The 72089-nt window shown below is 35.0% G+C and overlaps 2 protein-coding genes and 1 non-coding gene across 3 annotated transcripts; 2 read left to right on the forward strand and 1 right to left on the reverse strand.

The window, feature by feature from the left end:
- Nucleotides 1-18264: 18264 nt before the first annotated feature.
- Nucleotides 18265-21507, forward strand: LOC139862353 (rac-like GTP-binding protein RHO1). The gene is made up of 7 exons (XM_071850943.1): nucleotides 18265-18819; nucleotides 19738-19825; nucleotides 19911-20020; nucleotides 20110-20173; nucleotides 20862-20926; nucleotides 21013-21078; nucleotides 21216-21507. Exons 1-7 carry the CDS (start codon nucleotides 18721-18723, stop codon nucleotides 21315-21317), a joined length of 594 nt encoding a protein of 197 aa, XP_071707044.1. The 5' UTR covers nucleotides 18265-18720; the 3' UTR covers nucleotides 21318-21507.
- A 2235-nt stretch (nucleotides 21508-23742) lies between these two features.
- On the reverse strand, nucleotides 23743-25925 carry LOC139864802 (F-box protein At4g35930-like). Its single transcript, XM_071853371.1, has 6 exons — nucleotides 25878-25925; nucleotides 25289-25703; nucleotides 24533-24607; nucleotides 24338-24447; nucleotides 23974-24258; nucleotides 23743-23927 (listed from the first exon to the last, which is right to left on the reverse strand). The coding sequence occupies exons 2-5, from the start codon at nucleotides 25667-25669 to the stop codon at nucleotides 23991-23993; spliced, it is 834 nt and encodes a 277-aa protein (XP_071709472.1). The 5' UTR covers nucleotides 25670-25703; nucleotides 25878-25925; the 3' UTR covers nucleotides 23743-23927; nucleotides 23974-23990.
- A 15194-nt stretch (nucleotides 25926-41119) lies between these two features.
- On the forward strand, nucleotides 41120-41226 carry LOC139865391 (small nucleolar RNA R71). The gene has a single exon (XR_011764914.1). It is a non-coding gene; the product is annotated as a small nucleolar RNA R71 (small nucleolar RNA).
- The last annotated feature ends 30863 nt before the right edge of the window (nucleotides 41227-72089 follow it).

A 72089-nucleotide genomic window follows, 5' to 3' on the forward strand; every position in this document is an offset into this window, starting at 1 on the left:
ATAATCATCTTTATTTTGTCTAAAGCTTGTATCAAAATAAGAATTATGGTTTGTAATGTAAAATATATGCAGTTGTTCTTTTAAAAATGTCGCATATAGAGGTCAATACCTCGCAATGAAATCATACATTATCTAACACGTTCTTATGGTTAAGGACGGGTTATGACATGTGGTATCAGAGCGGTGGTCTTAGCGAACCAGGTTTGCATTAGTGTGTCTAACCGATACGTCGTTAGGATACATTAGTAAGTCTGGACTTTGACCGGGTCTGATTTAAAAACCATTGCTTATCATTGTTGGTTAAAATTTATATGTAAATATTATGTAGTACTAATGGGTTAGTTGTTGTGTGATAGATGTCGGGCTCAAAACTTGTCATCACGTTCAGCGACTCCGAACCAGAATCTTCAGATGGTGTTCCAGTCATTAACCTATCCAATGACGAAAATAATATCTTTGGGGAAGACTCACAAATTCCGGATGAACCGACTATAGAGAACCCGGAAAGTGAACCCGAGGAGGAAAGTGAACCCGAGGAGGAAAGTGAACCCGAGGAAGAAATACAGGAAATTACAAAAGACGAGTTCGAACTAGAAAAGAAACGAAAGGCTAATGAATTAGAAAATTCAAATCCCGAGTTTAGTAAGGATGATGTGGCACCAACTCCACTAGACACTACCACCCCTATTCCCGCTATTCCTATTCGTTCTATCCCGGCATCCAGTTCTTCAGTCCCACAGCCAAAATATAGGCAGACAGCCAGGATAAGCGTTAAGCGATTCTTTGAACCTAAACGTCCTAGAAAATAGACCAAACGATGCGCTGCCGTATTAAACCATGGGATCATATAATGTTTTGTATAATATTATTAGTGTGGTTTGCTTAATGTTCGATGTAAGATAAGCATATGTAAAATAGTGAAGTGTGAAATGCAATAATTTTCCATGGTTAAGTATTATTTAGATGGTAGTAATTGATTCTGTACTAAGCTATTAAGTATGGACATTAACGGGTAGGTACTACCCTAGATATAATTATAAAACGCTAATAAGAAGAAAAGGCTTTTATAATAATACCTGGTTCATATTATTAACAAGCTATAATGTACTATAAATACACACTACATCTATAATAATCCATGTGAATAATTATTTTCTTTCATTAGGAAATGGCGCGATTGAATCGAATGACGGAACAAGAAATCCAGGAACTCATCAATCAGCGAGTGAACGACAGAATGTTATGGGTCGAGGCTGCAAGAGGTGCTGCAGTTAACCCAAATCCTCGTGTGGGGTGCACTTACAAAACTTTTCAAGCTTGCAAGCCCTCATCATTCAGTGGAACAGAAGGACCAATCGGTTTAACCCGGTGGATAGAAAAGATGGAGACTGTGTTTAAAATCATTGGTTGTGTTGAAAAGGACATGACCAAGTATGCATCGTGCACTTTACAAGATAGTGCACTCACGTGGTGGAAAAATTATGTGAAGGCTGTAGGAGGAGATGTAGCTTATGATACTCCGTGGGAAGAATTCAAAACAATGTTAATCAATGAATATTGTCCAAGGAACGAGGTTAGGAAGTTGGAAGATGAGTTACGAAGTCTGAAGGTTATTGGTACTGAAATCACCAACTACAATCAGCGATTCATGGAATTAGTTTTGCTATGTCCTGAATTGGTTCCAACCGAAGAACGGAAGATTGAAATGTACAAAGATGGTTTGCCCAAAAAGGTCAAGGCAAATGTTACAGCATCGAAACCTAAGACAATTCATGAAGCTATAACCATGGCAAACGAGCTAATGGATCAGGTCATCATGGATAAGAAAGTATCCAATACTGATGTGAAGGTATCAGGTAACAAAAGAAAGTGGAATGGAAATTATGATCGAGGTAACCAACAACAATCTTTTAAGAAACAAGAAAACACGCAAGGTACGGGTAGTGGTTTAAGCTTTGGTTATAAAGGACGAAATCCTTTATGCAACTGATGCCACAAACATCACTCTGGTTACTGTAATGTGGTATGCAACAAATGTAATCGAAAGGGTCATCTTGCTGAAGATTGTAGGGCTCTCGTTACAAATACAAATGGTACCAAGACTCCTGCCACCAATGCAAATAGAACTGCTTTGGCTACCATTACTTGTTTTGGGTGTGGAAAACAAGGTCACTATAAGAGCCAGTGCCCGAATCCAGAGAAGAATATCGGACCTGCACGTGGAAGAGCATTTGTTATTAATGCTAAAGAGGCATGTGAAGACCCGGAGCTTGTTACGGGTACGTTTACCATTAATAACTTATCCGCATCTATTATATTTGATACTGGTGCTGATAGAAGTTATGTGTGTAGAGACTTTCACGCTAAATTGAATTGTTCATCATTACCTCTAGATGCTAAGTACATGATTGAGTTAGCTAATGGTAAACTAATTAAAGCCGATAAAATTTGCCGTGATTGTAAAATAAATTTAGCCGGAGAAACATTTAAGATTGATTTGATACCCGTAGAATTAGGAAGTTTTGATGTAATAGTCGGCATGGACTGGATGTCCAAAATAGGAGCTGAAGTTGTGTGCGCCAAGAAGGCAATTCGCATTCCTCGTAAGAATAAAATGCCAGTAATGATTTATGGAGAGAAGGGTAACTCAAAGCTAAAACTCATTAGTTATTTGAAAGCTCAAAAGTGCTTGAAGAAAGGGTGCTATGCTATCTTAGCACATGTTAATAAAGTCGAAAAGAAAGAAAAAGAGAAGTGCATCAATGACGTGCCTGTGGCAAGAGATTTTCCTGAAGTATTTCCGGAAGAGTTGCCGGGATTACCTCCATTTAGATCTGTAGAATTTCAAATAGATCTTGTACCAGGAGCTGCACCGGTTGCCCGTGCTCCATATAGACTTGCACCGTCCGAGTTAAAAGAACTTCAGAGTTAGTTAAAAGAATTACTGGATCGTGGATTCATACGACCAAGTACTTCACCGTGGGGAGCTCCAATTTTATTCGTCAAGAAGAAAGATGGATCTTTCCGAATGTGTATAGATTATCGTGAATTAAATAAGTTAACTATCAAGAATCGGTATCCACTACCGAGAATTGACGACTTAGTTGATCAACTCCAAGGATCATGTGTGTACTCAAAAATTGACTTAAGGTCGGGCTATCATCAATTACGTGTCAAAGAAGAAGATATACCGAAAACTGCTTTTCGGACACGTTATGGTCATTACGAATTTTTGGTCATGCCGTTTGGGTTGACAAATGCGCCAGCTGTATTCATGGACCTCATGAATCGAGTTTGTAGTCCATATTTAGATAAGTTTGTTATCGTTTTCATTGATGATATTCTTATCTATTCCAAGAGTGAGCAAGAGCATGAGCAGCATTTAAGGTTGATATTAGAGTTGTTGAGAAAAGAACAGCTATATGCTAAATTTTCTAAATGTGCTTTCTGGTTGAAAGAAGTGCAATTTCTTGGCCACGTTGTTAGTAGCAAAGGAATTCAGGTTGATCCAGCAAAAATTGAAGCCATTGAAAAATGGGAGACTCCTAAGACACCAACGCAGATACGCCAATTTTTGGGTTTAGCCGGTTATTATAGAAGGTTTATTCAAGATTTTTCCCGAATAGCTAAGCCGTTGACAGCGTTAACGCAAAAAGGGAAGAAATATGAATGGACCTCTGAGCAGGAGAACGCATTTCAAATACTAAAGAAGGAGTTAACTACGGCGCCTATTTTATCGTTACCAGAAGGGAACGATGATTTTGAAATATATTGTGACGCTTCGCGACAAGGTTTTGGTTGCGTTCTTATGCAACGAAAGAAAGTTATTGCATACGCATCCCGACAATTGAAGATTCACGAGAGGAATTATACGACGCATGATCTAGAATTGGGAGCAGTTGTGTTTGCATTGAAGATGTGGAGACACTACTTGTATGGGGTTAAATTCACTGTGTTTACTGATCATAAAAGCCTTCAACATATTTTTGATCAGAAACAATTGAACATGAGGCAACGTAGGTGGGTCGAGTTAATAAACGACTATGATTGTGAAATTCGCTATCATCCCGGGAAAGCGAACGTAGTGGCCGATGCTCTAAGCAGAAAGGAACGAGAACCAATCCGAGTTCGAGCAATGAACATAAAAATTCGCATGAATCTCAACTCACAAATCAAAGAGGTTCAACAAGAAGCACTCAATAAAGAAAACATAAGAAATGAAATAATGAAGAAGTATGAGAAGCAACTCGTTATACGGGAAGACGGAATTCGATATTTTGCAAATCGTATTTGGGTACCGAAGTTGGGTGGATTAAGGAAGTTGATATTGAACGAGGCACATAAGACAAGATACTCGATACATCCTGGAGTTGGAAAGATGTATCAAGATCTTAAGACACGTTATTGGTGGCCTAATTTAAAGACAGACGTAGCAACATATGTTGGGGAGTGTTTAACTTGTTCCAAGGTCAAAGCAGAACACCAGAAGCCGTCAGGGTTACTTCAACAACCAGAAATCCCAGAATGGAAATGGGATGGTATTACCATGGATTTCATCACGAAGTTACCAAAGACTGCCTGGGGTTACGACACCATTTGGGTGATTGTTGATCGTCTCACCAAGTCTGCACATTTCTTGCCTATAAAGGAAACGGATAGAATGGAGAAACTATTACGATTGTATATAAAGGAAGTTGTTTCAAGGCATGGAATACCTATTTCCATTATATCTGATCGTGATAGTAGATTTACCTCAAAGTTCTGGCAATCACTACAGGAGGCACTAGGAACTCGTCTGGATATGAGTACCGCATATCATCCGCAAACCGACGGGCAGAGTGAAAGAACAATTCAGACTCTTGAAGACATGCTCAGGGCATGTGTGATCGATTTTGGAAACGGATGGGATAAGTATTTACCGTTAGCAGAATTCTCGTATAATAATAGTTATCATGCGAGCATTAAAGCTGCACCATTCGAAGCATTGTATGGAAGGAAGTGTAGATCTCCTATCTGTTGGAATGAAGTAGGAGATCGACATTTAACTGGTCCCGAGATCATACACGAAATGACTGAGAAGATAGTACAAATCAAGGAGAGATTGAAAACAGCCCGTGGTCGCCAAAAGAGCTACGTCGATGTCCGAAGGAAACCATTAGAGTTTCAGATCGGTGACATGGTTATGCTAAAGGTGTCACCTTGGAAAGGTGTAATACGTTTCGGTAAAAGAGGTAAACTGAACCCAAGATATGTAGGCCCGTTCAAGATCATCGAACGCATTGGACCGGTAGCTTATCGACTCGAGTTACCGCAACAACTCGCCGGAGTACATAATACCTTTCACGTCTCGAACCTTAAGAAGTGTCTTGCAAAGGAAGACCTCACCATTCCTCTTGAAGAAATCCATGTCGACGAGAAACTATAATTCGTCGAAGAACCAATCGAAATCATGGACCGTGAAGTTAAACAGCTCAAGCAGAGCAACATACCGATCGTTAAGGTTCGTTGGAATGCTCGAAGAGGTCCCGAGTTTACGTGGGAACGGGAGGATCAGATGAAACAAAAGTATCCACACTTGTTTCTCGATGACGCAAAATAGGTACAATTTTAAAATTTCGGGACGAAATTTATTTAACGGGGAGGTAATGTAACGACCCGCACTTTTTCGATCGTTCTATACTTATAAGATTAATATTTACATAAATTAAACCTTACCAACATGATAAGCAATCCAAATTGTCGAGACTTATGTTTTTCGAAAAGAGTTTTACACAACGTTTGACCGTCTAGTTTGACCGATGATATCACGAACTATACAATATATGATAATTATACGTTTGTGTATATATATGTATATATACATATTTAACATGACCTAAGAATGTTTTAATATCTCATTTTGTATTAATAACAATAAGTTATAAGTATATTTTGAAACTACTAACTTAAGTTTTCAAAACGATAACTATACGTAACGTTCTTCGACATAAATACTTATAACCTATAATACTTATACATGCATCGTATAGATATGTATTTTATCACTTTTAAAGGGCTTACATACATAAAACAATATAAGTATATTTACAAAAGATAGCTATATTTGAATCCTCGTTCCGTTTTCTCAAAGATTTCTACACGTATATCTAGGGTATATGTACCCGTATCATACGCAGCTTCTAGATGTATTTACTATTGGTATATACCAATAAAAATCTGCTCCTTAGCAGCCTTAAATGATTAAGAAACATGTGGAACCAACCATTTGTCAAGTAGCATGAATTATTTAGCAAGAAAACAAAGTTAGGTATCTTTTTTTTCCTTTATAACCTAAAAACGTTTTTATGCATGCACACCATTTCTTCACCCCATTTTCTCATACTTACACTTCCATTTCTCTCTCAAAATACTCTTAACTTCATACTTGATCATCTCCAAGCATTTTCCCCATCATTTAGCTTCAAAAACAACACTTAAACCTCATAAGAAAACCTTACAAAAACACTTCAAGAAATCCTTCCAAGAACACCAACTTACTTCCAATCTTTCATCCACTTCCATCACCCTTTTGGTTCTAGGTTCTTACTCCTCTTTTACAACAACCTTGTCCAAGGAACTTGAGGTAGAATCTATGTTCATAACCTTATTCGATTCATATATATATAGCTATCTTATTTTGTGGTATAAAATTTTAACAACAAGAACATAGTTTGAATGTTTTCAAACTTGTTTGCAAACTAAATAGATCCTTCTAACTTAACTTTTAAAATACTCCAAGACCTGTAATATAACTTAAATATATGCTAATTTAACAAGGTATAACTTGGTTTTTCAAAGATTATCTTAAAAACTGTTTTTACGACGTCGCAGTGCCACCGGGGGCTGTTTTGGGTTGGATAATTAAAAACCATCTTAAACTTTGAATTGGAGGTTTATTTTCTGGAAAATGATTTTTACTATGAATATGATAACACATAAAAATTTCATGATTTAACTCAAAGTATAAGTATTTTTAGAAAAATAATCATTTAAGGTTGTTTACATGATGGAAAATGATTAACTTCATAAGTTTCACTAAAGTTTGACCTATGCCGTGTGATTTTGAATACAAACTAAGGTATTTAAAGTTCATAGTCTTAAAGAGGGACTCGATCCAAGGAGATGGCAAGTTGAATCAACGAAAACGGAGTTGTAACGAAGAAACTATGACCGAAACAAAATCGGATATCCAAGACTAGTTTAGCCACGAAAATAATTGGGAAAAATTAAATAAATCACATCTTTTTAAGTTAACATGATATTTTATATATATGTACTTATAATTCAATTTTATATGGTTCAGGATCACCCGTAAACAACACGAGAAGATTAATCATAAGATCCCATGATTGTACGCAACACGTCATTTGACAACACCGGTACTTTATGTACGCAACACGTCATTTGACAACACCGGTACCGTGGGTCAAGATTAATCTCGACCAATACATATACGATGGGGTTTTATTTATTTCGTTGAGGGTTTTATTTATTTCATTGCGGGTATATTAAACATCTAAAAATGAACCAATAAAATGGAATTACTAACAACGAACTGCTAACAACGGACTAAGGAATTATTCAAAGTATTAAAAGTATAACAAGTATATATATGTGACGTTTGTTTAAAAAGAAAAGGTATTGATATATTATATATGGATAGGTTCGTGATATCAACCGGAGACCAAGTCAAATTATATATATATCTTCAAGACGAAAGTGAGTATATAGTCCCACTTTTAAACTCTAAATATTTCGGGATGAGAATACATGTATTTTATGTTTTACGTTATGGACACAAGTAACTGAAAAATATATTCTACGTTGAGTTGTACCACTGGCATACTTCCCTGTAGCTTGGTAACTGTTATTTACAGCGGTATTGTAAACGCGAATCCTGTTGATAGATCTATCGGGCCTGACAACCCCAACCGGACTGGACGACCAGTATTCAACGGTTGCACAGTACTTCGTTTCGTGACTACACTTGGTACGGTGTAGTAAGATTTCATAATAAAGGGAATATGCGACGTGATTAAATGTTAAGTATGGTTACCAAGTGCTCAACCACTTAGAATATTTTTATTAAACTGTTTATATACGAAATCTTGTGGTCTATATATATATATATTGCTGCCGGCATTAAACCTATATCTCACCAACTTTATGTTGACGTTTTAAACATGTCTATTCTCAGGTGATAATTAGAAGCTTCCGCTGCAACATGTTGAATTTAAACAAGATCTTGAGTATGCATATTTGTGTCAAAAATAAAACTGCATATCGGAGGATTTGTAATGTAAAATATGCTAGAAATCGTATTGTTATCATCACATGTAAAGTTTGTAAGTCTAAGATTATCGCTAAACGATAATCATCTTTATTTTGTCTAAAGCTTGTATCAAAATAAGAATTATGGTTTGTAATGTAAAATATATGCAGTTGTTCTTTTAAAAATGTCGCATATAGAGGTCAATACCTCGCAATGAAATCATACGTTATCTAACACGTTCTTATGGTTAAGGACGGGTTATGACACATTCCCTTTAGCTCGGTAACGTTTAATCATTGGTTTATGAACCGGTGAACGCGAATCTTAGATATGGATCCATAGGGTTTGACATCCCCACTCGGGCTAGTTGCGCTAGCAGTCAACGAGTGTTTAATACTTCGTAAACATACGCACTCGCCAAGTGTACTTTCAGGGGGTATTTTAAACGTTAAGTTAGTTACCAAGTGCCCACGGTTAACATATACTTTATCATACTGTTTTGAAACGCTCTTTGTAGCACTGAAATCTCGTGGCCTACCTTACATACTGTTATACTTAAACTATAGCTCACCAACCGTTGTGTTGACGTTTTTAAGCATGTATTTCTCAGGTGCTTGAGGTTGCTTCCGCTGTCTTACTTGTCGTGCTGTAGAACCCGCTGCTTAGAGTTGTTATCGCATGACTACTTATCTTGCATTCAAACTTATTTACTTTTGAAACTATGTTATGTAATGACCTTTGGGGTCACGTACACTTATTTATTTGCTTCTACTTAGTGAAGCATGCTTTTGAAATGTAAAACATTTGATGTCGGTTATGACATCACCTTTTTATCGTGAATGCAATTTCTTTAATTACAGCATATAGTACTTAACCTTGTAATGATCCTGTTGTTGATGATTCGTACACGATGGTTTTGTACGGGGCATCACAGTTATAGTGTATCACAATCCTAATGCTCGAGATCGACATACAAAAGTTATCAAAAGTCATTTCAAAAAGTCAATTTTGACAATTGTTCAACAAAACGAGACGTGCCTTATATAAGGATTCATTTACTTGGCTAGTAGTATTTTATCAATCTCATAAACAGGTTGTTTAAATATTAATTGCAGATTCAAAAGCAATTCCAATTAACGTCAATTATAATTCAGTTGACCATATCTTTTGATTCGTTCATCGAAATTACGCGATTTCTAAATGAAAAGTTATTGATTTTTCGCCAGCTTTCTGAAAACATGTATATCATATACCTTTTACCAGTAATATATGTATTTAATTCGTGATTCATTATAAACTGTTTAACGACGAAATTTAGCGTACAAGCATGTATAAATATATACTCGAGCACTAGACATGTATACACTATTAATATATAAAAGATAAAATATGAATGCTCACGTATCAATATTGAGATTCAATATTGCAGGAAAGTACGTAGACGCAACAGAGATTATAAATACTAGGTTTGACTTGCGAACAATACCCTCGAACAATACCCATAACCTCCTTAGTAATAACCCATAGTTTCCTTAGCTCTATCCCGCTTGAAAACCCATTTTGAAAGTGACACGCTCATGACCTCGTCGTAGTATTTTAAGTGATATAATTAATAATAATAATAATAATAATAATAATAATAATAATAATAATAATAATAATAATAATAATAATAATAATAATAATAATAATAATAATAATACTAATAATAATAATAAAATAAATAATAATAATCATAATAATAATAATAATTATTATTATTATTATAATAATAATAATAATAATAATAATAATAATAATAATAATAATAATAATAATAATAATAATAATAATAATAATAATAATAATATAAATAATAATACAGAGAGAGTAGAAGATATTTGTGTAAAATAAATCGAGCAGAAACTGGCCTTTTATAGGCATAATTCCTGATTCTGATGCCCATGCGAGTGCATGAGATTTTAGTGCAAATCTCATGCACTTGCATGAGCTCATGCACTCGCATGGGTTTTATGCCTATTTCCCATGCGATCGCATGGCCGTCAGATCCAGCTCACATATTTTTTGTTTTCTTGTTTGTCGACATAATTAAATATAATATATATAATTTAAATAATTAATTATATAATATATTAAATTCATGTGCATAGTTGACTTGTAATTTTCATTCCGATGACTCGTATGTTGTCACTCGACTTATGTCCCGGTTTCGGTTTCTCGAACGCATTTTTGTAAGCTTAGAAAACTCACAATTTACGTTTTGTGACTCGTACCTTTGTCAAAATATAGTCTTAAATTATCAATAAACTATATCATTCAAAGTGTATCTTAAACTTTCGAGTGTTTTGGTCATTTACTTCTATAAATCATTGTCTCGCTATTTGTTGATATATATATAATAACAAATCGTTTTATGACCAAGTTAATATATATTTTCAACATTCATAAACACGTTTTAAATATACATCGCAAGTTATTCATACAATTCCAACTTATCATATATATTCAAATAAATATTTAAACCAATAAGTTTAATGTACGGTATCAAACAATTAATACATTGTTACGTTTTCAAGTTATAGTATATATATATATATGTATCTATATACATATAATTGTTCGCGAATCGTCGAGAATAACCGAAAGGTATTTGAATAGTTCAAAAATTTTTAGATTCAATTTTACAGACTTTGCTTATCGTGTCGGAAATGTTAATCATATAAAGATTAAGTTTAAATTTGGTCAGAAATTTTCGGGTCATCACAGTACCTACCCGTTAAAGAAATTTTGTCCCGAAATTTGAGTGAGGTCGTCATGACTAACAATAAAAATGTTTTCATGCCGTATATGTGTTGATAAATAAAGTTTTATCACCGTTAAATAATATGGATAAAACAATCCAATTATTCGAAGCGTATGAGAGAAGTTATCGTAAAAGAGTGAAATGAAGAATAGAGATTCGTCTTAACTCTTGACGTATTAACGATTGATTTCCGTAATTTAAGGAACAGAAAATTTTCATAATCTAAATAAGATTTGATTCTTCGGAATTTAAGGAAATTAAGATTTCTTTTGATTAAATGCGTAATTTTCCTCGATTGCTACGTTTGATATTTCGCTATAAATTGACCTCTTCCATTTCATTATTTTCATCACTCTTACATCTTCTTCCTCATTTCATATTTTCAAAAGATTGTAAAAAAAATGCTTCATCCAGTTCTGATTCTTGATATACTCCTAACTTTCATATTTGTCATTCTTCTTTTTCATCTATCACCGGAGGAATCTGCTTACTTCTACTTTGCCCTTGGGGTTATAGTGCTTTTAATTCTCTCGTGTCTTTATGTTGCGATAAACATTGATATACACGGTTTGTAATTTATGTGTTGTTATCGGGCTTTATATTCTCCATTATATTTCAAAGTTCCTGCTTCTGTCTTCTATAATTATTGTCATCCCCAGTTAATGCTTTCTTTTATTTGCTGCGATTTATACCCCCATTTCTATTTCGGAGTTTTGTCCCTTCGTTTCTTCTTCTTGTGACTAAGCATTGCTTGTAATGGTCCAGAATTCGTAGATATGAATTTCGGAATGAACATTGTTAATGTTCTAAGAAGAAAATGGTAATGGCACGATCTTGATTTGTTAAATTAACAGAATACCCTGGAAAAGACAGAATCATCAAGAAATATTTTCTTGATATTTTAGTGATTAACTAGAATACAAGAGTCGTATGACATAGCACATGATGACGTTATGATCTGTGAATCATCACGTTCCATTTAGAAACTCAGCATGACTTACTGTAATATAATCACATTGATCAAGTGTCATTATATTATACTAACTCATGCTTCAGCTCCCAACACCACTTTAAAAATATTCATATTTTGAACTCGAAGGTTTCAGAATTTAGAAACTAAAATAGTTTCTTTTATGATGTAACACATATATCATAAGGAGAAAATTGATTTCCGATAAGAATGATTATGGAATTATCTCCAGAAATATGGAGGATATTTATAGCGAAAGATACGATGATATCTTAGAATTTCTAATATCAGATGATGATGAAGAATATTGTCCGCAAGAGTTTAGATTCGGAAGCAAGGTATTCGTTAATGGCTTCAGCAAATACTGAATCATTTGGATTCTTTGAAGGCAGGTTTAGTCTTTGTGTTTTATCCACAGCCTCCTTCATACTTTGCTCAATCTATTTTTCAGTACCAAAATTTTTCTGAGCTTTGCCAACACACCATTCTTTATCATCAAACTTTTGACTGTTAAAGTCGTTTACAGTTTTTGATGCTTCATCAGCTTTTTCAACATTCAGAGTATTGATTCGTAGACTGGTTGCTTTTCAGAATTTCAGAATGAAAGCTCATAATTCTAAGAGATGAATGTTATATGTATACATATGATGTTCTATTATAGTTTTGAATTCAAAGTATGACATTTGAAAGGTGTAAGAATCTAAGAGTGATGTTTTCTGTTAAATCTTGGCTTGGATTCTGATTTTTCAAAATCAGAATATATAATCAAATTTGGATGCGGATGGTTGTTTAGATTTTTACAAAAGAATATATATATATATTGTTATGAAAGTAGTGAGTATAGTTGATGATTTGTTGAATCAGAATTGAAGAATGTAACATATTAATTGTGAATTTATATATCTCTCGGGTATTACCTACCCGTTAAAATATTCTCACCATTAACAGTTTGTATAAAAGAATTTTTTTAATTACAATCTTTATGAAAATATACCTACATATATATTTTCTTTAGATGTAATCATGGATTTAATGAGTTAACATAATATTAATCTCATCTGGTTTTCGACTAGGACTAGAGTATAAAATCTCTAAAACTTTTTGAAACTACATATTCTCTGCAGAATATTTCTTCGATGAAGTTATGAATCAATACTTCATCGTTTGTTGTTGTTGGTATTTCTTGGTATCTATGGTGCGTATGATGTTGATGTTCGAGGTACAGATTGTGATGTTGAGGTGTGGGATGCGGATGTTGTTGTTGGTGGTGATAATGATACTGTTGGTGTTGATGATGGTGGTACTTGTTATGCTGCTGATGTTACTGGTGGTGTTTGTAATCTTTGCAGCATATTCTCCAAAGCCACTACCCGAGCGCGAAGCTCGTTGACTTCTTCTATTATACTGGGATGATCGGTGGTTCGAACGATCGAATAAATAAGATTTAGAATATGGGATAGTATATAATCATGACGAGATACTCGGGAAATGAGAGAGAAAATGGTGTTTCGAATAGGTTCGCCGGTAAGTGCTTCAGGTTCTTCGCCAAGAGGTGAATGTGGTGGATGGAAGGGATCACCTTCTTCTTGTCTCCAATGATTGAGGAGGCTACGAACCCATCCCCAATTTATCCAGAATAGGTGATGGCTAATTGGTTGATTCATTCTGGTTACACTGTCTTCGGAGTTCAGATGAATATCCATATCGGAATAGCTGTCGGAGTTTAAGGAATTTGAACTAGATATGGGATCCATCTTGTATAATTAGAGAGATGATTTTTGATATGAAATAGATTATAGAATTTAGATTGGTACTCTTCAATACATAATTTACATATGTATATATAATACCAAAATTCCATAAATCACGGAGAAATTTTCGGAAGATGTCAAATAAAGTTTACAGTAACAGATACGTTAAGATATGAATTTTGTCGATACACTATCTGTGCAGTAAATGCAGGAAAACGTGTCTAAATAAGCATGTAATTTCTTGACAAGAATTGATAAGCAAAACTAGGTAAAAATAGATACGGTCATAGTCCAGACTCACTAATGCATCCTAACAATTACCAGTTAAACACACTAATGCAAATTCTGGTTCGCTATGACCTCAAGCTCTGATACCAACTGTGACGATCCTTCCAAATCCCTTTGGACGAATACATCATTCATTGATTTCATAGTGAGGTTTTGACCTCTATATGATACGTTTTGTAAACATTGCATTCTTTTAAAAAGGCACACCATAAATGAATATATAAATCCAAGGTTTTCAACGTCTGATAATTTCCACGTATAGACAATTACCGTATATAATAGTTTACAATACTACATCCGTTGACAAATCAGTCAAAATAAGATACACGGTGATGATTTTGTGAATGCAAAGTTTTCTTGAATAAAGCATGTATGACTCCATGCACATAGCTTGTATAACGTATAAGCAAACAGCGGAAGACTTCTAGGAACCTGAGAATAAACATGTTTAAAAGTGTCAACACAAAGGTTGGTGAGTTCATAGTTTTAATGTTGCGCATAATCTGTATATAAAGGTGGATCACAAGATTTCAGCTGTTTCATCCAGAAACGTTTATCAAAAGATTCTACGAAATTGAGCACCCTGGTAACTAAACTTAACGTATATATAATTTGTACCCTTTGTATAATCATCTTAATAATACACGCAAACCAACGTGTACGCTTCTCAAATAGCATACGTCCGTTAAAAGGCTAGTGCTCTAGCTCGGACGGGGATATCAAGCCCTATGGATCCATATACTACTACTCGCGCCCACCAGTTCTTATAACCGGCAGTTACTAGTTACCAAAGCTAAGGGATTTTTGGTTCAAACTCAGTATAGAATTTATTATGTACTTGTGTCCATTATTTAAAATAAATTGCATGTATTCTCAGCCCAAAAATATATATTGCAAAAGCATTTAAAAGGGGAGCAAATGAAACTCACCTTAGCAGCACATAAGGTCATTCACCAAAAAGTGACCGAAACTCGAAATGCAAAATTAACCGTAGATCTCAACCTAGAGAACATATGTTGGTCAATACATGTCTAATAAACTAGGTTGAGTTATAGTGTATCACAATCCTAATGCTCGGGATCGACATACAAAAGTTATCAAAAGTCATTTCAAAAAGTCAATTTTGACAATTGTTCAACAAAACGAGACGTGCCTTATATAAGGATTCATTTACTTGGCTAGTAGTATTTTATCAATCTCATAAACAGGTTGTTTAAATATTAATTGCAGATTCAAAAGCAATTCCAATTAACGTCAATTATAATTCAGTTGACCATATCTTTTGATTCGTTCATCGAAATTACGCGATTTCTAAATGAAAAGTTATTGATTTTTCGCCAGCTTTCCGAAAACATGTATATCATATACCTTTTACCAGTAATATATGTATTTAATTCGTGATTCATTATAAACTGTTTAACGACGAAATTTAGCGTACAAGCATGTATACGTATATAATCAAGCACTAGACATGTATACACTATTAATATATAAAAGATAAGATATGAATGCTCACGTATCAATATTGAGATTCAATATTGCAGGAAAGTACGTAGACGCAACAGAGATGATAAATACTAGGTTTGACTTGCGAACAATACCCTCGAACAATACCCATAACCTCCTTAGTAATAACCCATAGTTTTCTTAGCTCTATCCCGCTTGAAAACCCATTTTGAAAGTGACACGCTCATGACCTCGTCGTAGTATTTTAAGTGATATAATTAATAATAATAATAATAATAATACTAACAATAATAAAATAAATAATAATAATCTTAATAATAATAATAATAATAATAATAATAATAATAATAATAATAATAATAATAATAATAATAATAATAATAATAATAATAATAATAATAATAATAATACAGAGAGAGTAGAAGATATTTGTGTAAAATAAATCGAGCAGAAACTGGCATTTTATAGGCACAATTCCTGATTCTGATGTCCATGCAAGTGCATGGGATTTTAGTGCAAATCTCATACACTTGCATGAGCTCATGCACTCGCATGGGTTTTATGCCTATTTCCCATGCGATCGCATGGCCGTCAGATCTAGCTCACATATTTTTTGTTTTCTTGTTTGTCGACATAATTAAATATAATATATATAATATATATAATTTAAATAATTAATTATATAATATATTAAATTCATGTGCATAGTTGACTTGTAATTTTTGTTCCGATGACTCGTATGTTGTCACTCGACTTATGTCCCGGTTCCGGTTTCTCGAACGCATTTTCGTACGCTTAGAAAACTCGCAATTTACGTTTTGTGACTCGTACCTTTGTCAAAATATAGTCTTAAATTATCAATAAACTATATCATTCAAAGTGTATCTTAAACTTTCGAGTGTTTTGGTCATTTACTTCTATAAATCATTGTCTCGCTATTTGTTGATATATATATAATAACAAATCGTTTTATGACCAAGTTAATATATATTTTCAACATTCATAAACACGTTTTAAATATACGCCGCAAGTTATTCATACAATTCCAACTTATCATATATATTCAAATAAATATTTAAACCAATAAGTTTAATGTACGGTATCAAACAATTAATACATTGTTACGTTTTCAAGTTATAGTATATATATATGTATCTATATACATATAATTGTTCGCGAATCGTCGAGAATAACCGAAAGGTATTTAAATAGTTCAAAAATTTTGAGATTCAGTTTTACAGACTTTGCTTATCGTGTCGAAAATGTTAATCATACAAAGATTAAGTTTAAATTTGGTCAGAAATTTCCGGGTCATCACATACTTGTATATGATATTGGGTTTCTTTTGCAGGTGCTAAATGAAGTAAAGATTCCAAAATATGATGTTCAAATTTGAGTCAAACGGCTATACAACGGATACAAATTTTGGACACAGGCGCGCACGGTCAAACCACGGTCGACCGTGACAGTGACCGTCTGGCAACGACTAGTTTTTGAATTCCACCATAAATAGCAAGCATTGGAGAGCATTTGAAGCTGACCCTCTTGCACATTTCAAAGGCATATTTTCAGAGATCACAAGAGCTTTAATTACTATTCAAATGTGATCAAGTAAGAGAAGATTTTATGATCTTATAGATATAGAATTTAGTTGTTGTAAACTTACTAATCAAATTTGTTTATCTTTATGAGTTTACTTAGTGTGATGTATGTCCTAGAATATTCTTAGAATTATCATCACTAATTGTGTGAGTCATGTAACTTCAATTAGTAGAAGCATAGGCTAGCTTAGTTATCTACTTCCTTAAAGGGATTTAGAAAGTTGATTAATCTTGGTTGGAGATTAATACTTGTCCAAGTTGAAGACAAGTTGAGCTAGGTTGGAGTTGGTCTTTCAAAGGGTTAGAAAGATTAGGTTTGTTGTCAAAGAAGTTGAAGACTTGTAAATCGGATCTCCACGGGTTTGGAGAAAAGTGCTTAGTGAAGCAAGAAATCCTGATTAGTGTAATCGGAGACTGGATTAAGGTGGATTAGTTAACATCCGCCCGAACCACTATAAATCCTTGTGTCTATGTTCTTTACATTAATTTACTTATCATTTTGAACATAAACACCACACATCAACTTTAAGTTGAATTGGTTGATCATAGTTAATCAAGTTTAGTGATCAATCGGAAAAAAAATTAAAAACGTATTAAGTGACTATTCACCCCCTCCCCCCTCTAGTTACTTACATCCATCCGGGCAGTGTTTCTAGGTAGAGATTCGTAAACGAATCCGATAAACTCTCCTATAGGATCAATATATACCACCATTATTGGTGTTCAATTGTTTTAAAGAAAATCATGTCATTTCTAAGGATCGAACTCATAATTTCTCCGTATCTCATGATACAAAGTACATAGGATAACCGTTGGGCTATACGTGAACGAAACAATTGTTCATTCTACATGTTTCAAAGTCAAAACAGATAATATTACTAAGTAGTAGTAACATATTAATGTTAATATTTAACATCCAAAATATTTATTAGCGTAAATATAGTTATATTTATTTATAATTATAATTAAATTATAATCTTAATAATTATAATTATATAATTTTAAAGTTCAATCACCCAGTTGTACATATAAATCAAGATTGACAATTTTAGTGTCATTACAACGAAAATCAAACAAAACCCATTTTCGTTGGCACAATATAAAAAAACACAAGATTCAATATCATTTTCCAAATAAATCAATAATCATCAATTCAATAAATCCAGCAAGAGAAAGAGAAAAAAGATAGAGTTGATCTACACCACCCAACCGAACGATTCAACAGCATTCTTTCCCGGTGAAACAATTCCTGTTTTTAGGGTTTACAAATCCAACAAAAAAGAAAATACCTTTTTCTTTTTGCATCATACACATTATCCCATTATGCCATCTGTTTTCTAGGGTTTGTTTTGTACGTTTTTGGGGTTTGGCTGCAAAAAAAGAAAACAAAAAACTGCAAGATTGGGTTTTTTATACAAAGATAACACAGGTGTGGTCTGTGAAAATTTGGGTTTTTTAAAAAAGTGTGAAATTATTGAAAAAAGTGTGAAAAATCAGGTCTTCTGAGAGTGTAGAAGAAGATCTGAAAAATGAGTGCTTCAAGATTCATAAAATGTGTTACAGTTGGTGATGGTGCTGTTGGCAAAACTTGTCTCTTGATTTCTTACACCAGCAACACTTTCCCCACGGTAATTATTATTATTTTTAATTTATATTTGATTAATATTTGGTATATATATGCTTGATATTAGTTTAATTATTAATTATTATTGATGAATGTGATGGTTGACAAAGATTATATTGCTATATTTGATTGATTGGTATATATAATGTATAAAGAAAATAGAGGGGGAATCTTGTATGATTGAAATTCTTTTTGGGTATGCAAAAGATGATGAATTTTTTGTTGTTTGCAATGACTTTTTTTTTTTTTTTTTGTGTGTTGATTCATATTTAGAATATTCAAAAGGATTTGGGTATGCTTTCTTGATAAAGATGATGACTTTGTATGAATTAATTTGCTATAACTATTCTTGATTCTAGTGGTTTAATGTTATAATGCTGTTTTGGTTGATTTCTATCTGATTTATGCAATCTGAGAATTGTATAAATTGACCCAAATCTGCTTTAATGAATGTTGTGATGATAAAGATAAAGATAAAGATGATGTTGTGCTTGAATTTTCTTGTGTTCTTAACTGGTAAATGCTGTTGCTGAATATAAATATGATAAGTTTTATCCCATTCTTGGTCTTACAATTAACAAATTTTGTAGTTCTTTATTTCCTTTTCTTTGTGAACTCAAATTTGTTTGAGCATTTGGTGTATAATATGTGAGCATTTTCCTGTTCATGTTTTTTTATTTTCTCAATTTAATCATCTACTCGTAATTTATAATAATTCTAATTTGGAGTTTAAGATAATACAAATCATATATCCTAAACAAATAACATGTTAATTGAGTTGGAAAAGCAACTTTGTTTAGCAAGGTTTATTCATATTGAGATTGATCATATGGGAGTTAGAACAGAAACTTTTTTGTAGCTAAAGTTATCATTTATTTTATGGAATGGAAGCTAAGAATGTTGTTTTTTGTGTTGTAAACAGGATTATGTCCCAACGGTATTTGATAATTTCAGTGCCAACGTCGTTGTTAATGGCAGCACGGTTAATTTAGGCTTGTGGGACACTGCTGGTAACCTATCTAAACGTGTATCTAATCTATTAATTTGTACTAATAATTTATTAATACATTTGTTGATTGGCATTATATGAAACAGGACAGGAAGATTATAACAGATTAAGACCGTTGAGTTATCGTGGAGCAGATGTTTTCATTTTGGCGTTCTCGCTCATTAGCAAGGCCAGTTACGAAAATGTTTCGAAGAAGGTAACGAATCTCGTTGTTCCTTTATAGGTTTCAAATTGTCTGTTAAAATTTTAACTGAATTTGTCGTCTTTTTTTCTTTATATTACCAGTGGATTCCAGAGTTGAAGCACTACGCCCCTGGTGTCCCAATCGTTCTCGTTGGGACAAAACTCGGTGAGTTATATTAAACTTCTATTTCAACCGTAAAATGTCGATGCTACATTATATTTATGGGTTTCATCAAAACATAGTTTCTTATGTATATCCAAAGATCTTTTTGTCAAGTTTGCAAAATCTGCTACTCGGGTAGGTACTCGGTCGGGACTTTTTAGTGAGTACTCGGCAACACAGGGAGTACTCGGGTGTTGACAAAGTTTGACTTTGACTGATTTTGACCGATTTTCCAAGTAATCCCGAGTTTTGGCTGAGTTTTGACCGATTTTCCGAGTAATTCCGAGTTTTGGCCGAGTTTGACCAAGTTTAACCGAGTACTCCCAGGTTGAATTAACCGAGAACTCGCCGAGGAATTTCGAGTTTTGCAACACTGCTCTTTGGTAAATCTTAAAATTTATATAGTGAGCTGAGATGATAATATCATCACACAGGGATTGGGTATTGTTGCTGTTGTTGTTGCATTTGTGAATTTATGTATGTAAACTCAAAAAGTATGAGCGGGCCATCCAAATTGCACATTCTATAATCGCCATTTTGGTTAACGGTCGTTGAATCTAGTACGACTGTTGAAATAGATTTGATTTTCAATTAACATAAAAGTTTTTTTTTTTTTTTTTTTTTTTTTTTTTGAGCCATCCGTATCATTGTATTTAAAGGCTAATAGAATTAAATCTCTAATGGATTATAGATCTTCGGGACGATAAGCAGTTCTTTGTAGACCATCCTGGTGCAACTCCCATTACTACAGCGCAGGTGCTTAAATCATACTTTACGTTTCGATAATAAAAGAAGTTTTAAAATGTTTGAATGTGTAATGTTGAATCTTGTTCTTATTGTAGGGAGAGGAGTTAAAAAAGACGATCGGGGCTCCTGAGTACATCGAATGTAGTTCAAAAACGCAACTCGTAAGTTCAAGTTCAAAACTTTAATCGAATAGTTAGTTTATTGGCATAATGGCAGTATAACTGTACAAGTAATTAACACATTACATATGTTTCAAGTTTTAAAACGTTACAAAATGTGTGTTGTTGTGTTTCTACAGAACGTGAAGCAAGTTTTTGACGCTGCCATTAAAGTGGTTCTGCAGCCTCCAAAGTCGAAGAAAAAGAAGGGAAAAGCTCAAAAGGCGTGTTCGATATTATGATCAATTAAAGGAAAGATTAAAATGAAAACGACGAAACTAGCTTATTCTTGTTCCCTAATCTTGTGTTGAATTCATTTTCGTATGTTTGTTGATTTGTATTTGATATATTTGAAGTACTCAAAGATCGTAATTGTAATGTACTAATCGGTAGTTTGGTTAACAATTCGTAATCCAATTGTTCTCTTTTGTTCTTGCACTTGTCATTTTTCTTTCTTATTGCAGATTCATAACTTTTTAACATTACTGTATTAGATTTGCACTTAAGTTTGATATTTGTAGTCTGGGCAATAATATTTCTAGATTTTTGATAGATCCATCATAACTATGCACTAATGAGTTGTACTGTACAACTAATTGGTGCATAATTGTGGTGGATTTATTAAAAACTTATAGTGAAAATAACACCACATTTATCTCGAAATGTTGAAGTTTTTAACAACATGATCAGAATTCTTCTGACAATCAGAATCCTTGTTCACATGAAATATTAGACAACGATAATTTTCTGTATCTAACATGACAAAATAAACACTGTACTTAACTTGAGAAACATCAATTATACCAAAGAGGTAGCTGGTGTCATTAATGGTCCCATGCTTTGATGCATTGAACATCATGAATGCTACTTGTAAAAGCTCCCAAACACAAACAAGACCATGAGTACATGAATTCAGTTGCATTATTGTGGCTGGTTCAACCTTGCCATGCACATTAATATACAATCAAAAGTATGGTTCATTGTTCTGCATACAGTATTATTTTTCATAATTGATTTGTAATACCATGTTACGATACGTAGTATCAGGGGCGGATCCAGAATTTTAAATCGATGGGGTCACAAATTAATACTCTGTACCAAAATATATCAAGCATAAAAATTAAATTGACAAACTATGAATGACTGAACATAAACTAACAAATTAATACTTGATTTGCTTTTTTTTATCACGAGGAGAAAAATAGAAGCTATTTAGTTAGTTGTTAGAAGGGATTTTAGTTAGTAGTTAGAAGGGAGAAACATAATTTATGGAGTATATTGTATGATAAAAATCAAAATGATCACATTATAAAGAAAAGAAAAACTTAAAGCTTAAAATTTCATGGTTTTGCTAATTTGGTTGATGTACTGTTCACGAAAAAGAATATGACAAATGGTCAATAACTGCTCCCAAAGACTAAATAATATGGAGTACTCCGTAACTGGTGATTCTATATATTTTTTTTATTATAAAAAGTAAACCTAGAAAAGAAAACCGACCGATGAACATACATGATACGTATGGATTTTTTTCCAGAAAATAAATAACGTAAATAAAATCTGTTGAGCTGGGCTAATGGGGTCCTATTTCAATTGAGTTGGGGTCATTTGTATGGAGTTAGATTTTTGTTACAGTTAATTGCTTCTCGAGCTCATTGGTTGAGTGGGGGCATGTGCTACCCCAAGTCTTCATTTACCTCCGCCCCTGCGTAGTATAAGGATGCGTTTGATAAAATTGAATGATTAAGTGCTGAATGATCCGTAATCTGAATGATTCAAAGGTTCCAAATGAAGTTGTTTCTGACGGACAGTAACCTGTTTGATAATCATTTTGAACGAGTAACGTGAATAATGTAAAATTCCCATATTAACCTTTGACATAAATAAAAACTACAATATATTTGTTTAATAAGTGTTCTTTATATAATATGAAAAGAATATTACATAAAATTTAGGTGCTTATTGGTTAAGAGGGAATTTTAGCTTTGAATATTCAGTACTATCTACCATTCAGAGGTAAAAACAAACGCCTTAAATGCTGAATGATTCAACATTCAGTGTTAAACTATTCAATTAAGATGTAAACGACGTACCATAAGTGTTAGTCACTTGATTAGGATGTTGAGAGTCTATCTTGTTTCATTTGTGTAATTCTAACTTTCATGATGTCACAATTTCTATCTTACTAAATTTGTTTTCCCAAAAATACAAGCAAATAAATGATATAGTAACACATTAAATACAAAGGACTTAAGTATTCTTGTGAGTTGTAAGTTATACAAGCTCCCCCATCAATTTGTTTCAGGTTCCGCTCATAAATGAAGTACCTATTTCATGTAAAATTATTCTTCATATTTAGTTCCATCGAGTTACATAATTCAGCATGTTAAAAAGTGACAACTAAAGTTAAAACATTTTAATAATCTAGTTGCAATAAAACTTAATTATGTTACATAGTTTGCAACTTATATGTGCTTCTTTAAGCACCATGTCACGTTTGTTGCACAATTAAGGTGAAATGAGCATACAGTTAGCAAACACTCAAATTTAAAAACATAAAACTTGAAACATCTTGATCTTGATAACAAATAAAATTAAACTCTATAGTACTATAGTAATAGTTTTCATAAGGAGAAAACAAATCAACATCTCACAATATGTACAAAACATGACATTGAACACATTATTCAATCTTCAACCATAGTAATTTACCACTCATGCAAATCTTAGGCTGCCATCAAGTAGATGACAGCCCCATTAGATTTTCAAAATTGCATCCTCTCTTACTCTACCTACATACTAGTAGTGGTACGAACCTAAGATACCAAAAAGACAGCTGTACATGATAAAAGGTAGCCTCGAATGAAGACTAACGAAGACAGCTCTACATGATAAAAGGTAGCCTCGAATGAAGACTAACGAAGTTTATTCTGCGCAACAGCCTGACAAAGCTCGAGCTCTTCATCATAGAACAACACTCGATTGGAAGCAAACGATTTGCAAATTGGTTTTGGTAATAAAGATGGAACCATGCATTTTTGAGAAAATGCTGATTCTTGAAACAGAACAGCAGCCACTTGGCGCATTTCGGTTAACTTGAGACGTGAAGGAGGACGTGGTCCATGCCTAGGTGCTTTTGGAGTGGTTGGTAGTGTTAAATATTTGCACTTACTGTCTCCTTTGCTGTAATTAGTTAAATAAATAATGTAATTAGTACAGAATATTAAGTTTCGATAAAATAAACAAGAGTTAAGATGCTAACATCATAAAAGGCCAGTGTTCAGTTGGTAAAGGCGTTGATGTGCACAACAGTTCTTGTCGTGACCTACTCGGCGTGGTGTAGTTAAAATGGAACTGTCTAGCTATAACAACCTGGAAAAAAAATATGCAATCATATATCATATATAAGATTATTAGTTTGAGTAAATAATACAACATTTAACAAAGAGAAACTCACAGCCTTTCTGACTCTCTCGCAGACATGGAAAACAGCTTTTAGTTGGTCATGGTGCAGGTGGCAAAGTATTTTGACCTTGAATCCCAAGTACAGACGAGTCAGATCGAAACAATAAGTGTTAGTAGTTAAAAAAACTAGGCCCATTTAACTATATAAACATTAAACATTCCTGATCATAAGAACTGTATAAAATAGCTCTTAGTACAATGAATTAACTGATTTAGACGACAAACGGACAAGCTTTTTTACTCATTAGCCAATTTTTGTAAATCAAGTTTTACTTTTTATGTCAAAGAATGTGACTTTCTCATAATTAATCATCTCTCTTTGGTCCAACCAATCATAACCAGTTCGATCATATAACCTCGAGAAAGCCACTAAATGACACTGCAAATCCTAAACAAACAGTTTTAAATGATTTTTTTGGTAATATTGCAACAAAAACCAATTGAGTAGCTTAGTGCTGTTATGTTGCAACTCGTAACAGTTTTAATTGCACTCAATGTGGCAACTCTAACAAAATCAGTTCAAGTGCCAAATTTATAAATGCATGATATAAGAATATATATATGTATACATAAATCATTCATTCATGATTTAAGACTTTACTGAACTCTGCGCAACGAATGCTGATCAATGAGCTACACAAATAAAAATCAGTACTTTTAGTACAATTTAGTATAAGTATTCATAGTTAACCAATTAGTATCAAACTGCCAATTAATCAAACAAAAGCAGATATAAAATGTGTGTTACCAGCAAATCCATAGGCAGGGATTCAAGCCTAGACTCGTAATCCAATCCATTCCCTACAGGGCGAGGCGTCTTTGGTGTTCTCTGTAAATTATTCTCTTTGAATCCAGCCAAATAATTATTCCTGAACTTCTCAGGTGATAAAATTACAGGAATATTATCATTTTCACATTTATTCTTCTCGAAAAAACCATTATCAGTACTCTTTAAATCCATAGCATTAACCTTATTCTTGCCAATATCCATACATGACTTTGAAGCAGACGCCTTGCTATTACGAAGCTGAGCAAGCGCACCAGGTTTCAAATACTTGTTCGAACCATTGTTACGCCTTTTCTGCTTCGATGTTTTCGTTGCTTTCTCTTTAGGTGAAACTTTCCCCATTTTACTTGCTTTATTCAGAGTTATTAAACCTAACCTTTAAACCAGTAACAATTACACATATCAGATCAAAAATAAATAATCTCTAAACCTAAAATAATCATCAAAACAATATAAATTTCAATAAATCACCACAACGCATATATATTACCAATATTTATATACTGTATGAAGTAATTTCATTTTATGCAAATATTGATAAAATTAGTACCATTAGTAGTCAACTTTAGCTTTCATCCTCTCACTCTGTTAGTTAATTTACTGTAAATGATAAAATTATACAGATATCAAAATCGAAACTTTATGAACTAATAAAAAAAAAAAAATCAAAATCGATACATACAGGAATGAAATTAGAGTGAAAATAGGAAGGATGAAGTGGACGAACTTGTAGAGAGAGAAAGTAGAGAGAGAGGATGAGAGAATTGGGGGAAATGGAGGTTGTGGGTTTTTTTAGGGTTTTAAATCAACCATTTTGAATTGATTCTGAATGCCTGCCAAATTATTTTTCTATTTGGATTTTTTATTTTAGGAAAAATATCAGAAATAAAAAACGGTAGATCTTTATGATGACGTGGTGATATGTGATTGGATTTGATGAAGACGTGTACGTGAGTTATGGGGAATCCAAAGTCTTTATTCTGTCCCACTTGGACTGGGCCTATCTTACGGCCGGAAATTACGGTGTATTTTTTTAAACGTATTACTTAATACTTAAATTTTGATTTTGATTAATTAATCCGTATTAAGTACCAATAGTAAAATTATACAGTAATTAATAGTTAATGATTAATAATTAATTACTCCGTAATTATAAATTATAATTATTAATAAATTAATTAATATTGAAATAATGTAATTAGTGCATCTCCATTTTAAGAAATGTTTGGTTGAAAGTTTTTTTCGAAACTTTTAACTTTTATTATAAAACTTTTAAATAATAAAGAGATTTGTATAGTTAAAAAAGCTTAAAGTTATTAGACGGATGGAAAAATTTAAAATTAATAAAAGTAACGTCTGAGAAAAAGATTTTTGCTTTTTCTCATTTTACTTTTTATTTTCACAGTTCTAACTGCTCTGTAAAACACCTAAATACATATAAAATCGTAACAGTTACAAGTTATAATATATCAGCTATCAGCAAATATTAAAAGCTATCAGTTATCAGCTAATAGTACAAGCTTACTTATCAACTAACAGTTACCAACTATTAGCTAATTTTGCCAAATATACCTTAATTCTAAAATAATAGAGTAAACTTTATATTAGTATATATTTTAATACTTAAAATGAAGAAATTAGTACGACTTATTCTAAAATAACAGAGTAAACTTTATATTAGTACATATTTTAATATTTAAAATGAAGAAATTAGTACGACTTATGTATTTCACCTTATATTATAATAGTCTATTGCAAATAAAATTTTATAAGATACCAGAAATAAAAGATCAAATAAGTAAAAGTTTCATAAAAGAATTTACAGAGAGGTTGCTTTAAGCATACCCGTTCAAAGTTATATATTTTAGAGTAGACAGAATTACGCGATTGGCCCCTAATGTTTGGTCCATATTGTACGGATCGCCTTAGGTTTTTTTGACTTGGATACCTCCAAAGTTTGAGTTTGTTACGCGCTTGATACATATACCTGACGGACGTTGGTCAAACTCCGTTAAGTATGACCAATAGACAAGCACATGAGGGTATTTTTGTCAATTTAACACCTTCGTCACCTTCATCTTTATTATCTTCATCATTCATCTTCTATCCCCATCTAATCATAATCTCTAAATCTAAATCTTCAATAACACTTACTACAAATGTTAAATCAATTTTGAATTTCAGAATCCTAAATCAAACTAAATCAAACTGGGCGTTAAATATATTGGAAAATCTAAAACGGTTCTAAGGTCATAAGACAAGCACATGAGGGTATTTTCATCATTTTATCATCTTTTATTACCTTCATCTTCATCTCTATTATCTTCATCATTCTTCTTCTATCACCATCTAATCATAAACCCCAAATCTTAATCTTCAATAGCACCTACTACAAACGTCAAATCAAATTAAATTTCCGGATTGTAAATCAAACCGGGCGCTGAATATATTGGGATATCTAAAAATGATATCAAGATCTTTTTTAAAATTTGTTGGTTCATAATCTAATGATAATATATGAATATTGATAATCTTTGTTTAAGAGTGATTACACGTAGAATTAAGTAAACACGCAAGTTCATAAACGTACTTCTACTCTTACAAACGACATAAACACATAACGCATAAATCTAAAATGTCATTTTATAAAAGCAGCATCGCTGTCGTCGATGCAATGGTTGGACCGCATGATCGACCACCATAGTCTGCATAAATGTCTTTGATGACCACAAGGTCTTGAGGATGTTCAGTCGATGCCAAGTTTGTCTTGTTAATCGACCATAGTTCTCTCTGATCAAAATGCACTTTTAAAGTGTAATAATTATATATGGTTTGACATGTGTAATGGTTGAAACTTCATCTAATGGATCTTATATGAGTTTCTAAATGATAATTAACTATGTTCAATCGTTTTCACGTTTGAACATAATTATCACCATTAGTCATCGTATGACTTAAGACTAATCATCGCAAACTCATAAGTGTTTGATGACTTTTACAATCATAAAATTTATTTAGATATCTTAAGAATGGTCATCAAGTCCCGACTCGGAGAAGCTCCTTCTTATACATGAGTTGTACATTAATGTACCTTATACAATTATGTGTTTAGATATTAATCTAATGTGATTGGTTTATATGTCTAACAAGGTGTTACAAGTATACGTGCCTAAATGAATATTATCCCAAGATCAAACCATATGAAATTACACTCAACCATATTAAGATATGGTTTGATGACTTGTAATAATCTTGACTCATGTTCTTGTTTATTTAATGAAATCAAACTATCACAGGTGAATGTACTTTGATAAAGACATGATGAACTGATAAAGACGTGATCTCTTATTACCAAAAAGAAATGTCCATAACCCCGGTTCTACAATTGATAATAGCATCAATTGTGGCAAAAAAATGGACAACCAAGAATGATCATCAGTTGAGTCTCCTTAAAGGTGGTCTCAATTTCCATAACAATAAAATCTATCGGGTAATAAATATCCCCAACTGATATGGTCAAACCGGACGGTTTTATTTATGAGGTGTCGTTAAGTCGCAAGGTGTCAGAAACGACTTATCAAGAGAGAGCAATCGTTTTAAATTTATATTTAGCGGGGCCTATATCGTACTACTCCTTATTATGAGTAAGGGAAGTATGACCTAGAGTCGTATTTTTGAGATATCAGTAGAATCGAACCTATAAGTAAAGCTTAAGATAATCCTAAAGTGAAGGAGTAGTGGTTTGTTACCTAATTTTGTGTTTTCTAATTTATAAGATAAAGTAAAGTAAATGCGATAAAATTTGTAATTCAGATAAGGTTAAAACAAGCGCATACTATGATTTCATCAGTTACTTTATCGAGATTATGGAATGTTGGCTCATGAATAGGTAGTGACCTCGTATTCATTACACTGGCCCTAAACGCCCCTGTCGTAAGACATGTCACTGGGTAATGCGATAGGCTTGAAGATTTTGAATAGACAGCAACGTCCCTTAGCTCCAACGCCCGTGCAGTCTGACTACAGGCATACACGTTAAGACGACTCATCCAATTGAGCGACTCGGTTGGATGAGGTATTAACATTCCACAAAGGTCTAAACTTTTTTAAGCATAATAGAATACAGGGTTTGCCATATCCGAGAGACGTTATGTGTTTTGATGCTTTCGTTAATGATTGGGTTTAAAAGGTAGTTAGACCCTTAAAAGAGTTCAACCATAAAGAACATAATGGCCAAGTCCGGTTTAACTTCCATGAACACGTTCAGTTATCCTAACGGTCCAATCCTTTATGTGTTTAAACAAACAGTTCCTTAATTATAAGAATCCCTCAAGTGGGGTGCAATGCTCAAGACCGCGTTATGGTGCAGTGTACTAATTAACATTTACTGGGTTCCATGGCCTTACTTAGCAGAGGTAACGCTTACAACAACCGTTGTGCTCCAGCGTGTACGTACGAAGTTTATATGCTTGGTGACTACACTAGCATGGTCTAGGACCGACAATGTACTAGGGGTCAAGTCATATGTTTCACTACGGAAGAGTCCTCAGTCGGAATCCAAGGCTCGATTGTGATGACCCGGAAAATTTTGACTTATTTTAATTCAATTCTCTAAATGATTTAATATTTTGACTTGATAAGCAATGAATTTTAATAAGTCTTGAACCTCTAGAAAGAGTTTTACACAAGCTTTTGGTCACCCTTTTATTCCGATGATTCACGAACGTCATAACTTGTAATAATTATATATTGGTGTATATATATCTAACTTGATAATATGGTAATTAAGTACCTCATTAAGTATATTAACAATGAGTTATATATATAAATTGAGATTACTAACTTAATGGTTTCGAAACGATATATAAATGTAACGTTTAACAGCATAATAACTCCTAAGTTAGTGTGAATATATATGTATTGTATTAAGAAGTATTAATACACTTTTGAAAGACTTAAATACATATTTTAACATACTTATACTCAACAAAGATAGCTATACTCATATTCCCATTCGATTTCATCAAGAATTCTACTCGTATTTATACGGTATTTATACGTGTATTATACGCAGCTTCTAGAAGTAGATACTATTGGTATATACCAATAGAAATTTTCAATAATGGAATAATATGTCATGCATGACTTAAAATATTTTAACTTATCTTAGATATTTTTCACTAAAAACCAAATTTATAAGCTTATAAATAAGCACCATTTTTAACTCATTTTTACACATCATTTTCCAAATTTTACTTTCAATTTTCACACACACTTGCAAGAACTCTCTCAAGCTTTGTTCTACTACTTCATTCCAGCAACTTTACATTCTAAACTTGAGGTAAAAACTCTACTTCAACTCTTGTTCAATTCATACATTTATAGTTATCATAATAAGAATTCATAACTTGTAACAACTAGAATATAGTTTGATTAATTCTAAGCTTGTTTGCAAACAAAGTTAATCCTTTTGACTTGACTCTTAAAACATTTAAACACATGTAATATATCTGTATGATATGCCAACATAAGGATATATAACTTGTAAATACGAAGAAAACCTTAAAACTGAACATATGCAGTCGTAGAGAAATCGGGGGGGGCTGTTTTGGGTTGGATATTTAAAACCTACCTTAAACTTTGAATTGAAAGTTTATATTTTGGAAAAATGTTATTTCATATGAACATGATAATATATCCAAAAATTATGGTTAAACTCAAAGTGGGTGTATGTTTTCCAAAATGGTCATCAAGAGGTCGTTTTTACGATGAATATGACTACCTTCTTCTAAATTGATATGTAACCTTTAACTTTGACTATAAACCAATAATTTTTAAGTTTAGTTTTGGAAAATTGAGTTTATTACAAAACCATAGCAATTTGATTCACTCAAAACCGATTTGTAATGAAGAAATTATGGGCAAAACAATATTGGTTAGGAAAGCTAGTTTTAGCTACGTGAAATTTTGTTAAAAATCTATACTAACCATATCCTAGCTAACTTTTCCTATATCCTACATGTATTTGTACATGTCATGACTATTTCCTTGTAATATACTAGTCTTAGTTAATTCCGAGACAATATAATATAGTCTTGATTAGTTAAGACAATATGTATGCAATACATACGGATAAATTATAAGACACCATGTACACAATACGTCTGGGTTAATTCTAAGACAATACGTATATAATGGGTCGTGATTGAGTCTTAAACAATACGTATACAATAAGTCTTGATTAATTCTAAGATTATATATTGGACTATTGGACTATATTTGGACTACTAACAAAGGACAACTAACAAAGGACTATTAACATAAAAGTGTTAAAAATTAATATAAGTATTCTATGAACTTGCTTTATTTTATTCATATGTCGTATTATTATCTGAATCATTATTATTGTTATAGGTTCGTGAATCCAAGGACGACGGCCATATTTTTAATAAGTTGAAAACTTGTTATTAATATACTTTTACTACCGTGAGTATATAGTCCCATTTTTTTAAACTCTAAAAATATTTTGGGAAGAGAATACATGCATTTTATGTTTTACGCTATGGACACAAGTACTTAAAATATATTCTACGTTGAGTTGTACCACCTTGCATATCTTCCCTAATAGCTTGGTAACTAATATTTACATGTTGTAAGAACATGTAAGCGCGAATCATATTGATAGATCTATCGGGTTTGACAACCTCAACTGGGCTAGTTGCTCTAGTATCATAAACGGTTGCATAGTACTTCGTTTTTACTACACTTGGTAAAGTGTAGGGAGATTTCATAATAAAGGGAATATACCACATTAATTGTTAAGTAAGGTTACCAAAGCGCTCAATAACTTATTGAATATCTTTATTGAAATGTTTATAACTATGAAATCTTGTGGTCTATATTTATATCGATGCTAGCCTTAAACCTATATATCTCACCAACCTTTGTGTTGACTGTTTAAGCATGTTTATTCTCAGGTCCTTAAGAAAGTCTTCCGCTGTTGCATTATCTGAGCAAGCTGTGCATGGAGTCTCATGCTTTTGTTTAAATAAAGTGTTGCATTCAATAAAACCTTTTTCATGTATTATATTCGACTGTTATGTCACGTGTGTAGTATTTGGAAACCGATGTATTATGGGGATTATTCCTTAAATAATCACCCACTTGTTTAAAATATGCATTATGTATAATAATGGTGTGTTTTTTATGAAGCGAATGCAATATTTTCTAAAACATATCATATAGAGGTCAAATACCTCGCTATGGGACCAATGAATAACGTACTGCGTTCATAGTAATATGGACGGATCGTTTCAGTTGGTATCAGAGCGTTGGTTTTAGCGAACCAGATTTTGCATTAGTGTGCCTACCCGCTCTTTGTTAGGATGCATTAGTGAGTCTGGACTTTGACCGTATCTGCATATTATAAGTTTTGCTTATCATTCCTTGTCAGAAATTACCTACTTATCATTTTTAATCTAGACATGTTTTACTGCAATTATTGCATAGATAGTCTATAGACATATTCATATCTTATCATATCTGTCACGGTAAACTTTGCCTGACATCTTCCGTAAATTCCTTCGTAACTTATGGGATTTTGGTATTAAATATATATATGTAAAATATGTATTAAGAATATCAATCTAAGTCCTAAATCTTTTTTATATCAACAATCATTTCTCTGATCGTGTAAGGCGGATCCTTTTCAAAGCTCGAGTTCATCGGATTCTAAAAGCTATTCCGATATGAAATTTCATTTAAGCTCCGCGAGCAGTTTAACCGGAATGAACCAACCAATTAGTCATCACTTTTTCTGGATGAATTGGGGGTGGGTTCATGGACGAATCAATCAATTTAGACAAGAAGAAGGCAATCCCTTTCATGAATCTAATTCGCCTCTTGGTGGAGAACATGAGGCACTTACCGGCGAACCCGTTCGCAACACCATTTTCTCTCTCCTTTCCAGGATATGCCGCCACGAGTATAATATTACTAATATTATTGAGGCTATCTGACCTTTACTCCGTATCTTGCATGGTGAATTATTTAGTAAAAAAAAAGTTTTTATTGTCATGGAAAACAAAACTTCATTAGCAAGTGCATCCTACATTATTTCATAATCAATTTGGGTGCCTCACCATAATCAATTTAGGTCGATAATGCCTAGTCATGCAATGCTCTATTAGAGATTCGGTTCGTCCCAACAAGATTTTTACCTTACTTAAGCCTTAATTTTATTTACAAACGTTTTAAGTTTTTGAAAATACTTTTTCGGAAAGGTTTTCTCTTGTGAAAAATTTGAAATTTGGCTTAAGAGCTCGGAATCTTTATACTGGGGAATTTTAATATAGCATAAAAAGATTATACCAACATCCCACACTTAGACAAACATTGTCCTCAATGTTCCTAGTGTATCCCACACTTAGGAGTTTTATTCAAGGTTCTGGGAGTATTTGTCTAGTATTTATTTGGGTTGAAATCCCACACTTAGTGATAAGTTAGAATGTGGCATAATTAAAAATTGAGCTAGTAACGGGAAGAAAGGAGTACCCCTAGCAGATGAAGACAGGTCGTCTCAGCAATCTTGGAAGTTGTGTCCTTTATTGATCGGCTCAATTGTCATCCTTTATTCTTCTACTATACTTTATTGCACGGGTTGCCTCTCGAGAAGCGCTTTTGTTTAAGGTCATTGGCTTGACCGTAATGATGCCTAAAATGCAGACATTCCTCCCTGGTAGTTGTAATAGTGGTCTTCTTGAGGGAATGTAAGTCTTGGTGGATAGATTCGGAGAAATTGCCGGACCAAGAGTGGTAGTAGATCTGGTATTTCTTGTGAAGATCTTCTAAAAGATTGGTACTGTGCGGTTTTGGCTCGTAACAAATCTTGAAGTCCGATGAGAATATGATCCACGGCTCTGCTAATTGATCCATGAATGTCAATCATCGAGGCGGTGCTGGTGGTGATTACTTCTCTGATAGGATGCTCATTTCGGAGGTCTTCAAATAATGTCAGAAATTGTATCTTTAGTATCTCAAAATCTTCTGAATGGTGTTCTCCACTATAAAGACCTGTCCTAATCCATTTGGATGAATACATTACATTTGGTTACATCGCGAGGTACTTGACCTCTACATGATACATTTTACAAACATTGCATTCGTTTTTAAAAGACAAACTTTCAATACATCGAAAGTTGACGGCATGCATACCATTTCATAATATATCCAACTATAATGGACTTAATAATAATCTTGATGAACTCGACGACTCGAATGCAACGTCTTTTGAAATATGTCATGAATGACTCCAAGTAATATCTCTAAAATGAGTAAATGCACAGCGGAAGATTTCTTTCATACCTGAGAATAAACATGCTTTCAAGTGTCAACCAAAAGGTTGGTGAGTTCATTAGTTTATCATAATCAATCATTTCCATAATTTTAATAGACCACAAGATTTCATATTTCCATTTTTCAATAACATGCAATCTGCATAAAAATCATTCATATGGATTGAACACCTGGTAACCGACATTAACAAGATGCATATAGAATATCTCCTTCATTCCGGGACACCCATCGGACATGATAAACTCGAAGTACTAAAAAATTCCAAATTCCAGAATAGGGCTTGTTGGGCTCGATAGATCTATCTTTAGGATTCGCGTCAATTTGGGGGTCTGTTCCCAAATTCTTAGACTACCAAGCTAAAAAGGGGCATATTCGGCTTCGATCATTCACCCATATAATGTAGTTTCATTTACTTGTGTCTATTTCGTAAAACATTTATAAAAATTGCGCATGTATTCTCAGCCCAAAAATATAAAGGGTAAAAAAGGCAAATGAAACTCACCATACTGTATTTTGTAGTAAAAATACATATGACGTCATTGAACAAGTATAGGGTTGGCTCGGATTCACGAACCTATATCATTTGTATATATATTAATACACATAATTGTGATCGAACAAATATATTATTATTAGTGATGTAATTCATTTATAGAGTAGATTAATAAGTTTCATTATATATATTTTCATTTTATATATAGATATATTAATATAGTTAAGTTATGTATATAAAAGATATCTTTATATATATAATCTTCAATTTTTATACTTACAATCTTATCCATACCTTTTTAACTTTTATTTTCCTAATTATAATTATTTTATTAATAATAGTATAGATGTTACTGGTAATAATAAAAATGATAGTTTTTAAGGATTACAAAAATATAATTTTTGTATAAATAATATAAATGATAATAACTTTTAGTAGTAACAATACCTATAATGAAAATTCATAATAATAATATAAATGATAATATTTATAATAATAATGATACGAGCAGTAATAATACAATAATAGTAGCACTAATAATAATATTATTAGTATTTAGTAATGATAATACTAGTAATTTTTAAGATTTTAACAAAATTATATTTATTGATTTCTATATAAATAACAATAATAGTAATAACAATATTAACGAATAACAATACTTTTAATCGTAATCATGTTAATAATAATAATACATAAAAATGATAAAATTATGACGATAATAATTTTAGTAACAACATTAATAATAATAATAATAATAATAATAATAATAATAATAATAATAATAATAATAATAATAGTCATATTTATAATGATAATTATGATAATAACAATAAATGATAACTACTACTTATTTTTGTAAAAATAATAATAATAATTTTAATAATTGTAATAGTAACACTAACAATCATTAATAATAACAATAACAATAATAATAATGATATTAGTAATAATAATAATAATAATAATAATAATAATAATAATAATAATAATAATAATAATAATAATAATAAAATTAAAAATAAAAAGGTATACCCTTAAAAGCTTTGTGTAAAAAGATTTGCCATGGACCGGACTCGAACTCGAGACCTCTCGTTCCCACATATCAACCCTTAACCATTCGACCAAATCAATTTTTCTGAATTAAATTGCAACCCAGTTTTATATAATCCATGTTTGTTTGTTTCCCTTTTCATCATCTTCATCACCCAGTTAATCGACCCGATATCCTAACTAGTCACAAAAACAAATTAAACGTTGTCCCTAAACTGAAACAGGAAACAATTGTCTGTGTTTGAATTTATTTAAAACAGAAAATAAATATAAAAAAATAGCTGTAATAGGATTGAAGAAACTTGACATGAACTCAAACTCTAATTTCAACTTCAAGATTGTTTTACCTTATAATTATAAATTGAAACGTGTTTTAAATCGTCATTAGAAACTTTTTGAATCTTCGATTCCAGCAGAAACGACTTCTAGATTTCTAATTTTGATCGTTGAACATCTGTTTGACTTTTTATGTAGAAACTTTGACTCTAAAATTCTTGATTGTTAGGAAGAATTGAAACCTGTTAATTCACAGATAGATTAAGTGAAGAATTTCTAACCAAACTGCAATTACACTATTTGAAATTTATTTCGAAATCGACCCTGTTAAAATTTTTGAACACGAACAGAGCAAATAGCTGTTCTTCCTATTTTTTTTAAAATAATTCGATAATTTGAAGCTGATACTGGTGTATGTGATTGGTAATTGATAATGTGAAGTTAATTGGCCTCATTTACAACTGGAATCGATCATGACTTAAAGCAATTAAAGGTCGACAAGAAGTACAAAAGTATTTTCGATCAGTAAAAAAATATAAATAACTAAAAAGGGAAGTCGACCTCTAACTGATTTTGCAGTGTTCCTTGTGTTTGAACCTGTTTTTGTACGAGTTTTAAGCAATCAGGAATAGATGGATAGCAACCTAAACAATTTTTGATTTACTAAATTATATATACGGGCTTTTCTTTTATAATTGATAAATAATTAATTAAATAGATTAATATTATTAATAATAATTTTTATAAATCATAACAATAATAATTAGTAATAACATTAACAATTATGATAATGATATTAATCATCATTAACAATATTAATGACAAATTGTATTATTTATATGTTATTATTAATAATTACTATAATAATAATGGTAATTATATTTATAAAAGTAATCATATTAATAATAATAATAATAATATTAGAAATATAACATTTATAATAATAACACCAAAATAATACTAGTAATGATGATATAATAAAAATGATAATAATTAATAATAATCATCATAGTACTATACTAATAATTAACGATAATAATATTATTAGTAATATAACAATTTATATATATCAAGTTTCATATTAGTAGGTTATATTTATAATTACTAGTTTTTGATATTAATATTGAAAGTAATATTACTATAACAATTATTTTTATCTTATAATTTTAACTTAATATGTTACTATTACATACCATCAACTATGTGGTATTTAATAACTTATACTCAATATTTAATATTTATCTGTTATATAAATAAATAAATAAATAAATATATATATATATATATATATATATATATATATATATATATATATTACAAAGTACATATAATATTAATTAATTATGGTTAAGAATTATATTTATTTGTATATGAATATATGTATGTATGTATATATATATATTGACAAAGATTTTAATTATCTAATATAATATTTTATTTAATTCTATGTTTCAATGGTATTTATTATTTCACTTTATTATATATATTTACAGTTACTTATATATATATATATATATATATATATATATATATATATATATATTTATATATATATATATATATATAATTGTTCGTGAATCGTCGAGAATAGTCAAAGGTCAAATGATTACATGAACACAGTTCAAAGTTTTCGAGACTCAACATTATAGACTTTGCTTATCGTGTCGGAAACATATAAAGATCAAGTTTAAATTTGGTCGAAAATTCCCGGGTCGTCACATCCACAGTAGGAGTCTGTAGCTTTGCACAAATTTGTCAAGAGGTGAAGCTGAAAAGAAGTGAAAAGCAGCCCTGACCCAAGCATTAATGTCATCTTCTTTGAGTATATCTCCCGACATCCAACTTTGAATGTGTAACTGGGATCCGTGGATTCGTGGAAGGTACGTGCTATCTGCTTCGTAACATAGGTGGCAATGTTGACTTGGTCTGGTTCAAGGTGTGAGAATGGATTGTTGCGTCTCCCTTCTTTTGCTACTACGTCTTACAACTCTTTGATAATCAGATCAGTGTGGTGATCAATTGTTACGTAAATTACTAGCCTGTCTAGTGTGCTTTCGAAATTATCTCTTTCCAAGAGAGCGAAGAGGCTGTGAATATCTTCGATCATTTGCAAATAAGAGTGATAAGTCGGGCGTCCGGTGGAAAGATCCATATACTTCCGGATTAGAGTCAGTAGTGCTCGTTGATTTGCTGAGAATGGAAGTGTAGATCCGGCTAAGGCGTTGTAAACCTTAGAGTAAATGATCTTCTGATCTCAACAAAATCTTGTCTCGAGAATAGTGCAAACCACTGAATTGTGCTCTCGTTGCCTTTCTTCGTGGTAGATATGATCGTGAAGAGTATTGATAAAGTCTTGATTGCGCCCTTCTAAGATTTCAACATTATCATCTTCTCTCTGTAGATAGAGGTTGTATTCGTCTTTGATAGCCATGATCCGTTCTGTTAAGCGTAGTGTGAAATCAATTGTTGATTTACGGATGGCTTCGAGAATATCTTCAAATTCATCGGTGTCATTGATGAATGTTATCATGTCGGCATGAGTAGATATGATCGGAATCCGATCTGTAGAAGAGTCCAAATCTTCTTGATCTGGTTTGGGTGGAGAGTATGAGTCATCCAGAATGTCTTCATGTTGCTCTTCCTTGTCATCAATGGTATAGTATTCTTCTGTGGATTCGTCTGATGAACGGGCCTCTTCAGTATTCTAGTTCTTCATTTCAACACTTGCAGGGTCAATTTCTATATCTTTAATTTTAGCCTTATCAATTTTCTTTTTGAAACGAATAATTAAACTGTGATCTTCTGTCTCTAGCCTCATTAATTCTTCGTGACGCTCCACGTTTAGAGAGGGTATCATCGCAGTTTCTTTTACGTCTCCCATTTCCTCTTCATCGTCAGATTCTTCTTCTTCTTCCTCTATTTCTTCGCTGGGATCCTCTTCTTCCATTTCTGGGTCGTCATCAGACTGTGATTCGATACCCACTTCGATATCATTGGCTTGTGGTGGAGACTCATCATCGGAAGTGATCCGTCCGGTAAAAATAGCAAACATCTCTGCCTGTCTAGAAAGATCGGTAGGTCGGTCAATTTTGAAGGTAACACTCTCCCCATGTGATCACAAGATCAAGGTTTGATTGTACACATCAATGACAGTCCTAGCCGTATTCATGAAAGGTCTTCCTAAAATTATCGGTGTGTATGGGTCTTCCTTAACGTCCATTACTACGAAATCTGTAGGATACAAGAATTTTTCGACTTTCACCAAGACGTTCTCAACTATGCCCTTAGGATATCGAATTGTGTGATCGGTAAGCTGGATTGTCATTTTGGTGGGTGATAAGTCTCCTAGCTCTAATCTCTGGTAGAGAGAATAGGGGATTAGGTTGATACTTGCTCCTAAATCTGCTAGAGCATGAATGGTTCCAGACTAGTAGATTGAACATGGGAAAATGAATCGACCCGTATCTCTAGCTTTTGTGGTAGAGAGTTTCTGAGTAATGCTGAGCATTCTTCACTCAGTGGAATTTTGTTAGATACTGGTATCCTCTCCTTTGTAGAGAGAAGCCTTCGGATGTATCTCTTCTGTTTGGGTACTTTGGACATGGTGTCCAGGAATCTTCCATCAAGTTTGTAGGTTTCAAGCTTGGATGGTTCCTCCTGTAGCCTTCTAGGATAAGGTACACGAACTGGAGTATGAGCGGGTAGCTTCTAAGTATATGTTGATTTGTTCTTGAGCCTAGCTGACCTTCTCCGTGGTTCTTCCTTTGGAATTATGGAATCCATTTGCTTAGCTTCCTCTATGTAGGGATTTTGGATAGTATTACTAGGTAATCTCCCTTGTGGTCGGGTTTCAAGGCGTTGTGATAACTGTCCTAGCTGCGTTTCTAGACTTTTGAGCAGAGCCAATTGATTTCTCATTAATATCTCTGTCTATTCTTGTCTAGATGTAGTTCTCTAATTTAGCTGTTGTTGTCCTTGAATGAACTGAGTCAACTGATCATCAGTCCCGAGCATAGGGTTTGTTACTTTCGTAATTTGGGTGGTTGGGGAATTTTCCTCAACTGGTGGACCAGTGAGTGGAAGTGGTTGATCGTAGGTCAATTGAGATTGTTGGGGTGGAAAAGGTGGGTAACGATATCGAAAAGACCGGCCATTTCTTTGAAATTGGTTAACCCTAGGTTGTTGATTGAATTCGGGATTCGATTGACGAGCTGGGTATTGAACGTAACAGACTGAACCGTCAGGGTTTTCGTACTCAACTTGGTATTCTTCAGTGGGTTGTGGGTTGGTACAATTAACACAGGCCTGAACCTGATTAACCTGCTGCGGCTACGTCTTTAATTCTCTGAGTTGTTTGGCAAGAGATTCCATCTTATCCGCGAGGGATTTGATGGCCTCCGTTTGATTGTTAAGTGCGGAGAGTGGGGCAGATGATGAAGTTGTTTTACCACTGTTCCAGTCATGATGATGCATCATCATATTTTCGAGCAACTCCCATGCTTCGTCTGCGGTTTGGTTCATTAGATTTCATTGAGCTGCTGCATCGGTCGTCGTCCTATGATTTATGATTTACCATAAGACCATTGTAGAAGGTACATATTTGGGCTGACCGTTCTAACGGGTGATTAGGGCATTTCTTCAGCAGGGTTTTGAATCGCTCCCATGCGATATAAAGAGATTCATCATAACTTTGTTTAAAGTTAATGATGTCATTCTTGAGGTTGGTTTGTTTAGAAGGGGAAATATTTGGTTATAAATTTAGTAGCCATCTCCGTCCATGACGTGATGGAATCTTTTTCCAATCCTTCAAATCATGTTTGTGCATGATGAGTGAGAGAGTAGGGGAACAAGTATAACCGAACTATATCTTATCCTATCCCTGGCTATTTGTAGGAGTTTGAAAGAGATATGAATTTATCAAGGTGAGAGTTAGGATCATCATTCGGTAATCGATGAAATTGATAGCCATTTTGGATGAGCTGTATAATGTGATGTTTTAACTCGAACGAGTGTCCTTGAATCTCTGGGAATCTGATCGGTCCTCCTCGACCTTCAATCGAGAGTTTGGTGTTTTCTGCTAAAGTAACGTGTAAAGCCATTCGATTTATGATTTGTTCTTCTTTGCGTGCTTTAGAGATTATTGCGTCTGGATCAGGTAAGAATAACAACGGTCCTGGTCTAGATCGGGTTTGGGTCATACACTGGGTATGCCTTTTTGTTTTTAAATTTTATGGCAGATAAGCTAAGTTCCTAATTTAATCTAAGGTAATCTAAGGTAATCTAAGGTAATCTAGAGTAGTCTAACTTATCCTAAGGTAATCTAAGATAATTATCCTAAGTTTATATATGTTTTTGGTTCTTGCTACTGATTCCCTAGTATTTCGATAATAGAGCCTCGCACAAACTATTCAACAAACCAAGTGGCCAGGTCGACTACGGAGAGGCAGGATCATTTTGGTTCCAATATAATTGGAGACTGTTCGAAAAATTCAACAACCAAGTCCGTGTATAATTGTCTTTCTTATACACCACTAAATGCTTATGAATGAGTTTGATAAAAGCAGTATTGTATGATACCAGTTCCCCGGCAGTGGCACCAAAAACTTTACTTCCTACTAATATGGCCGAAACAGACAGTTTTATTTATGCGGTGTCGTTAGGGCGCAAGGCGTCAGAAAAGGCTTATCAAGAGAGAGCAATCGTTTTAAATTTATATTTAGCGGGGCCTAAATCGTACTACTCCTTATTATGAGTAAGGGAAGTATGACCTAGAGTCGTATTTTTGAGATATCAGAAGAATTGAACCTATAAGTAAAGCTTAAGATAATCCTAAAGTGAAGGACTAGTGGTTTGTTACCTAATTTTGGGCTTTCTAATTTATAAGCTAAAGTAAAGTAAATGCGATAAAATTTGTAATTCAGATAAGGTTAAAACAAGTGCATACTATGATTTCATCAGTTACTTTGCCGAGATTATGGAATGCTGGCTCATGAATAGATAGTGACCTCGTATTCATTACACTGCTCCTAAACGCCCCTGTCGTAAGACATGTCACTGGGTAATGCGATAGGCTTGAAGATTCTGAATAGACAGCAACGTCCCTTACCCCCGACGCCCGTGCAGTCTGACTACAAGCATACACGTTCAGACGGGCTCCTCCAATTGAGCGACTCGGTTGGGTGACGTATTAACATTCCACAAATGTCTAAACTTTCTTAAGCATAATATAATACAGTGTTTGCTATATCCGAGAGACGTGATGTGTTTTGATGCTTTCATTAATGATTGGGTTTAAAAGGTAGTTAGGCCCTTAAAAGAGTTCAGCCATAAAGAACCTAATGGCCAAGTCCGATTTGACTTCCATGAGCGCGTTCGGTTATACTAACGGTCCAATCCTTTATGTGTTTAAACATACAGTTCTTTAATTAACAAAGCATCCCTCAAGCGGGGTGCAATGCTCGAGACCGCATTATGGTGCAGTGTACTAATCAACACTAATCGGGTTCCATGACCTTACTTAGTAGAGATACAGCTTACAACAATCGTTGTGCTTCAGCGTGCACGTACGAAGTTTATATGCTTGGTGACTACACTAGCATGGTCTAGGACTGACAATGTACTAGGTGTAAAGTCAGATGTTTCACTACGAAAGAGTCCTCAGTTGAAATCCAAGGCTCGGTGGACTTACTACAATCGGTGTGCCTCAGTCAAACTTACATTGTATCCGATAGACTTCTCTTACCAAGGGGTGACACGGATAGTGTACTCTGAATCGGGGTTCGCGACTTCTCAATAGCAGAGCCGATAACTACATTATATTATTTGGAAAAGTGACTGAGTTTAAAGCATAATCGAAAAGCATCTCGACAACATACATAAACCATAACATTATTTCAGCATTATAACTGACTACATCATAACATACACTAAAGATAACTACTCGCTAATCATGGCACCAATATCACAAAGCATAATAATGGAAAACATTATGTAAAGACAAAGGATAAAAGTACCAGTAGATTAAACGAGTTTCGAATACAAAGTGACAACTTCAAACTCCAGACCGCCCTCAATACAATCTTTGGCGTTCTTCTTCGGGTATTAGGTTTCCCGCACGGAGTCAAAGACCTTGAAAGTATGACTAATATTATAGAAAGAGAGAGAAAGAAGTGAATTGAAGTGTGTGCAAAAATGGATGATAAAGACCCTTTAAATATAAGTGAATTTTGCCTGCAAACGGCTGGCAGGGCGTTTGGAAAGCCGTTTGTAGAGCCCGTTTGCAATGGTGGCCCGTTTTTTATGCCCGTTTGATTGGGCCATTTGGCAAGTCATTTTCCACCATGGCAAGCCATTTGGCAGGCCGTTTGGCTTGATGATTTCACTAGATCGTAACTTGATTTCCTTGATCGTAACTTGGTTTCTTGTCTTTCACTGTTTTCGCTGTAGAATCTTCATTTTAGCTCCGATTCTCTTGATTCTTTTTGCACCATCTTCATAATCACTTGATCTTCAATTTTAACCAATGAAGCAGGTATTTTAGTGATAGGTAAAATCATGGTGAGATTAGAAGATGTGATGAGTTAGAGTGAGACTCGGTAAGTGAAGAACAGATTCGGTATTAGAGAGAATCAGTAAAATTACATTCCACAGCTTCTAGAACTCAGTTACAATACAATGACTATCTAATTAGGACTACTTAGGTTCCTTATATAGCCCTTTTCTAAGGAACTCTCATTTAGGCTTATTTCACATTAACACTATACATCCTTCGGAATCTCCCCCTTAATGTTAAATGTGAAAATTACAATGTAATCCTATTGAGATATCTAAAGGAACTTTGTTCCTCTTAAGTGAACTTTGGATTTGAATCCTTTGAGACTCTCATATCTTCTTATGTTCACTCTTGTTTTGAGACGATTCTTCAATCTCGTGAGAATGTATTTGACAATCTCATTATCTTCAGATGAATAACATTTGTTTATCAGTCTCCATCTCAAATATTTGAAAGTATACATTAACGTTTCGTCTGATTATCTTCTGAAGTCTGACACTCTGATGAAGACCTTTGTGTAGTGAGAATTGACAAACACAAACCCATATGGACAGTCACTTACTTCAAGTAAGGACATATATCTTAGCTTTTCAATCACTTGATTTGGTGGTTTGATTTCGAGCTTTTTGTGTCCAGATTTCAACCCCATCTGAAAGTTGTAAAAACCCGGAATTTTCCAAAGTTTATTTATTAATATTTATTATTAATACTTGCGCATTAATAAATGTATTTTTGTACATTTATTTGTTACCGTATTTGACTTTTCATGGCCCAACTTGTCTTTGTGACACGCATACTTTTCACGAATAATATTTTGAATATTATTTACATTCATGATTATTTATTATTAATCATTTTTAATTAACCAAGGTTAGTAGTTAATTACTTGGGCTTTATTTATTTAATTGCATACTTACTTGGACTTGGGCTTTTATTTATGGTTTTGGACTTGGAAGCCCACCCTACACTCTTATTGAACTTGTGAGCCCAACATATTCACTAGTATTACATTAAGGTTAACATGTATTATTTAGCTTAATTAGGAGATAAAGTACTACAAGCATGCAAGACATCTTTTCTATGTATTTAACTTACTACCCTTTCCTAGCATACTACATTAACCAACACTTGAAAGTTGCTAGTTGACCACCCCTACATGGAGCCCAAAACTGTCCACTTTGATGAGCATGGTGGGAGTTTCTTTTTTTCAATTTTTATTACTTATACACTAGACTTCGCTTCCTTTACACACACATACATACAACACTTCATTTTCTCTCTTTTTCTCTCAAAATATTGTAAGTAATAAACCTTGTTCTTCTTCCTTTTTTCTTCCACAAAACTGTAGCATACATCTATCATCATCATTGCTTCTTGTTTAATTACTTATTTGTTACTTGTTTGTTGTTATAAAGATCAAACTTCCTAGTTTGCATCTCCATGAATCTTGCTTTCTTCCATCTTTTGTTTGATGAAGAACCAAGAATAAGAACCTAAACTTGCTAGTTTATGGTTCTACATTTAAATGTTTTCTAGATCTAAAGTTCATAAACTTGATGATCTTCTTTATGTTTATGTTTTGTAGACTTGAATTCTTAAGATCTAAACTTTGGTTTGAATCTTCTCAAGTATGAAGCAAATATGAACATAATACTTGTAACTCTACCTTATTTCTTCATTTTAATTATTTAAAGTTGTGATGTTGTTTATTGGTCAAGTATTACTAGTTAATCTTGATCTCATATTTCTTGAAACTAAAAGTTAACTTTATAAGTTCAAGAATATGAAAGTTTAACTTTCTAGTTATAACTTCATATACTTATGTTAGATCTAAGTTTCTAGAGCTTATGGTCTTCTAATTTTGTTGTAAATAACAGCTTACAAGCTTACATACATTTTTCAAGTTGAAAATCTAAGTTTCATTACTTATGGTTTCATTAAAGTGTAGATCCAAGTCTTGTAACTTAGGATCTAACTTAAGAACACTAGATCTAGACTTTCTAGTCTAGGATATTTAAGATCTAGCTAAGATCTAAGTTCTACAACTTATGATCTTGATTATTTAGTTTACTTTCAAGTTTGTAGCTTAATATTACTAGTAGAACTCTTGTATGTGTCAGATCTAAGATCTTGATGTAACTTTGGTTCATCAAACTACATACAACTCTTAAGTGAGTTGTGCTATATATCTTAGACTTACACTAATGTTATGATGGTCAAACCTTGGTTAAGATGATGTAAATCCATCAACAAGTTGTACACTTGAAGCTATACGCATCAAGGATGAGAACCGTGATGAGCATCAAGCACCGAGAACCCACCGGGACATCTTTACTTACTGTTTCTGGAACTGATCAGACTACCTGGGCTACTGGAAAGTTTATTTTCAGTTATTTCGGTTTGATTAGATGATTTTCCGTTTAGACCTCATCTTAATCCGAGTTACGGTTTAGGATCTATGGCCTCCCGAAAGTCACTACACCCTATTAACGTTGTGCTGAAATTTCTGACCTACTCCCACTTAAACCGTCACCATAGTCAAAAGAAGATAATTTTGGTTCTGAAAATTGGTCAGCCTCTAGGGGACTCATATACGGAGCCATGGTCACTGGTCTCACCCCATTTCAGTTTGTATAGAGGTCGTGGAGACTGAACGAAGTCAACCTTTATTTCAAACCCTAGTCTTGACGTAAAACTTACTTTACACTTGTTGTTTAATGATGAATGATGATGGTACTTAAGACCTAATTTACATACATTTAAACCTTTCGGAACAATTTACTGACTTAGTAACTTTTGACTTAGGTTGAGGACCTTCCAGACCAACCACTTGCTTACTATTCCCGCGTACCGACTTTTACTACTTTTCACTGTGAGTTATAGCATCTCTTTTTACTTTAACTATTTTGGGAACTGAGAATACATGCGCATTTTACATTTTACATACTAGTCATGAGTACTTAAACTTTATATATGTGTGGGTTATACAACGGTATAAACTTTCCCCTTAGCTCGGTAACTTTTAGTCATTGGTCTTTGAACCGGTGAACGCGAATCTTAGATATGGATCCATAGGGTTTGACATCCCCACTCGGGCTAGTAGCGCTAGCATTTAATGGGGTTTTAATACTTCGTAAACATATGCACTTGCCAAGTGTACTATCAGGGGGTTATAAACATTAAGTTAGTTACCAAGTGCCCACGGTTATACATATACTTTTCATACTGTTTTGAAACGCTGTTGAAGCACTGAAATCTCGTGGCCCACCTTACATTACTGTTATACTTAAACTATAGCTCACCAACCTTTGTGTTGATGTTTTAAAGTATGTTTTTCTCAGGTGCTTAAGGTTTGCTTGCTTCCGCTGTACTAGTCATGCTTTATAGACACCCGCTGCGCTTATTAGAGATGTCACCGCATGAAACGTTTATTTTGCATTCAAACTATATTACTTTCGAAACGATGTATTTGTAACGACCTATGGGTCACGTACTATTATTGTTTGCTATTCGTAGAAGCATACTTTTAGTTGTTAAACATTTGACGTTGGTTAAAACGTCACCTTTATTCATGAATGCAAACTTATTTTGAAACCGCGTATAGTGTTTGACCTTGTAATGATCCTGTTGTTAATGGTCCGTACACATTGATTTAGTATGGGGCATCACATTTAGTATCAGAGCATTGGTTGTAGGGAATTAGGTTACATTAGTGAGTCTGGACCGACCCGAGTAGGATTCACTAATAGGACTAATCTACAACTTGCTAGTTTACTTGTTTATGCAGAACTTGCTGTATGCTACTGCTTACTTTTACTGCTATATGCCATATGCTACTACATGATTTCACTACTGCATGATACTATCTACCTTCGATTGCATGCTACTTCTGTACGATTCGTTATTATTGCCATGCTATTTACCGCTATACATGATCTAGACTATCTTAGTTACTTTGCCTAATACGTGCTTGCTTTATGACTTACTGACATGGAAAAAGTTATTTTTCCTTGTTCAGATGTCGGATATTCCACCTGTTATCATTTTGGAGAGCGATACAGACTCATCCGCCACCTCGCCTGCCATTGTTGCCGATTCTCAGATCCCGTCGTCGACACCTTCCAGTGACTCTGGCACTTCATCCTCTGGAGCCAGTAGCCATGCACCCGACCCAGTGGTCAACTCTGACGGAGCTGAGGACCTACAGGAGATTCCAGCTCCACTTGTCCCAGGACCCTCGGAGCCACAGCACCATCCCGGTGGTGCTGTGATTCCCGCGGAACTTGGGGAAGGTCCGGTCCGTAATGAGCATAACCATTGGTGCCGATGCCTTCCTGATGGACGTCTCGTGCCGATCCCGCCTTTTAGATACTAACTGATGATGGCCGGCCGAGCAGAGCCACCCGTGCAGCCACCCCCAGATGATTCCGACGACTCATCCTATGACGACTCCAGCAACGAGGATTCCGATGAGGACCCTGATGAGGCACCCGTGCAGCCACCCTCTACCCCACCGAAGAAGCGGTATCGTTTCGATGGTACTGTTATTCCTGGGGTTAACGGAGGGAGATCATCCGTTAACGCACATGGACTGAGGACTAGGGTTACCGCCCGTAAGCGGCTTGTGCCGTATCCTGCCGATCTCTTCATCCGTAAGCCTTACCGCTATGCACCGTCTACTTCTAGAGCTGGACCATCTGCACCACCAACACCACCCGTACCGACTGCACCGCCTGCACCGCCTGCCCCACCACCTCCCTCTATCAAGGAACTGACGAGGGAAGTTGAGATCCTCCGTGCTCGGGTAGCTGAGCTCGAGGACCAGATGTCCCACGTAATGGACATCCTACACCCACCATCACCATAGGACATTTGTATCAGATTTCATTATGTAATCTCATTTTTAGTTTTATGTTTTACTTATGTATTGTACGAACCTATGCGGATGTATGCAACTTATTATTAATGAATGGAACTTTGTGTTGTTTAATTCTTGCACAGTGTTCTATTTACGTTACTGTGTGATGACTTTGTGGTATCTGAATCTATTTGTGTTACTTAATTAGCATGTGTTGTGTTGATTCCATGTTGGTTACCATATACTGTATTATTACTATTTGAATACTGGATTTTGACTTGAGTCAAAATTTTTATTTAGAACATCAATGGCCAATGGAAGATCAACGCCAACTGCAGTACAGATCGAGAAAATGATCGCTGAACGTGTGGCCGCAGCTTTAGCGGAAAGGAACACCCAAGATCCACTAGTTAACCAACCCATTCGTAATGGGTGCACATACAAAGAGTTTCAAAGCTGCAAGCTCCACAACTTTAGTGGTACTGAGGGGCCGGTTGGTCTCACTAGGTGGTTTGAGAAATTAGAATCTGTGTTCCGTGTTAGTAACTGCTCAGAGACGGACAAAACCAAGTATGCCTCGTGTACGCTGTCAGACGGTGCACTAACCTGGTGGAACACACTGGCTCAAGCAAAGGGTATTGATGAGGCGTATGCTACGCCGTGGGAAGAATTCAAGGGGGCCATGATTGAAGAGTACTGTCCCCGAACAGAGATACAAAAAATGGAGATTGAGTTTGGGCAGTTGAAGGTTGTGGAAAACGATCTCGATAGTTACAACCGTAGGTATCTGGAATTAGCCCTGATGTGTCCTACCATGGTTACCCCGGAGTTTAAGTGCATGGAAAGGTACTTGTGGGGACTTCCTAAGTCCATTAAGGGAAATGTCACCTCGTCTAAGCCACCTAACGTCCAGAAGCAATGTGCATGGCGCACACCTTAATGAACCAAATTATCAGCAATGAACCGGAGAAGGCCAAATCCGAAGCGGGTAGTAGTGATAAGCGTAAGTGGGACAACAACAAGGGGAGAGCCTATGATCAAACCCCCGCCAAGAGGCACAACAACGGTGGGAATCCCAATCTGAACACTAGCTCGAACTCCAACTACAAGGGTAGTCTGCCGCAGTGCAAGAGGTGCTACAAGTACCATACCGGGTATTGTAACGTTGTTTGTGAAAAATGCAAAAAGACCGGGCATATTGGCAGAGACTGCAAGATCACCACCATGACTGGGAAGCCGACCCCCAATGGACCGAGAAAGTGTTATGAATGCGGACAGACGGGCCACTTCAGAAATGAGTGTCCCAACAAGAGAAAGGACGTCTTGCTGTTCTAGCTCATGTGAAAACCTTAGAAACCGAGGTGAAAAGCGTGGAGGACGTACGAATTGTGAACGAATTTTCTGATGTCTTTCCGAAAGAATTGCCTGGATTACCACCACCGAGAGCAGTGGAGTTTCAGATCGATTTAGTGCCAGGAGCTGCACCTGTAGCTCGCGCACCTCATCGACTCGCACCTTCCGAAATGCAAGAGTTGTAGAGCCAATTACAAGAACTGCTAGACCGTGGATTTATCCAACCAAGTTTCTCGCCTTGGGGCGCACCTGTTTTATTTGTGAAGAAGAAGGACGGATCATTCCACATGTGTATCGACTACCGTGAACTCAACAAATTGATGATTAAGAATCGGTATCCTTTTCCCCGAATTGACGATGTTTTTGATCAACTGCAAGGATCGAGCGTTTACTCTAAGATCGATTTACGATCCGACTATCACCAGTTGAGGGTGAAAGAGATTGATGTGATGAAAACTGCATTCAGGACTCGTTATGGTCATTATGAGTTTCTCGTGATGCCATTCGGTTTAACCAATGCACCTGCCGTATTTATGGACCTCATGAATCATGTCTGCAAGACATACCTGGATATGTTCGTTATCGTCTTCATAGATGATATCCTCATCTACTCCAAAAGCGAAGAAGAACATGAGCAACATCTTCAATTAGTGCTCGAACTTTTGAGACAAGAGCAACTCTATGCCAAAATCTCCAAGTGTGAATTTTGATTGAAGGAAGTCCAATTTCTGGGTCATGTTGTGAGCGACCAGGGTATCAAGGTTGATCCCGCAAAGATTGAAGCTATCAGCAAGTGGAAAACCCCCACTACTCCGACTCACATCCGCCAATTCTTAGGTCTCACCGGCTACTACCGAAGATTTATTGAAGGATTTTCTCTGATTGCGCGTCCTTTGACCTTACTGACTCACAAAGGGAAGAAGTTCATTTGGGAACCCGCACACGAATCAGCATTTCAAACTTTGAAGCAGAAATTGACCACCGCACCTATCTTATCACTTCCTGAAGGCAATGACGATTTTGTCGTTTATTGCGATGCCTTGAAAAATGGTTTTGGTTGCGTATTGATGCAAAGATCGAAGGTTATTGTCTATGCCTCTCGTCAACTGAAGATTCACGAGCAAAACTATACTACTCACGATCTCAAACTTGGAGCCGTTGTCTTTGCGCTCAAATTGTGGAGACACTATCTTTATGGAACTAAAAGTACTATCTTCATCGACCACAAGAGCCTCCAACACATATTCGATCAGAAACAACTGAACATGAGACAGCGCCGATGGATTGAGACGTTGAACGACTATGATTGTGAACTTCGTTACCATCCTGGCAAGGTAAATGTTGTAGCCGATGCCTTGAGCCGAAAGGAGAGGACGGTACCTCTTCATGTCCGAGCCTTGAACATCACCATTCATTCGAATCTCAACAGCCAGATCCGAGTAGCCCAAGGTGAGGCTCTTAAGGAGAAGAATATTTCTCATGAACACTTGAACATTCTCGTCTCTCGATTCGAGGTTAAGGAGACTGGACTCCGATACTTCGCCGGAAGGATTTGGGTGCCTAGTTATGGGAATTTGCGAAGTCTCATTCTAGACGAAGCCCACAAGTCAAGATATTCAATTCACCCCAGAGCTAGTAAGATGTATCACGATCTTAAGGAACAGTACTGGTGGCCTAATCTTAAGAAGGATGTTGCAACTTATGTTGGGAAGTGTTTGACTTGCTCGAAAGTAAAGGCCGAACATCAGAAGCCCTCTGGGTTACTTCAACAACCGGAAATCCCGTAATGGAAGTGGGAAAGGATAATAATGGATTTCATTACGAAGTTACCAAAGACGGTGGGCGGATACGATACCATCTGGGTTATCGCTGACCATCTTACCAAATCTGCACACTTCTTAGCCATGAAGGAAACTGATACGATGGAGAGACTCGCTCAACTATACATCAAAGAGGTTGTATCTCGTCATGGTGTACCCTTATCGATCATCTCAGATCGCGATCCCCGTTTTGCTTCCAAATTTTGGCGTTCTTTACAAGAAGCCTTGGGAACTCGTCTCGAAATGAGTACTGCGTATCACCCACAAACCGACGGGCAAAACGAACGCACGATTCAGACTTTGGAGGACATGTTGCGTGCGTGTGTCATTGATTTTGGAAAGGCCTGGGAAAGGCATTTGCTGCTAGCCGAATTCTCTTACAACAACAGTTAACACTCGAGCATTAATGTCGCACCTTTCGAAGCATTGTATGGCCGCAAGTGCCGTTCTCAAATTTGTTGGACCGAAATAGGCAAAAATCAAATCACCGGACCCGAGGTAGTCCATGAAACCACTGAGAAGGTTGTCCAGATTCAAGCGAGACTCAAGACGGCCCGTGATCGTCAAAAGAGTTATGCCGACCTAAAACGTAAAGACTTTGAATTCAACGTGGGTGACCGTGTAATGTTGAAGGTCGCACCTTGGAAAGGTGTGATCCATTTTGGAAAATGTGGGAAGCTCAACCCGCGATACATTGGTCCTTTTGAAATCTTGGAGCGTGTTGGACCTGTTGCTTACCGTTTGGATCTTCCAACTCAATTGAGCTCTGTTCATCCTACCTTTCATGTATCGAATTTGAAGAAGTATCTTGCTGAACCGGAACATGTCATACCTTTGGAGGAACTTACAATTGATGACAAACTCCACTTCGTGGAAGAGCCTGTCAAAATTATGGACCGTGAGGTTAAAACTTTGAAACACAACAAGATTCCGATCATCCGAGTACGATGGAATGCCAAACGAGGACCTGAGTTTACCTGAGAACGAGAGGATCAAATGATGCAGAAATATCCTCACCTTTTCCCGACTCCTCCATCTACCTCAGCTTAAAATTTCGGGACGAAATTTTCTTTAATAGGTGGGTAATGTAACAACCCGGAATTTTCCAACGTTTATTTATTAATATTTATTATTAATACTTGCGCATTAATAAATGTATTTTTGTACATTTATTTGTTACCGTATTTGACTTTTCATGGCCCGACTTGTCTTTGTGACACGCATACTTTTCACGAATAATATTTTGAATATTATTTACATTCATGATTATTTATTATTAATCATTTTTAATTAACTAAGGTTAGTAGTTAATTACCTGGGCTTTATTTATTTAATTGCATAATTACTTGGACTTAGGCTTTTATTTATGGTTTTGGACTTGGAAGCCCACCCTACACTCTTATTGGACTTGTGAGCCCAACATATTAACTAGTATTACATTAAGGTTAACATGTATTATTTAGCTTAATTAGGAGACAAAGTACTACAAGCATGTAAGATCTCTTTTCTATGTATTTAACTTACCACGCTTTCCTAGAATACTACATTAACCAACACTTGAAAGTTGCTAGTTGACCACCCCTAAATGGAGCCCAAAACCGTCCACTTTGATGAGCATGGAGGGAGTTTCTTTTTTTCAATTTTTATTACTTATACACTAGACTTTGCTTCCTTTACACACACATACATACAATACTTCATTTTCTCTCTTTTTCTCTCAAAATATTGTAAGTAATAAACCTTGTTCTTCTTCCTTTTTTCTTCCACAAAACCGTAGCATACATCTATCATCATCATTGCTTCTTGTTTAATTACTTGTTTGTTACTTGTTTGTTGTTATTAAAGATCAAACTTCCTAGTTTGCATCTCCATGAATCTTGCTTTCTTCCATCTTTTGTTTGATGAAGAACCAAGAATAAGAACCTAAACTTGCTAGTTTATGGTTCTACATTTAAATGTTTTCAAGATCTAAAGTTCATAAACTTGATGATCTTCTTTATGTTTATGTTTTGTAGACTTGAATTCTTAAGATCTAAACTTTGGTTTGAATCTTCTCAAGTATGAAGCAAATATGAACATAATACTTGTAACTCTACTTTATTTCTTCATTTTAATTATTTAAAGTTGTGATGTTGTTTATTGGTCAAGTATTACTAGTTAATCTTGATCTCATATTTCTTGAAACTAAAAGTTAACTTTATAAGTTCAAGAACATGAAAGTTTAACTTTCTAGTTATAACTTCATATACTTATGTTAGATCTAAGTTTCTATAGCTTATAGTCTTCTAATTTTGTTGTAAATAAGAGCTTACAAGCTTACATACATTTTTCAAGTTGAAAATCTAAGTTTCATAACTTATGGTTTCATTAAAGTGTAGATCCAAGTCTTGTAACTTAGGATCTAACTTAAGAACACTAGATCTAGACTTTCTAGTCTAGGATCTTTAAGATCTAGCTAAGATCTAAGTTCTACAACTTATGATCTTGATTATTTAGTTTACTTTCAAGTTTGTAGCTTAATATTACTAGTAGAACTCTTGTATGTGTCGGATCTAAGATCGTGATGTAACTTTGGTTCATCAAACTACTTACAACTCTTAAGTGAGTTGTGCTACATATATTAGACTTACACTAGTGTTATGATGGTCAAACCTTGGTTAAGATGATGCAAACCCATCAACGAGTTGTACACTTGAAGCTATACGCATCAAGGATGAGAACCGTGATGAGCATCAAGCATCAAGAACCCACCAGAACACATTTACTTACTGTTTCTGGAACTTATCTGACTACCTGGGCTACTGTAAAGTTTATTTTCAGTTAGTTCGGTTCGAGTAGATGATTTTCCATTTAGACCTCGTCTTAATCCGAGTTACGGTTTAGGATCTATGGCCTCCCGAAAGTCACTACACCCTATTAACGTTGTGCTGAAATTTCTGACCTACTCGCACTTAAACTGTCACCACGGTCAAACGAAGATGAGTTTAGTTATGAAAATTGGTCAGCCTCTAGGGGACTCATATACGGAACCATGGTCACTGGTCTCACCCCATTTCAGCTTGTATAGAGGTCGTGGTGACTGAATGAATTCAGCCTTTATTTCAAACCCTAGTCTTGACTTAAAACTTACTTTATACTTTTTGTTTAATGATGAATGATGATGGTACTTAAGACCTAATTTACATACATTTAAACCTTTGGGAACGATTTACTAACTTATTAACTTTTGACTTAGGTTGAGTACCTTTCGGACCAACCACTTGCTTACTATTCCCGCGTACTGACTTTTACTACTTTTCACTGTGAGTTATAGCATCCCTTTTTAGTTTAACTATTTTGGGAACTGAGAATACATGCGCATTTTACGTTTTACATACTAGGCACGGGTACTTAAAATTTATATATGTGTGGGTTATACAACGGCATAAACTTTCCCCTTAGCTCGGTAACGTTTAGTCATTGGTCTTTGAACCGGTGAACGCGAATCTTAGATATGGATCCATAGGGTTTGACATCCCCACTCGGGCTAGTAGTGCTAACATTTAACGGGTGTTTAATACTTCGTAAACATACGCACTCGCCAAGTGTACTATCAGGGTGTTATAAACGTTAAGTTAGTTACCAAGTGCCCACGGTTATACATATACTTTTCATACTGTTTTGAAACGCTGTTGAAGCACTGAAATCTCGTGGCCTACCTTACATTAATGTTATACTTAAATTATAGCTCACCAACCTTTGTGTTGACGTTTTTAAGCATGTTTTTCTCAGGTGCTTAAGGTTTTCTTGTCGTAGATTCATTCAGATTCATTCAGATCTATCAAGTAAATGTAGATGTAGATAATGTCATCCATCTTTAATCTATCAAAATCTGCTTCCGAGAACTGATAGTCCTCATTATCCATCCTTGTCTAGGGATGGCAATGGGCAAGAAAAAACCCGTGACCCACTGGTACCCGATCCGTGATGGGCGGGTAAAATCATTAAATCCTACCCGCGGGCACGGGTACGGGTAAAAAATTATACCCGCCGACGGGTAGCGGGTGGGTCTCGGGTACATACTACCCGTCGTGGGTAAAACCCGATCCATTAATTTATGAGACTTTTTTTAATCTACCCGCGAGTTTATACATACAATTATCAAATTTAAAAATGATTTTACATGTAATGTAATAATGATTAAAAATATAATATTAAATATAAGGAAAAAACTTAATTTTCACGTCATTTTACACATGTAGCTTGTACATATAGTTCATAATTAATAAAATTATCTAACTTTTCTAAAAGAAATTTAACAAAGTTGTATATTATTATTACCCGTGGGTTACCCGCGGGTCATGGGTATCCGCGGGTCACGTGTATTGACGAAGTTTTTTTACCCGCGGGCGGGTAACGGGTTTCAATGAGTAAAATATAGAACCCGTGCCAGTTACCCGCGGGTGCCATCCCTATTCATGTCACATAAAACAGTGGCATCTTCACTCCATCCTTGTTAATCATCAAAATCTTGTTAATGCTTTTGATTTCTGAATTCCGCTGTTCTTGAAGTTTCTCTTCATTCTTCAATTTAAATTTGTCGCGAACATTCAGATAAGCTTTAAGATATTCCGGTTTCTTATGATATTTCCATGCACCTAGAACACTCATTGAGTTTGCAAGGACGAGATCAAAGTCACCATAAATCTTGTAAGCTTGTTATTCTATGAATGGTGAACGTAGAATCAGCTTCACTTCATCCTCATCAAGTTGATAATCAGCATCACGTTCAAGGACAATTTCTGCAGTTTGAAATGGAACATTAAGATCAGGAGGAGTCGTAGTATCTTCTTTGCCATTTGAGAAAATCTCCTTCTCAAAGTGTATCCCAAATTCATCGGTTGGAGATGTCATACTGACAAACTGATGTTCATTAAACTCATTAGAAACACTAGACCCCCTCAAAATATTTTCAATGTTGTCAAAATTTTGATTGTCCTCTGGAGCTGACTTATTCTCTGTTTGATCAGCTGAATCCATAATCATTAACGTCCCTGAGTTACCTTCTCTCTGAACTTCCGATTCATCTAGAAAACTATCACATTGAATCTCCTCAATTTCATCACTTTCAGAATCAGATATTTCAACTACATCGTGATCCCAATGTTGACTAGACGAACCAGCTTCATAAGTTGATCGTTGAAAACCACTGGACCCATAACCATGTCTATTCCCCCCCTCATGATGATTATAGGGATCAAAATCATCATGGTCAGGCATATGAATTGGTCCAGGTGATATACATGGAGATAAGGGATAAACTACTCTTGCTTGCTCAAGATAAATCATCATAGTATCGCGAACTTCATCAAGATCAGTTCGTTTAGCAAATTCAGCAAGATATAGCTCCTCTACCTCATTGTCAGAGAGATATTTGAATCCATATCTGTTTGAAACACGAGAAGGTGACCCAGTTGGTGAAATAACAGTGTAACCATGAACAACATCAGCGTCAGCAGCAACTATTAAAGGTGATGTAGGTGAAATTGTTTGAGTTGCCTTGAGGGCTGGTAAGGATAAGCGTGCGGTATTATTATTATATGTAGGGCTGTACATACTACTAGTCAGATTCGTGATATCCCTTTCTGATGGAGGTTGGGCAACAACCGGAGTTATCGCCGACGAAGATTCTTCCGAATCACCCGCCTCCATGACTTTAGTCTCATGGGACTATGACAGAGTAGCAGAACTACCCGTCATTTTAGCTCTCGCAGAGATATTTCTATCTCTGACTCCTGAAGTCACTGATATACCATGAGGTGGCACATCTCTTTCAGTTAAAGACTCATCCTCCAGACCCTGAGATTCAGAATCCGGAAGAGAAATGGTTTGAACCAATGGATCAATTTCTTAAACCAAAAGAACAGTCTATTAGAATTCTGATAAATATCCCGAAGGATTGTCAGGTTGATTCGTTTTCATGGGACGCGGCAGATCTCCCTCATCAAGATAAGCCGGACATCCAGACCCTGTTGTACGTTGAGGCATAAGAGGATTTCCAGCCGATACGCAGGGTGCCTTTTCAAGATATTTCGGCTCCTCTTCGATCGTTCTGGACTTCAATGATTGAGTTTCCTCAATTGATTGAGTCATCGCAGACTTTACTGCAGAGGAAGACTTTACTTCCTTAGATGCCGAAGCATCTTACTTGGTAGGATTTATTATTAAGTCCTGATTAGGTTGGATGGTCTGATTGGCATTTTTACCATCCATGCTTTCATCTCTCTTGCCTACCGAAGCTTGCGCTTCATTTAGCGTAGGTCTTACTGTTATTATTGGATGTGATACGGAGATGGGTGATGGTGACCTAACAGTCTCTAGGTCTTGGTCTATATCACCAAAGGTTTGAGTAACTGTTTGGCGGATGATTGGTATCAAAATCCTAGATCTAGTTACGCGTTGGGTTGGCGGAGTCTGAATCATCTCATCCGGAAAATATCATGTCCTCTTCTTCGGTAATTCAGGAGATGATTCAGTTGTTGATGAATCGGTGTCACTGCTCTCCTCAGGTGTTGTGGAAAGAGTTGGTTCAATCCTAGGTGAACTAGGTTCCCTGATCCTCACGGGTTGAGCTTGTTGAGCTACCCTAGAACGTTTAAGGTTTATCCTGAGTGGAGGATTAGCTGGCCCAGGTGGTTGAACTATAGGTTCCTCTACAACCTCTAGGGCTGGAACCGCGGCTGGTTCAACTTGTACTTGTTATACCGTGTTCGGAAGAGGTATACCTACTGCCTCAAAATAATAACGTATTCGAGCGTCTTGTGGTTCAGCTAGTCTCACTAACCAATTTGGAATTGGTGCAGTGAATCTATTATCGGAAATCACCGGGGTATTCATCTTTAACTCTCCAAATCTCTTCATCTGTAATCCATGTGTACCCGGTATAAAAATATTTGCATCTCTGCAAGCATTAATAGCATCATGGATAAAGATACTAAAAAACCTTTCACAAGGAATGTAGTAACTCCTTGGTTTATCTACTTGTGCTTGAACCAGATCCCACAAGAGTTCTGCATAGTCTGGAGTTTCCACTCTTGTGAATGAGTAGAAAAGCTTGAGCATCGGCACAGTTAGGCTATCAGTTCCACTCCTTGTCATCAGCAAACATCTGTTTATGATCGAGAAGATCACATACCACCGGGAGTGCAAGTACTTCTTTTGAAACTTAGCTGTGGAACATTGATAGCTCCACTATAACCAAGCTAAAAAATTGAGCTCATCATTTGCTGAGTAGCTGGAAGAGCAGGAGCATTCTGTACAAGAGGAAGCTGAAATATCCTCCCGAAGTCTGCTTTAGTAATTCTCCTGAATCCTTGTACCCCTCTCAGCTCGAATTCAAATCTAGCTGGTTCTCCCTGTGGATTGACAGCCATAGGTTGTGTAGCCTCAATAAACCTGATTGTTCTGTTCAGAAGCTCCAAGTCTATAACTGGCACACTAACAGTTGAACTTAGTGCAGACCATAATGTATGCCTCTCCAGAATTGCAATCCAGTAGTTGCATGGGATATTGGTTTCAGAATTGATAAAGTGATTGTTTGCCATTTCTCTGTATAAATAAGAAATAGAAGACCACAAGATGTTATCATAAAGCACATATCTCTATTCTTATATCCTTTGAAAACCTTTGACTTTTTCAAATTTTAAATTTTTTATGAATTTTCTAAGTTGTAAAAAACATTTATTCCAATTATGTACAAACATTTGATAAACATGATATTCAAATAAGATTCAACACATTATAAAAGCATCATGCATAATCAAATATGTAACACAAAGAATCAGAACAACACTTAGTCAATTTTTTAACATGTGTCAAGCAGATTCGGTATTCATGAAATATTCCAGATTCGGTAACCAAAATTGCTTGTACTTTCATTTTAAAGATCTAGAATAAGCATGCAAGTTTTTCAAATTAAAAATCAAATTATTTCAAAGTACCAAACACCAGACTCGGTAATAGCCAAGAACAGATTCGGTAACTTCAAAATTCACAGATAATCACTCAAACATGCATATTCAGTCTCATATCATGCAAAATCATAACCATAATCAATTAACAACTCAATTAAATCAGAAAAACATGTTAGTTGTATGAACAGACTCGGTACTGTAGCATGAACACATTCGGTATGTAGAGAATCCATCAAACAATTAATTAAACATGCAATCAGACTCGATCAATTGATATATCAATCAATTTAACACAGACTAGACAAGATTTCATGTCAATCAACCTAGTCAATTGAGTTTAATCTAAGATTAAAGATTTCAGACTCAGATTCAGTATAATCAACATTATTTCAAAATTAAGTGTCATAATCCTGTTGTTTTTGATCTTTTTCTGGTTTATAATCATTCAATTATCTCAGAGCTACAAGATGTGTATCTTAAACTTGATTAAAATGAAGAAATACGAAAGATTTGAAGAAAGAGAAGAACGGACTCGGTAGATTAAGCAGATTCGGTAAGTATAATCAGACTCGGTATGCAATTAGAACAGTGTGAGAGAAAGTTTGACTTTGACTCTCCTTTTATAGATACCGAAGATGTTTAAAATTTGGGCTTTACCGAATGGGACTATTTTACCGAATGCAGTCCATTTCAAAATTTAATCAATTTTAACTTCAAATTTTGACAAATCTTTTACAATAATTTTCAAGTTTATCATATTTTCAATGAAAAATATTTCTGAGACATTTTGAAAGTTTTAGAACTTACCGAATCTGCACTGTTGGTTGTCAGATTCAGTACAATGCTAAAAATAGCATTTATTGAGTGAAAACAATTCTTTTTGGATTTTATCTTTTCCAATTTTTAAGAATTTTCTAAAAACAAGATTTGTACTTAGAAAAATTTGAAATATGTACAAAGTGCAAATCTTCAATGATACCAATTTTAAAACGGATTGCATACTGAGATGTATACAAGCCAAAGTGAATATTTTCAATGTAAAACATGAGTTTTTATGAATTCGCTTTTTGAAAATCAATTTTCTTTATAATTTTCTCCCTTTCTCCCCCTCAAAATGAGATATACAGTAAAGTTTATCACCATTTTGACCTTCCACAAGAAAATTTAATAACTCCCCCTTGAAATATGATAACAATCAATTACCCCCCCCCCCCCTTTCGTAACCATTGAAAAAATAAACTCAGAAAGTTATCAGAAATCTAAAGGCTCCCCCTTAAAAGATAATATCTAAAGCATAAGATATCTGTTGCTCCCCCTAGAAAAGTATTACTCCCCTTAAACATAAGATCCTAGGTATAAGTCCCAATATAGATAAGGAAAGTTAAGCACTATACTCTACCATGGCAATTTCTTTTATCAAGAACTTTAGCCTAAGTTCATCTAAGGGTTTAGTGAACATGTCAGCTAATTGTACTTTGGTAGGCACAAAGTATAACTCTACATCTTCTTTTTCAACATGGTTCTTAATGAAATGATAATGAATGTCTATGTGTTTAGTCTTAGAATACTGAACCGGGTTGCTAGTTATGGCAATTGCACTTTGTGAATCATAGTATATTGGTGCCTTAGTGATCTTAAAGCCATAATCTAGGAGTTAAGTTTGCATCTACAAAGCTTATGAACAACAATGAGCTGTAGCTATATACTCAGACTCAGCAGTTGATAAAGAAACACAGTTTTGTTTCTTGGATAACCAACCAACTAACCTATTCCCCAACATCTGAATTGATCCATATGTGCTTTTTCTATCAACATGGCAACCGCCATGGTCCGCATCATTATAAGCAGTGAGATTGAAATCAGATCCATGTGGATACCAGATTCCAAGATTAGGAGTACCTTTTAGGTATTGAAAAATCCTAACCACCGCTTTGGAGTGGGATTTCTTAGGGTTTGACTGAAAGCGGGCACAAATAGTTACAATAAGTGTAATGTATGGTCTATTTTCAGCCAGATACATCAAAGAGCCAACCATGCTTCGATAAAGTGTAATGTCAAAGGGTTCCCAATTAACATCAGCATCCAGTAATGTCCTCATTGGGGTTGTCATTGATTTTAAATCAGTCATTTTAAAATGTTTTAGCATATCATTGATATACTTTGTTTGACTAATAAAAATCCCATTTAGTAATTATTTTACGTGTAACCTCAAGAAGAAATTAAGCTGGTCAAGCATGCTCATTTCGAATTTGTTGGCCATAAGGTCACCAAATTCTTTGCAAAGGGCCGGGGATGTGGAACCAAAAATAATATCATCAACGTAAATTTGAACCAAGAGAATGTGACCGCGGTTTTTACGGATGAAGAGCGTTGTATCAATCATTCCATGAGAGAAGCCATTATCCAGCAAGTACTTTGTTAAGGTCTCGTACCATGCATGCGGTGCTTGCTTTAGACCGTACAAAGCTTTCTTCAAGTAGTATATGTGGTTTGGATGAATGAGATCGACAAAGCCTTCTAGTTGATCAACATAAACTTCCTCTTGAAGATGACCATTCAGAAAAGCAGTTTTGACATCCATTTGAAATACCGTGAACTTCATATGAGAAGCAAATGCAAGGAATAGACGAATAGCCTCAATCCTAGCAACTGGAGTAAACGTTTCATCATAATCAATACCCTCTTATTGTTAATATCCCTTGGCCACAAGACGTGCCATATTTTTAACCACAATTCCATCAGAATCCTTCTTGTTCTTGAAAATCCACTTAACCCCTATTGGTCGTTGACCCGCTGGTCTTGGAACTAATCAGTAACATCCCGTTTTCCAGTTTCGCGTTATTTTGGATGTCATTCGAATTACGAGGCATGTAAGCGTATATTTGGATCCCAAATAAAGTTTGAGTTTATGTTCTAAAACCTTACCATTGGATAGTAAATCTTATTACGTTTCCAACGATATTTGATTCATCAAAAATGGAGTTGCGATTTGAAAGTTACGACCAAAACAAAATTTTGTTTCAGTCCTAGTGCATTTGGACGCCGTCCAGCCTTTTTGGACGCCGTCTAAATGGCCTGACAGGCCAGCTGTGAAATTTTAAAGTTTTAAAATGAGGGTATTTGAGTCTTTTCACTTGGGGGTCAGTTTTGAGCCATTAAAACTGATCCATTCTAATTCTTATTCCCATTTCACCTTCTCAAACACACTCATCCATTCCTAGAGAGAGAGGAACCATTTTAGAGAGAGTGAGAGAGAGCTTGGTTTGGGGAAGAAGAAGGGTGAATCGGGTCAAGTCGCGAGGGTTATTGTTGTTTACCTCGTTCACGGCTACGTTGTGGTAGTGTTGGTAAGTTCTAAATACGAATTTCATTGTTAAGATTATTGTTTGAGTTAGGGTTTGTGCTAGTTAGAGTTATAACCCACTTATTGTGAAATTTGGGGGTTTTGGGTAAGATTCATGTAAGTAAACCCAAATTGGTGACTTAGGGTTTTGATTGATGAAATTGTAAGTTTGGATCTTGCATGTGTTGGTTAAACTTTAGAACACTTGTGTACTAGTGATCTTGGTGTGTGTTGACTCGATTTTGAGTGTAAACCCTAATTTGGGTCAAAATGGGTTTTGAGTTGAAATGGGTCAAGTGTTCTTGATTTTTGGTGTCAAATGATGATTTTGAGACACAATCACTAGTTGTTAATGATTGTAGGTGTTTTGGGTGTAATTTGACAAGTCAAAGTGAGTTAAACCTAATTTGGTCAATGGGAAGTCAAACTTTTGTGTTAAGTGTTAAATTGGTGATTTTATGACATAATCACTAGTAATGGTGCTTAAGGGTTGAACTTGACTTGTTTTAGTGGTTAAGCGCAATTTGGGTCAAGTTGCACTTATGGGTTGGTTTAAATGGTTTCAAGTATAATTTAGGTTAAATTGTACTTGCTTGATGGGTCGAAATTACCATTCGTAGTGGTAATTGGTGAAGTCCACTTTAGGTGTCTAAATGGACGGTTTGTGGAGGTAGGTATAAACCCTTGGTTAAGGGTGTTGGAGTCGAATTCTCTCGTAGAGAATGTATGTTGATTGTTTGTATATCTATATACGTATTATAGGTAAAAGGTTTGCTCGGTTGTGTTTGGAGGCGATTTACATACATGACTTGTGTAGGCATTTCGAGGTGAGTGGAATAATTATACGTGTATGTATATAGTGTATTTATTTGTGTGCTATGGTATGAACCAAAGAGCCGGTAGTGCCATAGCATGTGCGAGTGTGCTATGATGTGAACCAAAGAGCTGGTAGCATCATAGTACGTGTGTTTTAGTGTGAACCAAAGAGCCGGTAACACTATAGCATGAGTTGTTAGGGTGTGAATCAAAGAGCCAGTAGCACCTTAGCGTGAGTATGACTCGGTGTTATGATGTGAACCAAAGAGCCGGTAGCATCATGACAAATGCGTAGTGGCATGAACCAAAGAGCCGGTAGCGCCATAGCATGTGACGTATGGTGTGAACCAAAGAGCAGGGGTAGCACCGTAGCGTGTGTATGGTTAACCATATTGTGTGTGTGTGTTGTTTATTTAGCATTTAATATTGTGAAGGATATATGCTATTGGTTATGCTAGCTTGTGGTATGGGAGATTATTAGCTTTATACTTGTGATGGTATGCTAATTAGATTGCTAGCACGCATGCGGTATTTGTGTAAGTGTTTGCCAGTAAGTAGATTATATATGTATATGTATAATTATTGCATTCACTAAGCTTTATGCTTACCCCTCTCGTTGTTTACCTTTTTACAGGGATTGTGATATGAAGCTAACTAGTTGTTAGATTAGATGCTTAGGAGCGCTTGGGCTCGATGGGGTAGCTTTTGAATATATGAATGCGGACTGGGGATTTGGTAGTCCCCGGGATTATGCTCTTGGTATCGGGTTGGGTTGTAGAGTCCTAATCCGTCTAAAGTTATAAAGGGTCGAATCGCTATATTATTGTAAGACGGGTATTTGTGGGCCCGGTGTAGTAAAACTTGTTTTTGTTGTGGAAATATCTTAGTTTTACTTAATATGATGTGTCGTGAAAGTCATTTCGTTTAAAAGTGTCGGGAAGCGGGTTTTCTGTTCACGTAAGTTGGACCCCGGGGACAGAATTTTACAGTTCATTTGGGCGCCATCCCAATTGATTGGACGCCGTCCTGCCTTTCACAACTGGACGCCGTCCAGATAACTGGACGCCGTCCAGATGTACTGAATAAAAAAAAAAAATTTAAGGCGTGTTTTTTGTAAAACGAAGGTGAGTCGTTACATAATCACCATACTTTCAAACGATCAAAATGATTGATCTCCTCTTGCATTGCTACCACCCATTTCGGATCTAGTAAAGCTTGAGCAACCGTTGTTGGTTCAATCTTACTAAGAAAGGCAGTGTATAATCACATATTCCGAGTAGCCCTTCGAGTTGAAACTGGAGCAGATGCATCACCAATGATAAGATCAATTGGATGACTTTTAGTCCATCATTTGTTATGTGGAAGAGGTTATAGATCAGTGGTATCCATTGAAACATCAACCGTTGTTGACGTCGAGCCATGATCCTCTGGTGCTGATGTAACATTGTCTAATGGATTCATTTGAGTATCTGGAGAGATAACTGGAGTTCTATCAACAGATGTATCTTGAATTGATTCAAGATGATCATCAGGAGGTGGGAGGGAGGATGAAGACGCAATAGGTGAATCAGTTGATGTTGTATCTTCATCATAGAGACTTGGTTGAGTCTCCACAGTAGTTGACTGTGATGGTGTAACCGGTACGGCTTAAACATTTGAATTCCGTTGAGGAGCATAAAGACTATTAAACAAGATATCTAGTTCCTCTGTTGTAACCGTCGGAACACCCTTCTTCAAGAAAATTGAATTTTGCGCGGAAGAAGTAGTAGCCAGGTTAGGATCGGGTTTTGAACCGAGTTGTTCAAAAGCCATTCCTGAAAATTCATCGAACTTGACATTGATGCTTTCCTTGATCGTCTTTGTTCGTTTGTGATAGACACGATAAGCAACTTTGTTCGAAGAATAACCGAGAAATATGGCCTGATCGCCATGAGGATCAAACTTTCTGAGGCTGTCAAAATCGTTAAGCACATAGCATATACAACCAAAGGCTCGGAAATATTTGACATTCGGGCGTCTACCATAGAGTAACTCATAAGGAGTTTTGTCAAAATGTTTATTAATGATACAACGATTTTGGGTATAACATGCAGTTGAAAAGGCCTCCCCCCACATTTTTGGAGGCAGTTTGGAGTAAGCAAGCATCGTTCGAGCTGCCTCGCACAATGTACGATTACGTCGTTCGACTACTCCATTTTGTTGAGGGGTTCGTGCAGCAGAGAACTGATGTTCAATGCGTTGGTTTTTCAAATAACTATCAAGCAGGTCATTCTTAAATTCCATCCCATTATCAGTTCGAATGCTCTTAACATGTTTTTTAAAAGAGCGTTGAGTCTTTTTGATGAACTCAATGTTAATGGCGGGGGTTTCAGATTTAGTTCTCAAAAGAAAAATCCATGTAAATCGTGTATAGTCATCTACAATGACAAGCACATGTTTCCGGCCACCGAGGCTAGAAACCCTCATGGGCCAAATAAGTCCATATGCAATAATTGCAAAGACGATGAAGTACTGGGGTTTTGCTTAAGCGGATGATTAGTCCGTTTCAGCTTACCCATCACACATGATGGACACACATGATGCTTATCATATTGAAAGCTAGGAATACCATCAACTAGGTCTTTAGAGACTAGTTGATTGATATCCTTGTAATTCAGGTGTGACATCCGGTGATGCCATAACCATGAATTTTCTTTTGTTGAACGGGTGGCCAAACACATGTTCCCATGAGATGGTACATCATTGAGGTCCATAGTATATAGTGAAGCACAACGTTTACCAACAAGGAGATCATTTCCATCAGTGGATTGCATTGAGCGTTGACGACGTTCAAATAGAACTTTGAGATCTCCGTCACAAAATTGGTTGACACTAAACAAACTGCACCCCAAACCCTCAACATATGAGACCCGTTTGATCGTTATGCCATTTTTCACATAATCTCCATAACCCGTTATCACTGCAATTTCGTCATTTCCAAATGTAACCGTTCCTAGGAATTTGTCAACAAAATTGACAAGCAAGGATTTATCGCCCGTCATGTGTCGAGAATAACCTGAGTTGATGTACCACACACAGACATCGAAACCATGTCAATGTTAATTTTCCTAGAGTTTAGGTACCCAAAGTTTTTTAGGTCCTCTACGGTTAGTACCAACAAAAAACTTTGGATCACAAATCAATGTATCACATAAAGCAGCATGCAATTTAGACATTAAAGTATCATCTAAAGCCACATTACATGAAGCATCATAAGCGATATTAAGTTTTACATCATCATCATCAGAAGTCTTTACACACGATTTATTCCAAGTAGATGTTTTGGTCACACAAGAGAATTGAAAAACATGTGATGACTTCCTAGGTCGACTAGCAGTTTTCTTGGTTTGGTTTGCTACTTTCTTAGTCGTGGACTTAGGAACCCATACAGACTTGTAATTCAAGTTAGGATTATAACCTGTGACACGAAAAATACCTTTGTTAGTTAGACGTCCAAACTTTTCAGTTGACATTTGAGTATTTAGATTTTGCAAAATTTCCATTTTTATTTTACGTTCCTTTGCATCATACTCACTCAAATCAGGTTTTGGACTTGTAATTTGTTTTGAAGACTTCTTTGGTTTTGTTAAAAGACTTTCCTTTGTATGTTTTGTCATTAACATCAGAGGAAGTTTTTCACTTGAACATGAACCATATGGATGATGTACCTTCTTCACAATTAATTGTGGTGAAGGTATAACCTTTGAAACTCTTTTCTCAAATTGAGATCGCAAAGGATTTTTAAGAATGATAATGGGTGTTGAAACTTTAGAAACATTTGATTGTGATTTACCCTTAACCATCTTATCAATCCCGCCAGCACACTCAGAAACAGTATTCATACACTTATTAAGCATTTGTGATGTGTGAGCTTGCATAGCGATCTGTTGTGTTGTTGCCTGTTTTAGTTGAACTATCTTTCAATTCAAGCTTTTAATCTCAAGACATAAATCTTCAGCAGATACTAAAACTTTACCTTCCTTAAAATCATAAGTACATTCTTTCTTAGGAAGTTTAGACAATTGTTCACTAAATTCAAGCATTTGTTTCAGGTGTTTGCATCGAAGTTAAAATTCTATGTTCTCTTTTTGAAGTTTGTCAACTAGATGAAACAAATCTAATACTGCAGGCTTTTCCTCTCTAGGTTCTACCTTAGGTTCAACTTTTAGTTCTACCTTAACATCATAAGCCCTTTGACCTAGAGATACTGACTCAAACAAGACAGTAAGTTCATGTGCTAGGTCTTCACAGATAGAATCTTCAGAAACAGAACATGCAGGTTAGGCCGATAGCATTGGTTTTACATCAAAAGTTAGTTCATCAAACACCTCATCTATGGCAATAATGCTAGAACTAGGTTTGTTAAACACTGCATTCTCAAGCATTGAAATGTATTTCTCTAGCACGAGTGTAGGAATATAAACCAGTCTACGTTTAGGCACATAATTATCATGTTGCATATTCTTTTCAGATTCAACAAGTTCCTTCAAGAAATCAGGACTTGATTTACCCATTTTAGCATTGACTTTTCATACATTAAGCTAATTTGATGATATTTTTTAGATTTGCGATTAACAATAACATCATCAAAATCAGCATCAGATGCATGCACAAAGTAAGAAGGTAAACTAGCTTGAAAGTAATCAGAATGATATAAGCCTGGAATCTTTTTGGAAACATCGTCTAAGATCTTAGGATCTTCATAACCCAACCCCCACTTATCACCATGAATCATTTTCGGTCTATTCATGAAAATTGTTTGTTTTGAAAGTTCCATATCAATGATAGCTTTAGATTGCTCTGTGCGATAGAGTTTTTCCTCATATCGAGCAAGTTGAGCTTTCATTTGAAAAGACTCTTTTGTTAATATAGAAATTTCAGTGTTCTTTTCAATTATGATGTTTTCCAATTGAGTAATTTTCTTGTTTAGCTTTGTAAGTGTAGGTTCATGTTGGTTTTTCAAATCAGAAAGATCTTTTTCTATGAATTGAACTTTTTCTGCAAGACATTCTGATTTTAGACGATAATCATTCCCTTCGACTTTAATCGAATGAATTGACTTTTTAAGTTCTTCCAACTCAGTTTCTGTAGAGCTAAGTTGGACTTTCAATCTATTCATCTCCGATTGTGTTTTGGATGATGAAGGTTTGGTCTCATTTTGTTTGATTTTATCTTTCAAAACTTTGTTTTCAGATTTTAAATCTTTAACTTCTTTTGACATTGAGACCAAGTTTTTCATCAGGTCATTTTGCATTTTAATAAAATTAGTTGGGATTTCAGTTGATTATACCTCCTCATCATCAGATGTTGAGTCAGAATTCTCAATTGCTTCCTTTTCTTTGATGAGCTTAGTCACCTTGCAAACGTTTACATGTTCCACCTCTGAATCCGAATCATCAGTCCAGTTAAACCAAGTATCATCAACAGGTTTCAGCTCTCCTCCAGTTTCCACAATCTTTGCCATCAACATTTTCTTCTAGTCGTAAGCTGCATCCTTTTTCTTAGGCATCTTTCACTCACGAGAGTAATGTACATCTTTACCACAATTGAAACAAATTGAATCTTCCTTCTTGGAATCATCAGCACGTTGATGTTTTGATTGATCAGGTTTCTTGTAATAGGAGGAAGAAGATGAGTTCTTGCGTTGATTGCTTGATTTGCCTTTGAGCTTGTATTTGTTCAAGGCTTTGGTGAACATGGCTGCCATCTTGACTAATTCAAGGTGAGAATCATCAACATCAGAAAGATTCAACTCTTCAGAATCAGTTGATTCTTCAACATGCACTTTCTTGGATAAGCTTTTGGAAGTAGTAAATGATTTGCTCTTCTTTTTGGCAATTAGAGCAAGTGGATCACCCGGAGAAGACTCTTTCCTTCCCTCTTGAAGTTTAGACAACTCTGGTTGATAATGCATAAGAACTCCAACAAGCTCATGAATAGTCATCTTGTCAATCTCTTTGGTAGATCGAAAGATGGTTCCATAAGGAAGCTGATGATGTAGCGGAGGGGTACGTGATAGTACTATATTTTACTACGAAATACGTTACAAATTACACAAGTTTTAATTATTTATTTACAAAATGGATATACCTAAACCTTGCTACAACACTATAGGCAGTGTACCTAATCGTAGAGTAATATAGTTTTTAGTAAGTCCGGTTCGTTCCACAGGGAGCGGGCTTATTGCACACTATATTTTTAAACAACTATATTTGTACAAAATATATATAATTATATAAAATAATATATAAAAGGGGGTTTACCGTTTAATGACCGGTTTGTCGATTTATATTTTAAGCGAAGCGTATAGTAAATGATGATATTTAAATAACAATAAAATAAATAACCATAATTAAAATGACAATAAATAAAAGTACGAGGAAATATGAAATAAAATATATTATGCTTATTTAAACTTCCGTAACCATGATGGTTGACGTGTTGATTTTAGTTTTATGCCCATGGGTTAATTGTCCTTTATCCTGGATTATTTAATATGTCCGTCTGGTTTTCGTCCATAACAGTCCATCAGTCATAAATATAAAGTGCAAGTGTCCTCGTCAAATTATTATTATACCCGAAGTTAAATATTCCAACTAATTGGGGATTCGAATTGTAACAAGGTTTTAATACTTTGTTTAATGAATACACCAGGTTATCGACTGCGTGTAAACCAAGGTTTTACTACTTTGTTAACAATTACACCAATTACCCTTGAATGTAATTTCACCCCTGTTTTAATTATTCTAGTGGCTATTAATCCATTCCCGTGTCCGGTTAAATGAACGATTATTCGTACATATAAATACCCCGCCCATCGTGTCCGATTGAGTGTATATGGTAATTTATAGGGACGCCCAATTGTAGATCTTTATATTAACATTAACAAACTATCATTTAGTTAAACAAATATAAAGCCCATTAATAGCCCATAGTCTAATTTCCACAAGTGTCGTTCTTTTGTCCAAACCCCAATTATGGTACAAAGCCCAATTGCCCAATTTTAGTAATTAGCCCAACATCATGATTACTTCGTTTTAAATAAGCATAATAATAACTTAAGTACGAGACATTAATTTAAAAAGGAGAACATAGCTTACATTGATTATTTATCGCGTAGTGTTACACGGACAGAGCTTCGACTTTAAAAACCCGTAAAAATAACTTTTACATAACCCAAACTAATCTAATATAACACTAATCTATACTATATATACATATATATATTTATTTATATTATACTAGGGAGTATTATTATTATTATTTATTTTTTTATATATTTTACATGCAGAACTCGAGAGCTTTTATAGCCAGAACTGAAATTCACTGCTCCGCGAGTCGCGGCCATTTTGGCCTTCCAGCTCCGCAAGTCGCGGAGGTTCCAAAACCAGCCCACAAGTTCAAGATCCAAGGCTGCCGACGGTTTTTATTTAAATATATATAATATATAAATAATTTTTATAATTATTTATATATTATATTATATTTATATACATAGTAGACTCGTAATTTTTTTTTCCGTTGCGTCGAGCGTTGAGAGTTGGTTCATGTACCGGTTCCGGATTTTCGAACGTCCTTGCGTACGCTGAGATATTTTGTACTTTGCGTTTCGTAACTTGTACTCTTGTCATTTTTAGACGTTCCTTATCAATAAATTGAACCTTTTTAATTGTATCTTGTACTTTTGAGCTTTTTGGACCTTTGCGTCTTCAATTCGTTGTTTTCGCCTTTTGTCTTCGCACTTATTTAATATAAATGAATATTACATGAAAATGGAACAATTGCAACTGAAATCTTTACATATCGGAGGGATATTGATACTAAATATATGTTCATTTGGAGCACTATCAAAT

Source organism: Rutidosis leptorrhynchoides, chromosome 8 (genome assembly GCF_046630445.1).
Source record: "Rutidosis leptorrhynchoides isolate AG116_Rl617_1_P2 chromosome 8, CSIRO_AGI_Rlap_v1, whole genome shotgun sequence".
Taxonomy (NCBI): Eukaryota; Viridiplantae; Streptophyta; class Magnoliopsida; order Asterales; family Asteraceae; genus Rutidosis; species Rutidosis leptorrhynchoides.

Bases quoted from the DNA above. Each gene is read 5' to 3' on its own strand.
- LOC139864802 (XM_071853371.1), bottom strand. From the start codon at position 25,669: ATGGGGAAAGTTTCACCTAAAGAGAAAGCAACGAAAACATCGAAGCAG. The intron at 24,608-25,288 runs GTAACACACATT...TTGGGATTCAAG, and splicing joins CCCTGCCTATGGATTTGCTG to GTCAAAATACTTTGCCACCT. The intron at 24,448-24,532 runs GTGAGTTTCTCT...TTTTTTTTCCAG, and splicing joins GCGAGAGAGTCAGAAAGGCT to GTTGTTATAGCTAGACAGTT.
- LOC139862353 (XM_071850943.1), top strand. From the start codon at position 18,721: ATGAGTGCTTCAAGATTCATAAAATGTGTTACAGTTGGTGATGGTGCT. The intron at 19,826-19,910 runs GTAACCTATCTA...TATATGAAACAG, and splicing joins AGGCTTGTGGGACACTGCTG to GACAGGAAGATTATAACAGA. The intron at 20,927-21,012 runs GTGCTTAAATCA...TTCTTATTGTAG, and splicing joins CTCCCATTACTACAGCGCAG to GGAGAGGAGTTAAAAAAGAC.